The sequence below is a fragment of the Hevea brasiliensis genome, chromosome 4, assembly GCF_030052815.1.
Source record: "Hevea brasiliensis isolate MT/VB/25A 57/8 chromosome 4, ASM3005281v1, whole genome shotgun sequence".
Taxonomy (NCBI): Eukaryota; Viridiplantae; Streptophyta; class Magnoliopsida; order Malpighiales; family Euphorbiaceae; genus Hevea; species Hevea brasiliensis.
Genome location: NC_079496.1, coordinates 32,038,078 through 32,110,166, shown reverse-complemented (window position 1 = coordinate 32,110,166; position 72,089 = coordinate 32,038,078). Strand labels below are relative to the sequence as shown.

The following is a 72,089-nucleotide window of genomic DNA, read 5'->3' as shown; positions in this document are numbered from 1 at the left end:
AAAGGGATAATTGAGACAAAAATAAATAAAAGCAATCAGATTCATCTCCTTCCCCATTTCCAGCCGTTTCCTCTTCCACACCCAAACCACCATTGAAAGCTTATCAAAGCTTCAATTCCCACCTTAAACCACCTCAAAATCATAACTTGCCTTCATTAAAAATTATCCCTACCACTAGAGCAAGCTTTGGGCAGCAATTTGAAAGGAAGAAAGTGAAGTTTTTAAGCCTTGAAAAGTGCCTAAGTCAAGGTTAGTGCCAATTTATTCTAAAAATTTTATGTATGGTTGCCATTGAACATGATGTTGGTGTTGTAAACTATGGATTGTATGTGTATGAAAATTTTAGTTGTTGGAGTTAGGGTTTGATGTTCATGTGTTGGTGAATGAAAGTTTAAATGGTCAATTAGTGACCATTTGGCTGTGTATGATGAGGAAATGAAGAGAGTTGTGGCTTGGTATTTGAGATTGGTAAGCTTCCTTGGCTGACCTGCAGAACTGACCATGAGTCCAATAGGTTTGAGCAACTATAAATGGAGTTTTATAGGTTCAATTGATACAAGGCCAATTGGGCATGAAACTAGACACATAATGGCACAACTTTGATGAAGAAGCCATGCCCATAAAACCAAATCAAGTTGACCTAAAGATTGCCCTAATCCGGGTGACCTGCATTCTGCCTGGGCAAAATGACCAAATATATAGTATTTAGTCATTTGGTCATAACTCAGTGTAGAAAGGTCCAATTGACCTGAAATTTTACCAGAAATAAGCTAAGATATAGACCTACAACTTTCAAGAAGAAACCTAACCCAAATTATGACCATAACATATTCAAAAAGTGACCTGCAGTCACTGCTCAAAATACTATAGATTTGGTCAGTCCAGAAAATCTGAAAAATTTGTAATCCGGCCAGTTGTGGTTTTTAGGTCATAACTTGAGTTACAAAACTCCAAATGGAGTCATTCAAAAAAGAAATGTAACTAGACAAAAAAAGGAACAACTTTCATGTTGATCACTTTGCCAAATTCCCATTGCAAAAATGACTAATGGAACAGTAAATACAAAGCTTGAAATCTGAAAATTTTGAACAATTAACATTAAGCTTAGAAATGGTATTGGCAACCAATACCAACAATTTTAGAATGCAAAATGTGGTATGTTGGGAGTACTAAAACCAATGTACCTATTGTCTATGCAAAAGTCAACATTTTAGTTGACTAATGAAATAAATAGTAATACCTAAACTTAAATTTCAAGAATTGTAAAGTTTAAAAGTTTAACATGCCCTAGTATATCTAGCAAGATTGGTTTGGATAGGTTAGCATGCCAATAGGGTTCAGTTAGTAGTACTGCACATGGCATTATGCCATTCTGTGATTTCACGGCTTTTAGCCAATCTAACATTGTGTTGAGACTTGGCCTTGTGCCTAATGTTATTACAGCTTATTAGCTGTTCTGTTGCACACCAGGAGACAGACATGTGACCGATGGTGTGACGGTCCGAGGTACTTGATACCTAGTGCCAGTTTACCCATTTATCAAGTTCAGTCATCCAGTATAGGTTACTTGGGCAACCAAAAATGAAAGTTGATAAATTTAATGAAATAATGATTATAACAAGTACCAAATAAATAAGACTACCAATAATTATCAAAAATTTATCTGCCTGAGACATCAATACACTCACTGCATATTTATTTTTTTTTATTAGTTCTTTTTATTTTATTATTAGCACCACTAAGTATTATTGCTTAGCGCATCGCTTTTTGCCACGTGTAGGTTCTGGAGAGACAGACAGAGAGCCCAGCAGACCACAGACTGGGTGAGGTCACAGATCTGCCTAGCATCAAAGTCACCTCTCATCCATAGTGCATCAGTGGTAAGACCTTTAGGTCCCTTTTGAAATTATGTTTTTGCATTTTGTATTAGGTAGTAGTTTGTGATTTGTAAATTATGAACTTATGTAAATAGTAAATTTATGTAATCATATGTTAATGTACATATTTTGAAGAATTTTGTTAATTAATATAATTTGAGAATATCTTCATGAAATTTTAGTTGATTTTGAATTTGAATGAAATTGTGGATTAATGTTGAGAACTTGAAATGATTGTTAATGTTGAGACCATGTTGATGGTTATTGGAGTTTGAGAATGATTGGAAATGATTATTGGAAGTGTTTTTCACAGGTTTTGAAGAATTATTTTCTCCATTTTTAGCCGGTACTCTGCCGGATTTTCTATAAAATTTTCAGAACCTCAAATAAATTATAATTTCAATAAATGACTTAAAAGAACTCTATTTCATAAATTGTACTTCATAACTATGAAAAAAATAAATTAGGAAGAAAAAAAAATGATTGAATTAAAATAGGGTGTTCTGATACACTACGTGGCATATCTTGCTTGGCTACACTGTAGGTGGGTAAGGGGTGTCACATTTAGTGGTATCAGAGCATGGTTTAGGCGTTTCTGGGCCTAGATTGAGTCCATACCATGCATTGCATTTGCAAGAGTCGAGGTTACACTAATGCAGATCTGTTGTCTTTGTTAAATAAGATATGGATCCTTCATCTCAGAGGGCAGTTGAGGAGGAAGTGGAGAGTTATGCTCCACCTGCAGTAGCTGATACTGGGGGTAGGGGACAACCTGCTCCACCAGCTCAAGCAGAGCCTGCTCAGCCTCCACAGGCTATGTTCCAGCAAATGGCTGAGTTTTTCCGACAAATGGCTGGGGTAATGCCACCACCACCTCCACAGCAAAATCACATCTGGAAAAACTGAGAAAATTCAGAGCAGTGGATTTCTTTGGCAAGAGAGAAGATGATTCTGTTGCAGCTGAAAATTGGTTGAACAGAACAGGTAGAGTTTTAAAACAACTCCACTGTACTCTAGAACAAAATCTAGAAGTTACTGTATCTCTGTTGCAAGATGATGCATATGAATGGTGGGATACGGTGTCCAGTGAAGTATAGCCAGAAGTAATAACTTGGGACTTCTTCCTCTCAGAATTCAAGAAAAAGTATGTGGGTAGTGTATACCTGGAAGAGAGAAGAAGAGAATTCATTAACCTGAGGTAGAGACAGCTGACAGTGGCCGAATATGAGAAGGAATTTGTCAGACTAAGTCGCTATGGAAGGGAGATAGTCCCTAATGAGGCCGAAAGATATAAGAGATTTGAAGAGGGATTAAATAATAATATAAAGATCATGATCACTGCCTTGGGAATCACAGACTTCACCAAGTTAGTGAAAGCTGCAATAAAAGTTGAAAAGGTTAGAATAAGTGAGCAGACCAGAAGAGAGAGATAGCAGAAGAGAGGCCCGGGTCAGTCTAGCTCATCTCCTACACCTGGGAAGAAGTTCAAAGGTCTACCTGTACAGATTTTAGATCAACCACAAGGTCAGGGTCAGTCCCAGAGGCCCAGGCCACAGTTTACCCCTAGGAGAGGTCAGTCCACACCATCAGTGGGCAGCTCTCCAGGGCGGGTTGAGGACCAGCCCGGCATCTTACGCATGTCCGCATTGCACGAAATGGCATAAGGGAGTGTTGGAGAGTGGCGGTGCACTGCTTAAGGTGTGGGTCGACGAGCATCGGTTGAGGAACCGTCCACGCAGAAGCTGCTACTCCAACACAAGCGAGCGGACTGCTCCGCACCACAAAAGGGTAGGAAATCGGCAAATCGGCGGTGGGACCATCACGAAACACGCATCGAGGCGTGAGAGAGGCTGAGGCGGACCACTGCGAGCCTATGCCATGAGAGCTCAGGAGGGGCAAGATGCCCCAGACATCATCAGGGGTACGTTCTCCCTCTACAATACATCTATGCATGCATTAGTGGATCCAGGATCCACTCATTCATACATCTGCATCAACTTACCCGTAGAAAGGGGAATACTAGTAGGAGAGAGTGACCAAGACATCCCGGTCACTAATCCATTGGGCCATAGTATAGTGGTGAACAAAGTGTACAAGGGTTGCCCATTAAGGATTCAGGGGTATGAATTCTTAGCAGACTTGATTGAGTTGCCTTTCCATGAGTTTGACGTGATTTTGGGAATGGACTGGTTGTCACGTCATCAAGCAATGGTTGATTGTAAACTGAAGAGGATTTCTTTAAAAACTCCTGAGGGTAATGAGATCACAGTTGTGGGGGAAAGGACAGATTTCTTATCCAATGTTATCTCAGCCACAGTTGTAAGAAAACTAATGAGAAAAGGCTGTAAAGCCTACCTAGCACATGTGATGGATACTAGGCAGGCTAAACCAGATCTATGTGAAATACCCATAGTAAGAGACTTCCCAGATGTGTTCCCTGAAGAATTGCCTGGCTTGCCACCAGAAAGGAAAGTTGAATTTGCTATTAAGATACTACCGGGTACAGCACCAATCTTTATTCTCCTTATAGAATGGCGCCCACAGAATTGAAGGAACTAAAAATCCAGTTACAGGAGTTACTGGATAAAGGGTTCATACGCCCCAGTGTGTCATCATAGGGAGCTCCTGTGCTATTTATGAAAAAGATGGATGGGACTTTGACGTTATGCATAGATTACCAGCAGTTGAATAAAGTGACTGTGAAGAATAAATATTCGTTACCTAGAATTGATGATCTGTTTGATCAGTTGAAGGGAGCAGGAGTATTTTCCAAAATTGATCTCAGATCAGGGTATCATCAGTTGAGGATAAAGGATGCAGATGTGCCAAAGACTGCATTCAGGACCCGATATGGGCATTATGAGTTCTTAGTGATGCCCTTTGGCCTAACAAATGCACCAGCAGCATTCATGGACCTTATGAACCGTATCTTCCATCCATACCTAGATCAGTTCGTAGTGGTCTTTATTGATGATATTTTGGTGTATTCCAAGACTAGGGAAGAACATGATGAGCATTTGAGGATTGTTTTGCAAACCCTAAGAGAAAAGAAGCTGTATGCTAAGTTGTCCAAGTGTGACTTCTGGTTGAATGAGATTGCATTCCTTGGACACATAGTGTCAGTTGAGGGGATTAGAGTGGATCCCAAGAAGATAGAAGCAGTGATGGAATAGAAGCCTCCCAGGAATACAACTGAGGTCAGAAGTTTCTTGGGGCTAGTTGGGTATTATAGAAGATTCGTGAAGGGATTTTCCTTAATGGCTGCTCCAATGACCAAGTTGTTATATAAGAATGTCAAATTCGACTGGAATGACAAGTGTCAGACCAGTTTTGAGAAGTTGAAGGCTATGTTGACAGAGGCACCAATATTAACACAGCCAGTGTCGGGAAAGGACTTTATGGTCTACAGTGATGCCTCTCATAATGGGTTAGGGTGTGTATTGATGCAAGAGGGGAAGGTGGTCGCTTATGCTTCCAAGCAGCTAAGGCCACATGAACAGAATTACCCTACCCATGATCTAGAACTTGCAGCAATTATCTTCACATTGAAGATATGGAGGCATTACTTGTATGGTGAAAAGTGCTACATTTACACAGACCACAAAAGTTTGAAATACTTGCCAACCCAGAAGGAGCTTAACCTCAGACAGAGGCGATGGATTGAGTTCCTGAAGGACTATGATTGTGTGATTGACTATCATCCTGGGAAGGCAAATGTAGTTGCTGATGCTTTGAGCAGAAAATCCATCACAGCTTTGAGATCATTGAATGCCCGTCTATCCTTGGCTCAAGATGGAGCTATTTTGGCTGAGGTGCAAGTGAGGCCAAACCTGCTACAGCAGATTTTAGATGGGCAAAAGGTAGATGAGAAATTTACGACTACTGTGAGTAAAATCTCAGAGGGGAAAGCAACTGACTATAAGGGGAAAGCAAATGGGTGTCTGTATTACAAAGGAAGAGTATGTGTACCAGATGATGGGGAATTGAAATCTAGTATTCTGAAAGAGGCACACACCAGTGTTTATGCTATGCACCCAGGAAGTACAAAAATGTACCATGATTTGAAGCTTCATTATTGATGGCCTGGTATGAAGAAGGACATAGCTGACTATGTGACTAAATGCTTGACATGTCAGCAAGTCAAGGCAGAACATCAAGTTCCATTGGGTTTGCTACAGCCTATATGCATACCTGAATGGAAATGGGATCGGGTCACCATGGATTTTGTAAGTGGTCTACCTCTCACCCAGAAGAAGCATGATGCAGTATGGGTGATAGTAGATAGATTGACGAAGTCAGCACACTTTCTGCCAGTAAGGGCTGACCACTCATTGGAGAAGTTAGCAGAATTGTATATCAGTGAGATAGTTAGACTACATGGAATTTCACTTTCCATCATATCTGATTGAGACCCAAGGTTTACATCGAGATTTTGGAAAAAGTTGCATGAGTCGTTGGGTACACAACTCCATTTCAGCACAGCTTTCCATCCTTAGACGGATGGGCAATCAGAAAGAGTAATCCAGGTAAATAATTGAAACTAATTGAACTAATATACATATTGAACTGAAATGATAATAATAACGTGAAATATATGTCAGGTCCTTGAGGATATGCTGAGGAGTTGTGTCATTGAGTTTAAGGGAAGCTGGGATAGATACCTCCCACTGGCAGAATTTGCATACAACAATAGCTACCAAGTTAGCATCCAAATGGCCCCGTATGAAGCACTGTATGGGAGGAGATGTAGAACTCCAGTGTGCTAGACTGAATTGGGAGAAGATAAACTGGTAGGACCAGACCTGGTGAAACAGACTGAGGAGAAGGTAAAGATAATCAAAGCCAATCTGAAGGTTGCCTCAGATAGATAAAAATCCAATGCTGATCTGAAGAGAAAAGAAATAGAATACACAGTTGGCGATAAAGTGTTCCTCAAGGTGTCATCATGAAAGAAGATACTGAGGTTTGGAAGAAAAGGTAAGTTAAGCCCTAAGTTCATTGGCCCATATGAAGTCATTGAACGTGTGGATCCAGTGGCCTATAGGCTAGCTTTACCACCAGAGCTAGACAAGATCCACAATGTGTTCCACGTATCTATGCTAAGAAGATACCGCTCAGATCCTTCACATGTCATCTCTATGGAAAAAATTGAAGTACAACCGGATTTGACATATGAAGAAGAACCCATACGGATCTTGGCTCGGGAAGTGAAAGAGTTGAGGAATAAGCAGATTCTACTGGTGAAAGTGCTTTGGAGGCACCACAACACCGAGGAGGCAACTTGTGAAAGTGAAGAGACGATGAGGCAACAGTTTCCTCAACTGTTTGCATTAGGTAAATTTCGAGGACGAAATTTAAATTAGAGGGGAAGAGTTGTAACACCCTCCCTGTAGCAACTCCGTACATTCTACTGTTTCGGTGATCAGTGTCCGGAAAATTAGAACGTCCAAAAAAATATTTAAACTAAAGTGAGGAACCATAATTAACTCAAATATTAATAAGAAAAATTTAGAAAAAATTTTAGAAATAAAATACAGCCAAGTTAAATGAGCCGATGCCTAAGCGATGGGTAACCTAGTAGGAAATTGCGGTTCTCGCAACTAGGAACCCTAAACCTGGAGGAAAATTCATAAAATAATTTTTGGGACTCCAGAGAAGGGTCATTGAGGTTCCTATGGCATTAGAAAGCCAAGAAAATGCTTAGAAAAAAAATTTCAATTGGTATAGACAATTTTAGTCTGTTAAGCCAAACAGAGGGCATTTTGGTCATTTTCCCTTCAGAAGTGATTTTTGGTTGACTTGTCCAGTTAAGTAAATAATTATTATGACATAAAATGTGAATAAATATTGCTAAAAATTAAATTGAAAATGAATAGAGAAGAAAAGGAAAGAAAATGAGATTAAATGACAATTTTGACATCACATGATGTCATCAACCCTTTCCCCACCAATCACAATTAAGCTAGCCTATCAAAAAGGGATAATTGAGACAAAAATAAATAAAAGCAATCAGATTCATCTCCTTCCCCATTTCCAGCCGTTTCCTCTTCCACACCCAAACCACCATTGAAAGCTTATCAAAGCTTCAATTCCCACCTTAAACCACCTCAAAACCCTAACTTGCCTTCATTAAAAATTATCCCTACCACTAGAGCAAGCTTTGGGCAGCAATTTGAAAGGAAGAAAGTGAGGTTTTTAAGCCTTGGAAAGTGCCTAAGTCAATATTAGTGCTAATTTATTCTAAAAATTTTGTGTATGGCTGCCATTGAACATGATGTTGGTGTTTTAAACTATGGATTATATGTGTATGAAAATTTTAGTTGTTGGAGTTAGGGTTTGAGGCATAAAACTTAAATTTTGTTCATATGTTGGTGAATGAAAGTTTAAATGGTCAATTAGTGACCATTTGGCTGTGTATGATGAGGAAAGGAAGAGAGTTATGGCTTGGTATTTGAGATTGGTAAGCTTCCTTGGCTGACCTGCAGGACTGACCATGAGTCCAGTAGGTTTGGGCAATCATAAATGGAGTTGTATAGGTTCAATTGGTACAAGGCCAATTGGGCATGAAACTAGACACATAATGGCACAACTTTGGTGAAGAAACCATACCCATAAGACCGAACCAAATTGACCTAAAGATTGCCCTAATCAGGATGACCTGCATTCTGCCTGGGCAAAATGACCAAATGAACAGTATTTAGTCATTTGACATAACTCAGTGTAGAAATGTCCAATTGACCTGAAATTTTACCAAAAATAAGCTGAGATATAGACCTATAACTTTCAAGAAGAAATCTAACCCAAATTATGACCATAACATATTCAAAAGGTGACCTGCAGTCACTGCTCAAAATACTATAGATTTGGTCAGTCCAGAAAATCTGTAAAATTTGTAATCCGGCCAGTTGTGGTTTTTGGGTCATAACTTGAGCTACAAAACTCCAAATGGAGTGATTCAAAAAAAGAAATGTAACAAGACAAAAAAAGGAACAACTTTCATGTTGATTACTTTGCCAAATTCCCACTGCAAAAATGACTAATGGAGCAGTAAACACAAAGCTTGAAATCTGAAAATTTTAAACAATTAACATTAAGCTTAGAAATGGTATTGGCAACCAATACCAACAATTTTAGAATGCAAAATGTGGTATGTTGGGAGTATTAAAACCAATGTACCTATTTTCTATGCAAAAGTCAACATTTTAGTTGACTAATGAAATAAATAGTAACACCTAAACTTAAATTTCAAGAATTGTAAAGTTTAAAAGTGTAACATGCCCTAGTACACCTAGCAAGATTTGTTTGGATAGGTTAGCATGCTAATAGGGTTCAATTAGCAGTACTGCACGCATTATACCATTCTGTGATTTCATGGCTTTTATCCATTTTGACATTGTGTTGAGACTTGGCCTTGTGCCTAATGTTATTACAACTTATTAGCTGTTCTGTTGCACACCAAGAGACACACATGTGACCGATGGTGTGACGGCCCGAGGTACTTGATACCTAGTGCCAGTTTACCTATTTATCCAGTCCAATCATCCAGTATAGGTTACTTGGGCAACCAAAAATGAAAGTTGATAAATTTAATGAAATAATGAATATAACAAGTACCAAATAAATAAGACTACCAATAATTATCAAAAATTTGTTTGCATGAGACATCAATACACTCACTGCATATTTATTTTTTTTATTAGTTCTTTGTATTTTATTATTGGCACCCCTAAGCATTATTGCTTTGCGCATCACTTTTGCTATGCATAGGTTCTGGAGAGACAGACAGAGAGCCCAGCAGATCACAGACTGGGTGAGGTCACAGATCTACCTAGCGTCAGAGTCACCTCTCATCTATAGTGCATCAGTGGTAGGACCTTTAGGTCCCTTTTGAAATTATGTTTTTATATTTTGTATTAGGTAGTAGTTTGTGATTTGTAAATTATGAACTCATGTAAATAGTAAATTTATGTAATCATATGTTGATGTACATATTTTGAAGAATATTGTTAATTAATATAATTTGATAATATCTTCATGAAATTTTAGTTGATTTTGAATTTGAATGAAATTGTGGATTAATGTTGAGAACTTGAAATGATTGTTAATGTTGAGACCATGTATATGGTTATTGGAGTTTGAGAATGATTGGAAATGATTATTGAAAATGTTTTTCACAGGTTTCGAAGAACTGTTTTCTCTATTTTTAACCGGTACTCTGCCGGATTTTCTATAAAATTTTCGAAACCTCAAATAAATTATAATTTCAATAAATGACTTAAAAGAATTATATTTCATAAATTGTACTTTATAACTATGAAAAAAATAAATTAGGAAGAAAAAAAAATGATTGAATTAAAATAGGGAGTTCCGGTACACTGCGTGGCATATCTTGCTCGGCTACACTGTAGGCGGGTAAGGGGTGTCACAAATTATATGGTTAGGAGAGTAGCATTTTCAATTTTTGTTATGGATCTATACTAAATTTATTTAATGAATTTGAGTTTTGTTTTTTTATTCAATATTCTGTGTTCATAATGCATACTATGTATTGGTATCCACTTAATCATAACATAAGATATTAATTGAAGAACTAAAAGGTGAAGATTAGTATTGAAAATTTGGATTGTGAGCCTACAAAATCTGACCTAGAGAGAGGCTAAAATCTTTTATAGATTTTATAATTAATCAAAGAGCTTAAAGGGTTTTAATTGAGATATCGCTATGAAAGTAGGGTTCAGGTTAATTAAAATACACCTTAGGTGCCTTTAGAGAGGACTTAAAATATCTTAAGATTAATTTCCATTAAAGTAACAATTCTCAATTTGTTAAATAGATAAAGTTAAGTCCATAATAAGGTTGAAGTGTGAAATCCTAATTCTAGAATTACTTTAATGATTGTTTCCCACTCAACAATCATTTTTGCAACCCAATAAACACATTCAAATCATCATAAAATCCATATAAAGGTGGCAACACCCAAATTTCTCAAATACAAGAGAAAAACTATATTTTGCTGAAAGCAAAATCGTTCAAAGCAAACTCATTCAAATAAATTCATTTCAAACAATTTACAAGTTAAAAAAAAAAACATGGAAAAAGATTAGTTGTGCACAAACCTTCAATATTTCTTCTTTCTCGTTTCTTACTTCTCCTTGCCCGTTCCAACTTCTTTTTCTATTGAAAACACACAAATAGAATGCTTCAATACTCATCTCAATTACTGCCAAGTACTCATCACATAAAGGTCTAATGTCTCCCTAAGTTAGATTTGAAATTTCAAAGTATTTTGAAATTTTTGACAGCTTGGAGCTCTAAGCCTTGAACCCAAAATTTTACCTAGTTTCATTCATAATTTGATGACATATTCCTCATGAAAACTATTTATCTAGGTCTTAACTTTATTTTCCTTTTTGAATCACCTAATTTGGAGTTGTGTAGCTCAAGTTATGACTAAAACAATGATTACTATTCATGTGAGGCTGATTCTAGCAGCTTTGGTGATTTAAATTTGGCTAACAATTTGATTGGGTTAAGTTCATAATTTGGCTCCAAGTTCTTCATATGAAATATTCTACTATGTTTTAGGTTTCCATCAATTTAAGAATCACCTAAATCGAAGTTTTCTAGAAAGAGTTATGGCTATTTAAAGTTTACTATTTAAGTTATTGTTCATGTGCTGGCAGATTCATCGACTCAACTTTGTTCAGCAATTTGGTTGGCTTAAGTTCATAATTTGGTTCTCCTTATGAAATATTCTACTATGTTTTAGTTTCCATCTGTTCAATAATCACCTAAATCGGAGTTTTTTAGAGAGAGTTATAGCCATGCAAAATTTACTATTAATATGGTCAATTTGTGCAGATTCAGATTTTGGCAGATTTGGTGACTCAAATTTGCTTAGAAATTTGATCGAGTTAAGTCCATAATTTGGCCTAACATTCTTCAAGTGAAATGTTCTACTATGCTTTAGGTTTCCATCAATTTAAGAATCACCTAAATCGGAGTTTTCTAGAGAGAGTTATGGCCTTACAAAGTTTACTGTTTATTTGGTTAATTTTCAGATTTTCAGATTTTGGCTTCTAGCTTCAAGGTTCATTTAGGGCAGTTTATGGTCATTTTCTGAGTAGGGTATCTTCATAAAAATTCTATCCCTATGTCTTAAGTTTCATTTCCAATTGGTTTCACACCAATTGGAGTTGTGTAGCTCAAGTTATGAGCTGCCAAGCACACTGAACTTAATGTGCAAAATTCTGCCCTAAGGTTCAAATTTTCATTTCTTAAATTACTTCCACTAACCAACCTCAATTCACATTTAATTCACCCCAAATTACCATAATTTAACATTAACCACATCAATGGCACTTCCTAGCACAAAACCCCTAATTTTCCAAAATTCAAGTTTGCAATTTTTCCTAACCCATGTCATTCCATTAATTCCTTCCACCAACTAACATCAACCCACATTCAATTCATGCTAAGTAGTCATAATTTAACATTACATACATTAATTTCACTCTTTAGCACCAAAGCCCTAATTTCCCCATGAACCCTAATCTTCCATGATTAAATTTATTCAAATCTCATGCAATTTTTTTACCCTAATCATGCATACTACTTCAACTAAGCTTGATTTCATCATCAATTACATTAAAATACGTCAAACCCTAATTTTCTCTAAATTGGCCAAAACCCTAGTTTAGGTTCTATGCATGATTCTCAATGCTTCCTCATGACATTTTCCCATAATCAACCTTAATTCAAAGCTTGTACAACTAATCTAGCATGATGAGAAACTTACCTCAATTGTGACCTTCCCAAATCTTCAATTTCTTCCAAATCTCTTATTTCCCCTTACTTTTAATCTCTCAATCAAAGATTAATTTGATGTTCTTTACCAATTAGATGGAAAACCCATGGAGGACAAGTGGGGAGATCATGGGTTGAGAGAGGTTATAAATGGAAGAGTGAAAGAAAAAGAAGAAAGAATAAGAGAGGGAGAGAGAGGGAATGGGGTGGCACATTGAAGAAGAGAAGGAGAGGGTCTCCTTTTTCATATTTATCCCTAATTTTAAATTTCTTTAATTCATTTTAATTGAGTTGTCCAAAGCCCACTGGTCCTAAAATTTTAATTGGGTCAAAATGGACTTAAAATTCTATATCTTTATTTCTTTTATTTTCCTTTCACTTTATACTTGAATTCTTTTCCTAAAAAAAATTATTTCATAATTCAATTCATTAATTTCACTTAAATTAATTAATATTTTGGTCAAAAGTCAACTCTTAAGGTGAATTGACCAAAATGCCCCTCATCGGGTCATGATCCCTCTTTTTCAATATACTCAGTGAGTCCTTATATTTTTGAGTCACTTGAATTTTTATTGTGTCTATCTCAATAAATTTTTATTTTATTTTTGGTCCTCTAGGTGTCTTTGAATAGTACAAGTCACAGACCAAAAATGATACTATTCAGAGCTCGGAGGGTTGGGGTGTTACATTGCTTGTCTTTGGGTGTTTGGATGGCTGCATCTCTATTCTACCCTTCCAAAGCTGTGATGAGATGAACCTTTTTGCTTTCAACCAATTCAACTTTTGTTACTAGATCAGCCAGCTCGAGTAATATTTGGCTTTCTTCCTTTTCCAACAACTCAATCGGTAAGGTTACCTCAGTGACTACTTTGGTTTACTTTTTATAGCACTCTTGTGCTAACTTCTAGCTTCCTCGAACAATGGCTATCGCCCTTAGAGCGGGCAGCTTCATGCATAGCCATTCCATACCGATCAAGATCCCATTGTTGTTCAAAATTAGGTGATTGAGGATAACATTGTATGATAATGGAGTGTCCACTACTACAAACTCAGTGCAGACCTCACACTTAAATCCTTCATTGTCCAAGACCACTGCCAAATTTATTATTCCAAGGATAGGTACTATCTTATCGCCAAGCCTAACCAAAGGGTACATCAAGTTCTCCTACTTGCATCCAAGCTTTTTCAGAACTTCCTGAGTGATAAGGTTGGTTGAACTTCTTACATCTATGAAGACTCAGCAGACAATGTACCTACTCATCTGCACAGATACGACTAAAGGGTAAGGATGGGGTTGGGTCACCTTGTGGTACCCCAGATCGATTGTGATGGGCTCTTTGCTCATTTCATTTTTCTCCACTGAAAGGATTACTAGGCTACTTCCCTCCTCGACTAGCCTTTTATTGCTAGCCATCCCTGTGCTTGGCCCGCCTATGATGGCATTAATTATTCCTATTGGCTCATCCTTCTCTATAATAGTTATATCTCTATTTATGAAGGGTGTTCCTCTTTTGTTTGATGCTCGATCATCTTAGGAATCCCAAGCAAACTTTTTAAGGTGACCATCCCTTATCAATCGCTCGATCTCATCTTTTAATTGCCTTCATTTGTCAATTGTGTGGTCGTGGTCATCATGAAACCTGTAGAACTTACTCTTGTCCCTCTTACTCGAGGTGTCCAAGTTGAGCCTCTTTGGCCATTTTTTTTGTTTGCCATTTTTCTAGATCCACATTAAAATTTTTAATCTTGCTTCATTAAGGGGTGTGTAATTTCTGATTCTTTGCTTGTTCCTATCAAAATCTCTGTCCAAGCTGTAATCCCTTTTGTTAGAGTTATAGCCCTTCTTGCTTTTCCTTTTGTCATTATTTTATCCAGATTTCCTTTCTTTTCCCTAAGGCCGGTCATTCATTATCTAGCCTGATGTATTTTTGGGGCCTATCTATCAACTAGTAATAATCCTCAGCACGATTCTTGATCAAAGAGTCAGCGAACTTGACATTCCCCATTCCCATTTCCAAACCTTTACATGTAGTCCCATTGTTTAGGTTTTCCACCTGAATTGCTTGGGTATTAAACTGAGCAATGTAATCCTTCTGGGACTCCCCCTCTTATTGCTTAACTTTCTAAAGGTCCAAGGACAACTTCTTAGGGGGGAATGCAAGATATGAACTTATTTTTGAATTCTATAGCGAGCTACTGGAAAGATTGGATTGATTTAGTCATGAGGCACAAGTACCACTTCTATGCCAGCACAATCAGTGTTATAGGGAACACTCGATAAAGATGATAACATTCACATTCTAAAGCATTATAGTTGTTCGAAAATTGGCTACATGACTCCGGGGGTCTATTGTTCCTCTATATTTGTCAAGGGTGGGCAAGCTTGAATTTCGGTGGGAACTACTTAGCCAAGATCACCTCTGATAGTAGGGAGGCATCCCTAATTCCAAAGTTATCTTCTTTGGCCTGCTTTTGGTACCTCTGGATGGCTTTTACCATCAGGCAATCCACTTTTGGTCATAGGTTCTCATTGGACTCCTCTTTTTACTCTTCTGTTCTGATTTCATTAGTCTTATTTTGGTTGCCATTTGCAAAAGAGCTTCCTTGATTACCCCCGAAGATATTGCTCAAATCGAAGCAAAGAGTATTGGAAATGCATCTCCAGTTGGTACACCTAGAAGGGGTTTGCCTCAAAGAGCTCTTGGTGGTGCACTACTACTAAGAATTAGCCCTTTTATAAAAGCAATCTGGGGAGAAATGATAAGAAGATATTGGAACATTAATTTTGAAGAAATGATGAAAGTAGGCCTCCATCTCTTTAATGTGCTAAAGAACCTATTTTGGTGCGAGCCCGTTAGGCTAATTTTAGTGGTCCATCTAAGCTAGTGCTTTAGTGTTGTGTGGAGGGATATGTTAACCAGTGGGGTCATTGAGTCTAATGGTGTTTTGGTTGGTCCCAATTACCAGTGGATTCATCCCAATTGTGATAGTGTTGGTGGCCATTCCTTTTGCATGGATCTGCATCCATTGATATAGAAAATAGCAAAGGGAAAATTAAGGCTAAAAAATTAAACTCATGAAAACACAAAGAAAAGATGGATGATTTGTGGGATATCAGTCGGTATTGATTTCCCACAAATGGCGCTAACTGACATTATCATAAGTCTCTTTGACCAATCCTTGTGTCAAGACCTGTAGCACAAAGAAATGTGAGATTGGTGGCCTATGTAACAGCCTGACTGTAGCAATTTCGTAAATTCTACTATTCTGGTGACCATTGTCGGTCCGGACAGCTAGAACGTGTAACGCCCTCACTTTTGATATTCCGTACATTCTACTGTTCTGGTGACCGGTGTTGGTCCGGATAGCTAGAACGTTTGGAAAAACATTTAAACTAAAGTGAGGAGCTATAATTAACTCAAATATTAATAAGAAAAATTTAAGAAAAATTTTAGAAATAAAATACAACCAAGTTAAACGAACCGGTGCCCTAGCGATGGGTAACCTATAGGGAAGTTGCGGTATTCGCAGCTAGAAGCCCTAAACCTAGGAGAAAATTCATAAAATAATTTTTGAGACTCTAGAGAAGAGTTATTGAGGTTTTGATGGCATTAGAATGCCAAGAAAATGCTTAGAAAAATTTTTAGATCAGTACAGATGATTTTGGCTCAATAAGCCAAACGAATGGCATTTTTGTCATTTTGCCTTCAGAGACGATTTTTGACCGACTTGTCCAGTTAAGTAAATAATTATTATGACATAAAATATGAATAAATTTTGCTATAAATTAAATTGAAATTGAGTCGAAAAGAAAAGAAAAGAAAATGAATTAAAATTGCAATTTTGATCTCATGCTTATTTCACTAAAGCACTCCCACCCAATCACATTGTGACACATGTCCATAAACCACATAAAATGAGTAAATGGGTAGAAATTAAAGAAAAACAAATAGATTCTTCTTTCTTTCTTTTTCTTACCGAGACTCCCCCTCTCCCATCCACCATTTTTCTTTCTTTTAGCTCAATTTCCCTTAGGTTTTCACCATAAAAGCCCTAAGTCTTAACACTAAAAATTGTCCTAGAGCCTTGCTAAGGTGATTGGTTGCCAAGAAAGTGAAGGAAAAATTAAAGTTAGCTATAAGGAAAATTCTGCTCACAAGGTTAGCCCCATATCTCTTTCTTTTCTCTTTAAAATTGATGTTAGGAGTATGAAATGAGTTAGAAATTTAAAGAATTGATAGAATATGATGAGGAATTGAAAGCCATAAATTTCTGAAGCCATGAGGAACCTTGAGGAAATTATGATTTTGATGGAATTAAATTTGATTACTAATGTTCTTGATGAGTTATATATGCTAGAAGTTGAATTATAAGGTCTTATGCATGAATTCAGGTATTGGAAATTAGGATTTTGAGCTATATTAGGGCTTGACCATATTGTTGATGAATGAAAGTTTTAATGGTCAATTAGTGACCATTTGGCTGAGTATGATGAGGAATTAAAGTGAATTGTAGCTTTGGATTTGAGGTTGGGTGTGCTGCCTTAAGTGCCCTGAAGGTCTGGATGTGAGTCTAGCAAGTTTGGGTGGTTGTAACTTGAGTTGTGTAAGTTCAATTGGTGCAAGACCAATTGAACATAAAACTAGAGACATAATTGCACAACTTTGATGAAGAAACCTTACCCAGAAAACAAATTTAGGATGCCCAAAAAATTGGCCAAATCAGAGTAATCAATTCTGGACCTGGTAAAAGTAACCAAATAAATAGTCTGTTCATTTGGCCATAACTCAGAGTAGAAATATCCAATTGACCTGAATTTTATATCAATAGAAAGCTTAGATAATTTAGAACAACTTTCATGAAGAATAGAACTCCAAATTTTGACTAGAACTTAATGGAATTGTCCACCAAGGTCAAGATACCAAATCTGGCATAACCAAATTGCCCAGAAATTCTGGGTACAGGTCAATTCGGCCAGTTATCGTAAAATGGCTATAACTTGAGCTACAAAACTCCAATTGGAGTGATTCAAAAAGGGAATTAAAGAATACACATAAAGGAACAACTTTAATGATGAAAGTTTTGTCAAAATTCTACTGTAACAATAACTAATGGAACAATAAACTTAAAGCATGAAATTTGAAATTTTTGAATAACATAAAATAAGCTTTGAAATGGTATTAGCAATCAATGCCAACAAAAATAAAATGTAAAATGTGGCATATTGGTGAACTTAGACTTAACAAATCTATTATAAATCAAAAAGTCAACCTTCAAATGGAAATGGTCAAATAAATAGTAACCATTAAATTATGTGAAGTAGAAAAATAAACTATAAGAACCATTGTAGTTGTTAATATAGGATGTGGTAGGTAAAATGGTGAATGGTGAAGTTGAGTGACCCCAATAATATAGGAAAGGGTATAATAAATTAGAAAGCTATTGTAATGGTTAATATATAGATAATGTAAATAGTTGATTTAAATTTTTAAATTTGAGTAATACTAGGATTTAAGGAAAATTTAGCTAAATTTGAAATCCATGAAATATTTATGAATTACTTGGAATATGAATAATAATTTATATAAATGGGACAATAAATAAATGAATGTATAAATAAGACTTTAGTTCCCATTATTAGAGAAAGGATAAGAAAAAGTATTTTGAGTACAATGGTGCATGAGAACCATTATTTTGGATTGTGAACAATTATGGATGATCTAATGAATATATATTTATTATGAATGCATAAATTATGTAAATATTAGATTTAGAGATTTATGTTTCTATTGTGAAAAAGATTAAAATGCTAGAAATTATAATTAGAACCTATAATGAAATAATGAAACTTATGAACACTTAATGGTACTATGTGCCCATGTATTGCCTAGACATGTGTATCAGATAGGATAGATTAGCAAGCCAATAGGGTATTGTTTTAGCAGTACTGCGAAAGGCTTTATGCCTATATTTATAGCTTTATACCCGCACTCATAGCTTTATGCCCGCATTCATGGCTTTATGTCTGCACTCATGGCTTTTACGCCCGATTATGTGTTATCATGGCTTTTTAGCCATTCTGACTGCATACGCGATTGATGTTCTGCGTCCCATGGTATGACGGCCAGAGGCACCGCAGTGTCCAGTGTCAATGACCCGTTATCCAGTTTAGTCAGCCAGTCATAGATTACTTGGGCAGTGAAATAAGTTAAGAATATTAGCAACTGAAAAAAAAATAGCAATTAAATAAATGAGTAAGAATATTTAAAATAAATTAGATTAGTTATTTAGTAGAAAGAACTGAAATGAATTGGAACAGTATTAAAATTTAATTATTATGAAAGAATTGAGTGCTTCTGAAGAAGAATAAACTAGAACAAAAGATAGTTAATACTAGAAATATTATATGAAATTAGATTAAATTTCAGAGTATCCAAAGTATAATCTATTCCTTTCTTTATTTGTATATTATTTTCTTTGTTATATTATTGCACCACTAAGCAGCAATGCTTAGCGCGATTGATTTGTTTCCTCGCGCAGGTACTGAAGGTAAAGCCCAGCGAATATTAAACAGAGATTTTGGAGTTCTAATCTGCAGAGTATTCAAGGTTGTCACCTCCTCAGCAATGCATGTAGATAGGGCCCATATAGGTCATATTATGTATTTTGTACATTATAGTTAGTTATTATTTGTAATGTAAATTATGAATTGTATGTTTTAATATAATTATGGAATTATGATTAATTTGTATATTATGTAAATTATAAATTATGTAATTAATGGAAATTTGAAACTTTTGATATATGAAATGAGCATGAATGAATATGCATGGTAATGAATAAGAATCAAAATGTATGAAGACTATCAGAAATGATGAGCATGGATGAAATCTTTATTTAAAAATATTGTTGAATTTCAAACAGGTGAATAGTGAAATATGTTAACTAGTAATAAAATAGGGGAAACTCCGCTGGTTTCTCCGTAGAAAAATAATTGATATTAAAATATAATGAGAACAAAATTTTTAAAGGAATTGTAACACCCCTATATTCGGTAGTGCATTCTACTGTTCCGGTAACAGTGTCTGTCCGGACAGCTAGAATGCCTAGAACTATATTTAAATGTTAGTGAGGAGACATAAAATAGTGAAATACAAGAAAGGAAAATACAAGAAAAACAAAGGCAAAATAATAACAATGAAATGAAACTAAGTTAAACGAGCCAGCACCGCAGCGATGGGTGATCGCACGAGGAAGTTATAGCACAGGCAATAGCTGACCCAAGTTCACCACTCAGCGATAGCTTTGTATGCTGTCATAGGTGAAAAGAGCATAGAGCAATTAAGTAAGCTTATTTAAAGAGACATTCAGATCAGCTCCGGGTATACCCATGTACACAGGTTTTGATGTATGTATGTAATAATATGTATGTAAATTATTTGAGTAGTTGTATAAAAACTCTTGTAAAATATTTTGATATGTAATTAAATGTAAATTATTGTGATATAAATGTCGAGTCTTGTAATCAATGTAATGTTCTTTATGATGAGATTGGTTTGAAAATGAATTGATTTGATTATTGAGATTTGAATTGTGAGTTGAAATGAAGTTATTGGAGTTGTATTTGAGAAAACATATTGGGAGTGTTTTCCTTTTCAGGTTCGCAAGAACTGTTTTATTCAAAATACAGAAGGCACTCTGCCAAAATTTTTACAGAAATTATTGATACTCAAATTTGTTATTTTGTTTCACTTCAGTTAAAAATTTTATAACACCAGATTTTAATCAATGATTTAAATTTCACGAAAATTATTTTAAAATCCCTTGTAGTATATCTAATGGGTTATCAATAGGCTACGGTAATTCATTAGGTATACTACGGGATCATGTTACATCTTACGGGGGAGTAAGGTGTGACATGTTTTGTGGTATCAGAGCAATGGTTTTAAAGTAAATTTTGAACTGTGAATTTGAAATCTTTTTGTCGGTAACTACAACTGCTCAAATGTTTGATACATATAGTACATTTACATCATAAATATGAACTAATGGAGAGAAATCTCCTTGTATTGGTTGTACAGGAATAGAAAATCCTGTGAAAAGATATGGAAGAGAAGAATGAGATAATAGAACAGTCTGTGATGGCAGAAGTACAAGTTGAGGCCCCAGCTCTACAAAGTGTCGAAGGCCCGACTATACCAGTTTTACCTATACAAATTACTGCATAAATGGCCCAGCAAATGGCCACTTTCTTTCAACAAATGGCTGATACTCTGTCAGCTCAAACTCAAGTACAGACCTAATCCCCACAAGAGCAACATGAAATAGAGAAGAGGGAGAGACCTATGGGTCAGAGCTCGAACAGTAATTTGGGGAAGAGAAAAGAATTTGAGAAGCCCCGAGTTCAGGGATATGACAGAGGCGAATCATCAGGGCAGAGAACACCAAGATCTAGTCGTCGAACAACCAGAAGTTCCTATTCTGCCCATTTCTACCATGATTGTAGTAAGCTACATGGAGGTATTTGTCGTAAGGCCTCTGGAGCCTGCTACAATTGTGGAAAGCTTGGACACTTTATTAGAAATTGTACTAGAGTACCTCGATCTGCTCTCGAAAGTTCACAGACAGTCAGTAGAGGTCGAGATAGAAATAGAGTTGGTACTCCTCACAATCATAATATAGTGAATCAACCTAAACATAGTAGCGCATCAGTTAAAGCGTCCATTATGCGCCAAGGGAAAAGAACATAAACTTTGAATGTCGTTACTGGTAAGTTCTTAATTTTTGAAAGAAATAATTAATTATTTTTATTTGATTCCAGCACTACTTAGTTGTATGTTAGTGTTAGAACTATATGTTCAGTTGTTATTCCTTTACAGGGGAATAAATTTTGATGCAGTAGTGATTAGTCCTTTAAGATAAGGAATGTGACAATAAGTGAAATTAGTTTTGGAAGAGTTTATTAGCGAAAAGTATTTTCTAACACACCATAAAGTATAAAGCTAAACGGCAAGCCTACTTAATGTAAGGCAAGAGGACATAAAAGTAAGTTGCGGTAATAGACTTGCTCTAGATGAGGGCAAAGATGTTACAGTTAGTAATTGTCAGTGGATATTTTAATCAGAATAAGTGTCGAATATTAGTGAATTCGAAAAGGATAAAAGACAGGAAAGTTTGATCTATTAGAATGTATCGTAGTAACTATGCAATGTTCTTCATGTTTATACTGTAAGCTGCAGATTACAGTACTGACTTGTGATTATTGTGTAGAGCTACGTAATACCCAATAGTACACCAAGATAAGAATAGTTGCCAACAACATCTGTTTTGGTATAGTTATGCCAGGACAAAATTTTATTGTTAGAAATGAGTTTGGAAATCCTATTTAGCGATTTAAAACTCAAAAGTTAGAATATCGAAAGGTTATAGTTTAGTACAAAAGGAAGTAAGTTATAGAATATTAATAGATAAAAAGAGTTGTAGAAGTTCAAAATATTGTTGAATTATGTTGCTTATGGTGGCAGCATGTGTATGTGAAAGAAATTGTTTGGGTGAGTAAGATTGTTGACTAGAATGGTCAAAGGACCCATGATTAGATAAGTAATTCTAACATGACCTCAATGTGTCTTTCAAAGGATTACATGCCCAAAATGAAATATTAGATGGAACGATAGTAAGACAAGATTAATGCTATATAAACAAAGTAAATGTTATATTAGATTGTTAAAAATCTTACACAAATTCAGAGGAAAGAAGATTATACGATCATATAGAACTTAAGGAGTGAAATTGATATGAGACTAATTGGAGATAAAACTAGGCACAAAATTTTCTAACTTTCATGAAGAAATTTATTTTAAGAAGGTGAGAAAATGTAACACTCCTATTAGTGACTTGAAAGCTTGAAAATTGACTATTTGAGCAGTAGTTAGTGTTTTGACCATAACTCACTCAGGTCCAATTGACCTAAAATATTTAAATGTTAGTGAAGAGCCATAAAATAGTGAAATACAAAAAAGAAAAATATAAGAAAAATAAAAAAAAATAATAGCAATGAAATTAAACTAAGTTAAATGAGCAAGATCAAAGTGATGGGTGACCTACCAAGTTAGTGCAGCAGGCAATGACCCAAGACTACAGGAAACCCTCGGAATTTAGTTTTGAGACATAATTAAAGACTTATTGAAATATAAATGTCATTAGAAATATCAAATAAAAATTAATTAATTAGTACAAAGAAAAATGAGAAATCGAGAAAATGGCAAAACTCGGTATTACCAAAAAATAGGGAATGCAACCCGAATAGGGGCATTGTGGTCAATTGACACACCGAGTTACCTTTTGACCTAAATGTCCATTAAAAATAAATGGTAATAAAGTTTGAAAATGCCATGAAAGAATGAAATATTATGTGTTGTATAAATAAGAAAAATTATGGGTATAATGTGGAATAAATAGAAGTTTAACATTAACTTAGATTCTTTAATCACTTAGTGGACCACTATGGGATATCTAAAGCATTAAAAAACCAGAATTTGTCCCACTAATATTCTGCAGCACTCTTTCTTCCTCAAGCTCTCTACTTGTCGAATTCAAGCTCCATTTCAAACCACTATTGCCGGCTATGGAAGGAGCTCCATGCAACCTTGATCAAGTCACCTTTTCCACTAGTTTCCTTCACTAAAGTTGTTCTACACACCTTGGGCAGTAATAAGGGAGTAAGAAGGATAAGTTTTGGTAAGGTTTTAAAGAAGTCCAAAAGAAATAAGTGGGTGTTTTCAATTCTTGTTTCATTAAAAGTGTAACCAAAGCTGTGAGTAGTTGATTTATGGAAGAATTTTTTATGTTTGATGAATTATTGGAGTTGAGCCATTTCGGCAGCCATGAAACCTCACCATGAACAGCTTGTCCTTGCATGTAAATGGTTGTTTGGATGTTGATTTAAATGTTTAATTGTATTGAAGTTGAATTCCATGTGTAAAGTTTGAATTGTAAGCTTGAAAAGTGAAAATGGAAGTTGATGGGTATGTGTAAACTTGTGGCAGCCTCATGAAGAAGATTGAAGTGTTTAAGTTCATGAAATATTGTTGAATTATGTTGCTTATGGTGGCAGCATGTGTATGTGAATAATTGTTTGGGTTTGAACATGTAAATGAGGTGTGTTCATGTGGTTAAATTATTGTAATTAGACTTTAAAAATTCTGAGTTATAATGTGTATGTTGAGAGTGATTACAAGCTGCCCAAAATGACCAAAATGTGATGTAAAGTGTGTTAATGTTATGGTACCAAATCAGAATTGGCATGAAAGGTAAACTTGGTAAGTATTAAATGTGTAATTGGTAAGTGTGAAATAATGTGTAACAGGGCAGTGTACACTTTAGCTTAGAACCTTAAGTGTGTGACTCCAATTGATATGAGACTAATTGGAGATAAAACTAGGCACAAAATTTTCTAACTTTCATGAAGAAAGCTTACCTAAATTCTGCCTAGAAGGTGACTTGAAAATGACCAAATCAGGATTAGTGACTTGAAAGCTTGAAAATTGACTATTTGAGCAGTAGTTAGTGTTTTGACCATAACTCACTCAAAACAGGTCCAATTGACCTAAAATTTTTACCATGAATAGTTTAGACATAGATCTACAATTCTTATGAAGACACCAAAGCCCAGAAATGGCCAGAACCAAGCCAAATAGCTTGCACAAGTTCAGGTACCAAAACTGGCAGAACCAAAAGTGACCTAAAAATGACCTAAGCCTACCATTTTAGTGCATTCTGTCCAGCATTGGTAAATTGACCATATCTTGGTCTACATAACTCAGAATGACCTGACATTTTGGCCCGCGTGCAATAAGACATAGACCTATAAGTTTGTAATTTGGACCGTAACCCGAAAACCGAGAGAACTAGGTCATCCGGCTAGGTCAAAATAATGTACCAAAATCCGATAAATTGCAATAAAATGCAATACACTTAAAAATGAATTTGATAACATATGCTAACACTAAAGGACTATAAAATGTGACATATTGGTAACATTGGAATTGACTCATTTAGAGTGCATCAAAGGTCAATATTATAAGTTGACTAATAAAATGAATTGAAGGGAATAGTACAAAGAAAATTTAGATATTGGATTTTATGGTTGAAAACAAATTCAAACTGAAACACTTTAAATTGTGTGTTTCAGTTGATAAGGATATTGAGAAGCATAAAGAACATTGAGTCAAGGCCTAGGAGCGACTCAAATCAGGTTTGTGCACAACTAGTTTTTAACTGATTTTGTTCTGAATATTTCATATGATTAAATGACATATTTTTCTTATGTATTATATTTAACAAGCATTGGATTTAATTCAATGATTATTGAAATTATTATAGTATGTATGAATTTAGCTTTGTGAAATGGTATTTCCACAAGTATTAAGCATTGTTGTGGATTGAATAAATTATATTTTGGAAAATTGTGATAGAATATATTTTGAATTGTGATGGGCAATTTGCATGGAAAAATACAAATTTACGATTTGAATTGTGATGAGCATAACAATTATTGGATATTGAAATTGATTTTGAATCGAATTGTATTGTGATTTATGCTCACTAAAAAGATTGTGATAATGTTTTATATCTCACTATAGATGCTTGACTAGGTTATTACCTGTCTCTCTCATTTGTTGAGAAGACAATGGAGTTAGTTGTGTTTTGATTACCATGGTACATGCACAAGCTTAGATTCTCCTCTTATTAGAGGTTAGATCTAAGTTTTTATGTTATGGCCCTTTCAAAAGTTTCATTATTGTGATGTGTACTATGCACGATGATTCGACCTCCCCGACCATAGGGAGTTAGAATCACCCCGAAGATGGCCCTTTCGGATTAGTCTTGCATAGTTAGTGAGATAAAGAATGGTTTTTGAGATAAAGAATGGCTTTTGAGATAAAGAATGGTTTTTGAATAGTAAAGAATTGTGATTTCAATTATGATTTATGTATAATTGATTTTGTTGGAATTACCTTAAATGTTTAATTGTGATTTGATAAATTGAATTTCGTGATCCAAGTCATTTTATACAAATGATTTATATTATTGGCAATGAACATATTTTGATTTTTGGAATTTGATGAGTATCCAGATTTCCAAATTATTTACTGTAACTTTTGTTAAGGTATATTATACTATGTTTTAAATTATAGTTGTACACCACTGAGTTCACCACTCAGCGATAGCTTTGTATGCTGTCACAGGTGAAAAGAGCATAGAGCAATTGAGTAAGCTTATTTGAAGAGACATTAAGATCAGCTCTGGGTATACCCATGTACAAAGGTTTTGATGTATGTATGTAATAATATGTATGTAAATTATTTGAGCAGTTGTATAAAAACTCTTGTAAAATATTTTGGTATGTAATTAAATGTAAATTATTGTGATATAAATATTGAGTCTTGTAATCAATGAAATATTCTTTATGATGAGATTGGTTTGAAAATGAATTAATTTGATTATTGAGATTTGAATTGTGAGTTGCAATGAAGTTATTGGAGTTGTATTTGAGAAAACATATTGGGAGTGTTTTCCTTTTCAGGTTTGAAGAGCTGTTTTATTCAAAATACAGATGGCACTCTGCCAAAATTTTTACAGAAATTATTGATACTCAAATTTGTTATTTTGTTTCACTTTAGTTAAAAATTTTATAACACCAGATTTTAATCGATGATTTAAATTTCACGAAAATTGTTTTAAAATCTCTTGTAGTATATCTAATGGGTTATCGATAGGCGAAGTACAGTAATTCATTAAGTATACTACGGGATCATGTTACATCTTACAGGGGAGTAGGGTGTGACAGGAATAAAGTAAGATAAAATAGGGTGCTCCAGCACTGAGTGTGCACATGCCTCACTCGGCTACACTATAGTCGGATGAGGGGTGTTACAGCCTAGTGTCTAGCCACTTTAATGCTTAAGTTAGAGATTCATTTGAAAGCATGTGAAAGTGGAATTCAATGGAGAATTTTAATAGTATAGAAAGCATACCTAATTTGAGTCTTCATGTGGATATTTATATACTAAAGGCTATGGAGCTGTTGAGATTAGTAATGAGAATTTCGACATGCTTGGCTCCTATCCCAAGATTCTCGCTTGCAATGCTGCCTTCATGGTTGACTTTTTATGTTGACACTTGGTTAGATATTGCTTAACTAAGATGGATGAGTGTTTGGTCTTACTATACTTAGATGCTTTTACGCGTGTTTATGCTAGTCTGGTCCCAAGCGAGCCGCATGATGCTTGACCTAGCCAAACTAGGCCATCTGTTGCTTGGGTTGATTTCCTACTAAGACTTTGACTTTGTTAACCTTTTAATCAAACTTCTTGACTTTTTGATTGTCATGCTAGCCCTTTGACTGTCACATTAGCTTCTATCGACTTTTTGACTCAATTTAGAGCGAATTATATCAATTAAAAAGCTAATACTTATTTATTAATTAAAGATAATAATTTTGATTATAATCTATATGTCTGGACAGAATTTGAAATTATGTGAATATAAATACCACACAAAATTTAGAGTAAATCCAATAATCACATAATTTTAATTTATTTAAAGCAAATTTATTTGGGTTGTCTCGATTAATTTAAATTTCAATTTAAATGTTAAATGAATATTTCTTAAAAATTAATATTTTAACTAAAAATATTTTTTTATAATAATTTATAAATAATCTAAATAAATCCTCAACTGAGAATAATATAAATCTATTTAAATCAATTTGACCCATTTATCACTTAGGTTGCTAAATGATTAATGTTTCGTTTACTTTACGAAAAATACTGTCTATGAAAAGTATTTTTAATAAAATTTATTTTTTAAAAAAATTTTTTTTATGAAAATTTTTTTTATTATTTAGTTATAATATTAAATTAATAGTATTTGTTTACGTTATATATGTATAAAAATTTTTATATTTTAATAAAATTATCAAATTTCAAAAAAAAATTATTTTTTAAAAAAGAAAAATTATTTTTCTTAAAAACAACTTAATTTTTCTTTTAATAATGAGTGTATCAAATAATTAAAAATATTTCTCACAAAAGAAATAAAACTTTTGAAAATTCCATCATTACATCTCAAAAAATTATAATCAATCATGCGCTTAAGATTCTAAAATACTTACCTAAAGTCAACCTAATTGAGGTATCTTAATTTGAGTGAAGATTAAAATTTCCCAACTTCCCTATCTTCCCAATTAATTTTTCGTTCTTAAAATCTTTAATAAGAAGTTTTTGTAAATTTCTTCAAAAAGCACTAAAAGAAGGTAGTTCCATTGTCACATTCACAACTAATTAAAATCATGGTTTCCAACGTCATCAAACCCTCTTGTGTAAAAATTTTGGCAGGTTAAATTAAATTAAATGTATACATGAAAAATATGATTTTGATTAAGGGAGACATCTAAACTACCTAAGTTTTTAGTAAAAAATATTCTTGCCAATGTCACAATATACATTCCCATTTAAATAAGAATTTGATACATTACCAAAATAATGGTGAGGCCTACCATGAAACATAATAATTCTAATATAAATGTCTTGTTTGATAATATTAATTATTTTAGTAACCGTTAATTATTTTAGTAATTGTCAGTTGTCTTATTAATTATTAGCTATTAAATATTAATTATTAGTAGTTAACTTTTTATATAACTGTTAATGTAAAAATATTTGATAAAAATAATTATTGGATTAGTTGTTAAATATAAAAAGAATGATATAATCTTATTAATTCTAATTAAAGTATTCTTTTTATCTTTAAAAATTAAGAAAAATAATTTTTTATAAATTATTTTTATAATATTTAAATATTTATATAAATATTATACTATTAAATAATAATATAAATAAAACAGAAAACATTTTAATCTTATAAAATATTAAATATTTTATTAAAAATTATTGCCCTGAATGAGCCTGGTGTACTTAAAAATTTCCTCTTAAATAGTTGACTCACATGCGGTCTTTGTTGGGAGATTGGCACGTCTCCACCTAATTGCGTCACTTCTTCATCCTTTAATTAAGGCGATACTGCTGCATTAGTTTTGGTTTTGCCGGTCATTAGTGTTTGATTTTTTTTTCTTTTTAAATACATAAATTAATCTGAATTTAAAATACATAAAATAATCGGAACTTGACCCAAATTTGGTATGTACACTATTTTTTAAATTTCAACACATATTATTTATTATTTAAATCTATTTTTATAAAATTTAATCGGATTGAATATTAAAAATATCTGATCCATGATTCATTATTATCGCTTATGAGACTTTAAGCTTTTATTTCAATCTATTAAATATTTTATTTTTTATGTTTAAAATACAATATAAATTTATTCATTTAATGACTCACATGAATACAGATGCATAAGAAAAAGGTATAAAACTGCTATAATGTGAATATGATATTTTAATAATATTGTTATGAATAAGAATTGCTACTTGAGAAAGAACAAAAAAAAAAAGATAAAAAATATATCAATGGAAAATTATAACAATGAATTTATAAAAATCAAATAGATTAAAATAACAATCACCTACCTTTTCAAGTAAAATTAAAATGGAAAAAAAAATAATAAAAAAATTTAGAGAAAGAAACATTGCAATATAACATTATAAAATCAAATTTGAAGGGGTCAATTTATGACTTGAAGGAGTCAATTCGAGGAGTTATTGCAATACAATATATAACTTTATTTTATTATTTTACACATCAATAACAATAATTATATATAGTTTTATGAAATATTTAACATAAATTAGTTATCATTGATTATTGGTTATCAGCTATAATAATTACTATCAGTTGTATCCAATAACTAAATTAAATAAGCCCTTAGCCTTAAGATTTGCATTAGAATAACCCTAGAATAAAACAATACTTTGTACTGTATAAATTTATGCCAAAAATACTTCTAAAAGATATGTGTTTCAATATATTATACTCTCAAATTATTATTTTTATGATTAATAAATATAATTAATTTTTTTTAAATGTTGGTAAAAAAAATAGATAATAAGGATTTTAAACTAAGTACAAGTAAGACGAAATATATGCGTTGTTAGTTTGGCCTTCACAAAATGAATAAAAGAGAGATTCGATTTGATGGAGGTTTGATATCAAAATACAATTAATTTAAGTATGAAGTTCTGTCATTCAAAAAAGTAGAGTGATAAACGAAGATATAATTCATATAATCAAAATAGGATGGATAAGATAAAAAAGTGCGACGATATGTTATGTAGCCATAAGATTCTTCTATAGAACTATGATTATGCAAACTATGTTATATGAGAGTGAATGTCAAATATCTAATATACAACATATCAACAAAATAAGTATGGCAAAGATGTGAATATTAAGGTGTATATATATTACACACATTGAGGATAAAATGAAAGAATGTTATTTAAGATGGTTTTGGTTATGTCCAATGTAGAGAATTAAATGCTCTTATACTAAAATGTGATAAATTAATAGTGAAAAGGGCAAAAACGAAAAAGAGGATACCTAAAATGACTTGGAGGAAGATAGTTTCAAAAGATATATAATCCTTGAATAATGATACAAAAATGATTTTCAAATATAGTTGAACAGCAAAAAATAATTTAAATAGCCAGCCTCGATTAATCTGAGATGAAGGTTTAGTTGTTATTGTTGTTAGTAAAAAAAAATAATTCCCTATAGGATTTAAAAACAAGAGAGATTTTTTTTGGTATGATTGATTATGATTAGGACGTGAAATCAAAATTTTACAGTTTTGAAGACAATTCTAATATCATTGAGTTAAAGTTTATTAATAAATATGAAATATTTTTTAAAATATGTTCATTAATTAAAAAATTAAAAAATTTAAAAATATAATAAATAAATAAATAAGAGAGAAGTAACATCCATCACCCGTCTACTATATAGCTAAGCAAGGCATGCCACACGGTGTGCTGGAGTACTTAGTCTGTGATTAATTTATTTTCTAAACTCAATTTGATTTAAGAAGTCTTTATGTGATATTCATAATATACTGGTTCTATTTTCATATTTTAATAAAATTAGTGTTTCAAAAATGGTAATAAAAATCTGGCAAAGTGTTGTCTGTATTTCGGACAAACTGTTCTTCTAAATTTGTTACAAGCAGTTCAATAAGATAATCTCAATCTTCCAACTAATTTTTCAGTATCAAAAACAGTCCATCATAATTTACATTCATCCAAACACTATCCATAGGAGTTTAATATGTACAATTTATCACAAACCTTAAAGTTTTAGAATATACAAATTACATAACAAAATGTTAAAATACAACTGATAGTCATTACACAAGATCCTAAGTCCTACCATGTATGCAGTTTAGTGCAGATAACTCTGGACTTCTGTGCAGATCTGATATCTCACCCGGTCATAGGTCTACTGGGCTCCCCAGCTGTATCTCCAATACCTACGCGTAGCAGAAGCAACGTGCTAAGCAATTCTGCTTCGTGGTGCCAATTATAAAGAAAAATACAATAAAATAAAATAATTTAATTGTTTATGAATTTTGGATGTTAGTATGCTTTGCAGACTAATATTTCAATTTTGCTTATTTTGGTGGTTCTGTATTTCAATAAACTTTATTTAGCTGTCTGAAGTTAATAATGTTTAAATTAACTGCCCATATAGCCTATACATTGACCAGATTGGATAAACGGATATACTAGCACTGGGTACCTAGTACCTTGAGTCGTCACACCATCGGTCATAAAGTATCTCCCGGTGTGCAAATGGTGTGGCTAAAAAGCCATATAATCAATCAGGCAATAAGCTAAGTATAATAATAAAATCCGTATAGCTATAGGCTATTAACATCACAGTGCAGCATAATAAGCCATATAAACACAATATGGCGTGAAGCCATTTACAGAACAATTGTCAGAATCCTATTGGCATGCCAACATATCCAAACTAATCAACTAGGCAAACTAGGGCATATTAGAAATTATTTGTTTAATTCTTTATTTTTAGGGTTTACTAGTTATTATGCAATTCACAAGTCAATGCAAAAATTGACCTTTTTAGACATCATGGATAAGTTGATTCTAGCATCAACATGTCACAATTTGTATTTCAATATATTACCAATATAGTAAAATTTACAATTCTCACAAGTTGGCATTTATTGCCAAATTATTTCTAGGCTTTATTGTATAATATTGTCAATTTTTCAGTTTTTGTGTGCTAGATTAATCTAGCTAAATGTCCTATTTCTCTTGGTTTTTAGCTTCTGGTCAAAGAAGCAAATTTGTAGCTCTATGTCTTATTCAACTTTTGGCACTAATTTCAGGTTATTCTGAGTTGTATAGACCAAGATATGATCAATTTACTAAAACTAGACAGATTGCATTTTCAATGCAAATTTAGGTCATTTTTAGGTCAAGTTCAATTCTGGCAGATTTGGTACCCTAATTTGGGCAAGCAAGTTGACTTGTTTATGGTCATTTATGGGCTTTGGTATTTTCATAAGAGTTGTAGCTCTATGTATAAGCTTTCCATTAATATAAATTTTAGGTCATTTGGACCTGTTTTGAGTGAGTTATGGCCAGTTGAATTGTTACTGTTCATATGGTCAATTTCTGGGTTTGCAAGGTTGCAATTTCAGATTTTGTCATTTTTAAGGTCAGTTTTTAGGCAAAATTTTGGTAATATTTCTACATGAAAGTTGGCCTATTTTGTGTCTAGTTTCACCTCCCATTAGCCTCATACCAATTGGAGTCACAATTTTGCACTTATAACCTAATTTAAGTATTGCCAACAATACACAACTTGCACATAAAAATCACACTTCCAATTTGATAATTCTCCTCCTCCCAATACTTCAATATTCATTCATGGCACTTCTATATATATTCAACACAATTCCAGCAAAGCAATTTGGGCAGAACACTCAAGTGCTCAATGCACACAATACACCATTAATGTTCAACATTTAATTCAACCCAAATTCAATATACATTAACACCTAAATTACACATACACTTCCATGGCAATTACACATACTGCTCCCAATTCAACACCATCATAATTCATCAATAAATTTCATAAATTCACACACAATTTCGTGAGGTTAAAGGCTGACTAACATGGCAGTTTACTAAGATATCAAAGTCCCCTTTTAAACCCCTAAATTCAAAGTACTAACATACACATACATGGACATTAACTTGCTACAACTTCAATTTGAGTTAATCAACCTTAATTCCTATCTATTAGAGGTAAGAAAAACTCAAATAAACCAAGCTTTCATGGTTGCCGAAAATGGCTCCATCCACTTTTTAACAATTCGGCAAAGTTTCTTTACTAAACAACATTCCTTAACTTAAACACCATTTTTACTAAAGGAAGGAGAAGGAATTGGACACTTACCTTTTGAGAGTTTTCCCCAAACCTCACCAAATCCTTCATTTCTTACTCCCAAAAGCTTCCTCAAGGTGAGTGTGCAAGCTTTAATGAAGAACTAAGTGTGAAAAGTGGCTTGAACATGGGTGCATGGAGGTGGAGTAAGATACGACAATGAAGGTTCAATGGAGAACCAATTCGGCTAGTTTTGTTCTTGAGGTTGAAGATGACTAATTCTGCCCAATTTAGCTTTTATATATCCCATATTTTAAGGTTAGTGGAGCACTAAACTTTAATTTAATATTTAATTATTTAAAGTTTCATAATTTACATTTTATGCCTCAAACTTCCATTATTAATATTATGTACTACATTTTTAATTTTCATGACATTTTCAAAGTGTAATATCACTTATTTTTAATGTACATTGAGGTTAAAAGTCAACTCTATGTGTCAATTGACCAAAATACCCTTCTTCGGATTGTATTCCAGATTTTTCAGTAACACCGATTTTTGTCAGTTTCTCAATTTTTCATTATTTTCTTTATACTAATTTATTAATTTTCTTTGACATTTTTAATGTTAATTACACCTCAATAAACCTTTAATTATGTCCTGAAATTTAATTCCGAGGGTTCTCCGCGGTCCTGGGATTGGCAATTACCTTCGCCGTAACTTACCGGTGCGATCACTCATCGCTACGATGCCGGCTCGTTTAACCTAGTTTCATTTTCTCTCTTTTATTTTTCTTTAATTTTTCTTGTATTTTTTTTATTTATTTCATCATTATATGTCTGTTTACTATCACTGAAATATAGTTCTAGACATCCTGACTTGTACGGACAAACATCCTGACTTGTACGTACATACATTAGGTCACCGGAGCAGCAGAATGTACGGACTACGTATAGTGAGGATATTACAAGTGAGTATATGTAAATAAAAGGTAAGGGTTCAATAAATTTTATCATGTGTTGCTGTAGTAATGACTTTTTTTAATGGTTGATTTTAGATTTCATTGATGATTTTGAAATGTCTCTCTCTTTCTTTATTTTTGTTTTTATTTACATAACTTTAATTTTGTTAGAGTAGTGTTTTTATTTACATAACCTTAATTTTGTTAGAGTAGGGTGTTTGAAGATTATGCCAATTAATTATTTTATCTAATTTAAGTTATGTTTAGTAGAGCGTAATATAATATAATGTGATCAATGTTGTCATGTATGTCTTTATATTATTATGTTTGGTTGCAAGATAAAAATATAAGTAGTGTAATGTAAAGATAACTTTGATTTTAATATTTAATTTATTTATAGTGTTAATAATAAATAATAGTGGTTGCAATGACTGGTAGTCAAGTGGTAGTAGTAGTGATGATGGCGACAACAATAGTTAGGTAACGGTGGTGAAAGTGACAAGGTAAGATAATAGTAGTGATAATTACTTACTGGTGATAGCGATGGTTAAGTGTTGGTGGTGATTATGGTAACAGGGTGGTGGTGGTGATAATGGTGACAAAGTGAGATAATGGTGTTACTAGTAGTGATGGCCAAGTAATGATAATGATAATGTTGACAATAAATTAAAAAATAGAAACAAATAATCATTATTACATTTACTTTTGTATGTATATTACATTACTTTAAGCATAATTATTACATTATGTAATTGCCATTCTATTATATTAAATTTTTTATATTATCAAACAACGTAATCAAATATGCAATACAATCATGATTACATTACAATTTTAATTATGTCATACTAAACATAACCTTAAGGAATGTTCGACAATATTAATGCTGTTAGTTGTTTTAATAGTTGTAACTGTTTCATTAGCTATTAATTATTAGATATCATTTGCTAGTGATTTGTTGTTGATATATAATGATTTAAAGTAGAAGTATTCGTTAAAAATAATTATTAGAGTAGTAATTAAATATAAAAATAGTGATATAATTTTTTTTATCTTAATCAAAACTCTCTCACAACCTCTAAAAATTATGAGGGTAATATTTCATGAGTCACTCAATCAACTTTTAAATAATAATATAAATATTATACCACTAAATAATATGAATAAAAGATATAATATTTTAAATAAAATCAAAATATTAAACACTATTTTAAAAGAGGCTGTTGAATAGACTTATTTTAATTTAATACATGAAATTATTTTGATGACCCAAAAATGTATTAATTATGTAATACTACAAACTCTGTACTTTGAGCTTTTTATCATTGTTTTGAATCTTAACTTTCTCAGAACATAGCAACACATTGAGTACATTAAAAAAAAAAAATGCATTGAGGATTATCGTAAATAATATATACAAGACTTAATATATGAAAAAAAAGCAACTGTTAGTATTTTTCCTAATATTTTTCCATTTATCAAAATTTTTTTTACAAAGAAGATAAATTACTTTAAACAAATATTTATTTTTTGAAATAAATAAGAGTTCAAAAAATTTTGGTAAATTTGTGATTATTTATTTCCCCATTTGATTTGATTTCGAATTCTAAAATATACTTTTTTAAAGGGATTTTCAAAGTTAATGAACTAAAATTTATTAGTAATTTATTTATATATAGTCTTAAAAAACTTTAAACGAATAATTGAATAAAGAAGACAACTCGCGATAGAAAAAAATGATTGAATTATCTCAATAAATTTTATTTTTAAGTAAAATTATTGAAATATTAGATAATTTAATTTATTATATACATAGACTTATAACTGAAAGTAATTTTATAATTGTTTTTTAATATGTAAACCCAAACAATAGTTGAAATAATTAGTGAAGTTAACTATTAAAAATAAGAAATATTGGAAAAAAAGAAAAAGAAAAAGGAAGGCCAAATATAGAAATAAAATGATAAGGCATTAATTATTTGTCTTTTTTATTTCGAAATATTTTTATTTTATTTATTTTTTACTTAAAATAATTAATATAATTAACTATTAAAAATTGAAAATATAATAAAAAAGCAGAAATTTGGAAATAAAATGATAAAGCATTAATTATTTGTCCTTTTATTTTGAAATTATATTAACTTATTATTTTTTTGTGATTTTAGATATTAGTTAAAATTTTATTTAATTTTTATAATTTAATAATATAATTAATAATTTTTTATTTTTTAAATTTTAAATGATTTAATCTCGTAATAATAATTTTTGTCTATTTAAATATATTAATTAAATTTAAACTGGATTAAGTATTTAATTTAATTAAAATAAAGGATTAAACGGTAATTTTATGTAAAACACATTTCATTATCCCGGCAAAGGTGTCGGTGGCGCAAGGGGGGAGAGAGAGAGAGAGAGAGAGAGAGAGTGTGTGTGTGTGTGTCTTCGATAGTGATACCAAGACCTACCACCACTAGCTACTGCGAACGAGGCCCCAAAAACCAAAACCGGATATGCTCATACGCTTCTCCTGTCCCGCTCGCGCTCTCTTTCTGTCTTCTCTTATCTCCTTCTTGTTCTTGTTATTCTTTCCATTTCATCTTACCTTTTCTTCTCTCTGATCTAATCTTTATAACACACAATGCTTTAAATCTTTATCCAATAAAGAACCCTTCAATTTCTTGGCTCTAAAACCTTTCTTTCTATCTTCACTTCTTCACTTACTCATACCAGATATATTTATTTATTGAGATAGAAAAGAGCTCTGAAAATGGGGGTTGATTTGAGGCAAGTTGTTGCTGGTATACTCACTCTCACAATGTTCGTGATGCTTGGGAACATGATCAAGAGAGACCACTTTGATTCTGTTGAAGTATGTTTCTTTCATTTCTTTCCCATGCCCTGTTCTTATTTTTTCTTTTCTGTTTTTTTAATGAGTTCTTACAATTTGTGTCTTAGATCTTTAAATCCCTTGTATTTTTTTTTTCTAGACTTTAAGATCTGCAGGTCATTGTTTCATGTAATTGTGGCTTTTTACTGCTCATACTTCACTTTATCTTTCTTTCCCAGAATCCCATTTTGTTTTTTCATTTTTCTTACTTTTATATGGTTTTTTAAGATCTTTTAAAGTCAATTTACTGTTCTATTAATGTCTATTTTCTATAAGATTCATTCAGTAATGTTTGTTGATTAGGCACTTTGCTGCTGAATTTTGTTTTAATTAGTGCTGTTTTCTTTTTCTTTTTATCCTTTAAATTGAGATTTTATTTAATGCTGATAATTTCTTGAAGTTTTCCTTAGTTGTCTAGTCCCAAATATGTCCTTTTGTGTTCACAATATATATTTTTTCCCCCAAGAACACAAAATAAACCCTAATTCTATTGTTATTTGTTGATTCTTTTGTATTGTAAAGGAAAAATTTCCGGGAGGAGCTGTGGATGCTGAATTTGATAGTGGGAAGGTTATGGAGCAGGGCCTTGTAACATTTACAAAGATGGGTAATGGGCCTTGGATGGAGGATGGCCAACAGCTAAAACCGTGCTGGACAGAGTCAAATTTTGGTAGGTTAATTAATTGAGTGCTTGATGAATTCATAGAATCTTATATACTATTTATTTATATTAGAAGACACATATGGCTTCATTTCCGTGGTGTTTCTCTTTCACTACTTATGGATTGTTATTTACTTGGCTAACAGATCAGGTAGAGCAGTCCAAAGGGTTTGTCACTTTCTCATTAACTAATGGGCCAGAATATCATATCTCGCAGGTATCATAAAACTTAGTTGGTTGTCTGCATGCTAGTTAACTGAGGTTGTAGAGAAGGCATCCAAACTTTTTTCTTGTGTATTATTTTGCAATGGTAGCTTGATTTTATCAATATGCATAACAGACAACATTGTTGCATACATATCTAAATCTTCATTGCCTGCTGGCCATAAAAAAAAAAAAAAAAGAGGACAAAACTAGTTATTGCAAAATCAATCAGTCATTTTGATCATTAGAATCTAAATCTTGTCATCTTGTAATTTAGTTTATTGAGTATATGCTATTTATGTACTTCTACTGGAAAACAATGAAACATGTGCTATGGCATGTGGATGGAGTACTTAATTCTGGGAAGTGGTTTGACTACATTTATTACAAAATGAAGTAACACTTTGTGATCAGCTATCCACTTTTCTTCCTTATAATTTCAATCTTTTTCATTTGTTTCTTCATTGTTTATTTATTTTCCAGATTGCTGATGCAGTAGTGGTAGCAAGATATGTTGGAGCAACTCTTGTGATTCCTGACATTAGAGGAAACAAGCCAGGTGATGAGAGGTTAGTGTTTCATGCGACTGCCATGATAAAATAGTTGGTTTCTTTGAACCATGTGCAAGTCATAGCTGATGACTGTCTTCTTTAGCATAGAACACTAAAAAATAATCATTTTAAAAAATTAGACATTATTCATTTTTGTATTTAAGTGTAATGAATTATTCATTTTACTATTGTCAAGTTTGTTTGTTGTGCTTTTTCTGGTAAATTCCTGGAAAAGAATCAGGGCTTTCCAGTACTAATCAATCCACTTTGAGAACTCATTTGACATCATGCTCGGTATTTTACTAGTCAGGAAAACAAATTCTCTGTTTGCTATTTCCTTAGTTTTTCTTCTCTGTCAGATCTTATTTTTCCTCTTAAGACACATGCTTGGTTCTCCCTCTGCTAGGATAATGTTTAGAATGGTCACCTCACTCCACCAATTTTCTTTTAGGGGAAAGATTTTATAAACACAGCACTTCAAAAATTTCTGAGTTGCATCTCAATACTTCATGCCAATGAACTTCCAGGTTTTTTTTTTAAGCTTGATAGAGTATATGATTCTATCTTTTCAAGGCAAGTTTGTTTTGGCTTTATTGACAATCCCTGAATCTCTCCAGTCTCCATTTTTTCTCTTCCATTTCTCACAAGTGACCTGGACCTGAGATAATGCACCATAGGGTTACACTTCAAGCAAAAATTTGATTGTTATGGTTGAAGTATTAAATTAATCTAGTAGATTTTTTTTTTTTTTTAACTAATAGAATTCACAATTTCCAGGAAGTTTGAAGAAGTATATGATGTTGAGAAATTTGTGAAAAGCCTGGATGGGGTAATCAAAGTGGTCAAGGATCTACCTGATGATATATCAATTCGAGATTTTGCTGTTGTCAAGGTCCCTAATCGTGTTACAGAAGATCACATTGCAGAATTAGTTGAACCAATCTTTAGAACGAAGGGGAACATAAGACTGGCTACTTACTTCCCCTCAGTAAATATGAGAAAGACCACACTAAAAAGTAACACTGATTCAGTTGCGTGTTTAGCAATGTTTGGAACTTTAGAGTTGCAGCCAGAGGTTAATGAAGTTGTTGACTCCATGATCGAGCGGTTAAAAACCCTGAGTCGCAAGTCTGATGGCCGGTTTATAGCTGTGGACTTGAGAGTTGAGATATTGGAAAAGAAGAGTTGCCATGGAAGTGGTGCTGGTGGAACAAAAACTTGTTATGATGCCAAGGAGATAGCCCTCTTTTTAAGAAAGGTTGGATTTGATAAGGATACGGTAATCTACTTAACTCAGTCAAGGTGGGATGACAGCCTTGATGTTTTGAAGGATATATTTCCAAAAACTTATACAAAGGTGAGGCATTTTATTTGTTATATCTTAAAATATTAAATGGTGTCTAAACTTTTCAAAATTTGACAATTCATTGTTTGGGCTTTTTTGAAAATTTGATTGATACAAAAATACGGACACTAAATTGACAAATTTTAAAAAGTTAAGACACATTCCTATTTTAGTATACTATTTTAAGTGCATTTGGTGGAGAGGATTGAAATATTCTTAGGAATGAGATAATTTTTGAGAATATATTGTGTTGAAAATTGTAATATGCTGCTTGGGAATGTAAAATTCCTGCATTTGCTATGGTTACTAAATTCTCAGGTGTCAAATGAAAGGACTTTAACTTACAATATAGTTGATGCTGTGGTGGAAGAACACTTAAATAGGAATTATATTCATTATAGAATTAGATTGTTTAAATTAGATTTATATTGTTTAGGAATCCAATTATTATTTAGGAATATTTATAGAGTTCTATTAGGTTTAGTATTTTGTAATGTAAGAATTTTGTGTTGATTTGAGATTCTTAATTAGTATTTGATTAAGGCTTTCATGTTTAAGGATTCCAAATCCTAGTAGTAGTGAGATTAATATCACACTATAAATAGGGATGACAATAGGTCGGGTATTTTTGGGTATCCGAACCAGTCGAACCCTATTGGGATGAGTTTGGGTGTTACGTATCTATTACCCGAATCCGATTATATAAAATATATTTTTTTTTATAATTATATTTATAAATTTATATAATATATTTTAAATAATTAAAATTAAAATATTTTATATAATTATTAAATTTATAATAAAATTATTAAGAAAAAATCTATTTTATGTGAATTATTAATTAAAATATATAAAGTTAAACGGGTTTAAGCATCATTATGGCAATAATAATTGAGTTTGGGATGAGTTTATGTAGTTTAGGATAAATTTTAATCGGGTTTGAGACAAGTTCGGGTATTAAAAATACTAACCAAGTTTGGATATGTGGTGAATTTTGCGGGCGCCCTACTCGTTGCATTCCTAACTATAAATAATTATGTCTTCTAGGTATTTTATTAGGAGAATTTATTATGATATTATTGTTGACAATTAATAAAATGTGTTTTTCTGCCTTTTGAGAATTTGTTTCTCACCCTCTTGTTCCCCTTTGTTCTCTTGGTTCTGCATCAATTTGGTATCAAAGCCTCTTTGATTTGTCTATGAGCAATCAAACTTATCTGTTTCTTGCAAAAATCCCCTTTCCTTCGTTTACTGTTCTTTTTGTTAAAAAAATTACCTTTGCCAAAAAGAACCAACAAACAAAGGTCTCACCCCTATGTAACTAAAAGGCCCATCACTTTTAGTCACCAAGGAGCCACGCCACCATCACCTATCGACAGGCGACCATTATGGCCGCTTAAGGTGGTCATAAGTCGAGTTTAGACCAAGATGGTTTTTCACTCAAATTTCAACCTGCCAGAATCCCAATAGATTTCGATGTCTGGACCTCCCTAGAGCTTAGTTAGTTGCCGATCTTCATCTTTCTTTTGTCGGACAGGAAGTCAAATCGGGTGGATTGGATCCCAACCCGAATTGAGACCTGGCCAGCAAATGACCGTTTTCCGACATCTGACCTTCCTCCGTGAATCACCGTCCATTGTTGGGACTCCTAGCTGATGCTCCTCTGGCGAGCTTCGTTCGACTTGGGTCAAGGATCTGCCAAAACCAGTTGAGCTCACCTAGCAATAGTGAGCAGCGTTGTATCGGATTCTGTGCCCTGTTCTCACCATGTCAGCTACTGTCACTGGCCACATCTTGATTATAGAACTAAGAAGTTTAGATTTCTATTATTTAGAAATCCTATTATTATTTAGGAATATTTATGGAGTTCTATTCGGTTTAGTATTTTGTTATTTAGGAATTTTATTTTGATTTGGGATTTGTAATTAGTATTTGATTATGATTTTCTTGTTTAAGGATTCCAAATTCTGGAAGTAGTAGGATTAATATTATATTATAAATACTTATGTCTTTAGGTAATTTTATTTTTAGGACATTTTATTATGATATTATTATTATTGATGATTAATAAGACTTGAGAGTTTGTTTCTCTAGAGAATGTGTTTCTTACCTCTTTGTTCCCCTTTGCTTCTAATTTTAGAATTATTCCTTATCTTTTTGTTTCTTTTATGGCTTTATTTTTTTTAAAAAAATTTTAATTGCCACATTGCAAAGTGTTGCTCAATAAAGATATATTTTAAAAATTATATAAAATCTGATGAATTATTCTTGAAATTTGATTATTTGTTATCCCTGTCTGAAAGAAAATTATATGCCTTTATGGAAGGGTATTACATACCCATACTTGAGCGTAATTATAAGATTCCTAGGCATGTTGTCATTCATGAGGGCAATATTTAGTTGCTTGATACCAATGAAGTGCTTAATGCCAATGAAGAAATTACATTACCTCTTCTATTTATTCCAGGAACATGATTCCATTCCCATTCCTAAGGTTTTTTTTCCTCTAAGGTTGGCACACAGTTTAAGGTTTCTGTTCATCTAAAATTGTGTCACAGAATCATCCTTAGATTAGGGTTTCTGCTCTCAAGAATTGATAAAGAGAGATTAAGAGGAAGAACAGAGAATATAGAAAGAAGATAGAAGAGAATAGAGAAGAGAAAGATAGGAATTTTATTAGATTCTTCAGATGATCTAATACAGGAAATCATTATCCTTTTATACAAATCTTAGCTGCTGCAATTGTTATTGACAGTTAAAATTGTCTTTAAAAACTTCTGTGACAACTCTCTAACCAACTGCATCTTCTGTAACGGAATTAACTCCCAATTTCCCTCCAAGTTGCTAAAGACTCTCGATCTCTATCTTGCCAACTCATCAATCCTTTCCCAACCTCATTATTCTGCCTGCTCATCAATCCTTTTATCTCCCACATTTCTCTTCTTTCTCCTATTATATGAGACAAATTGGCACACAATATTGCCTTGGACTTTTTTAACTATTTGAAAGTTGATATTTAACTTAGTAGATTATTTCACCTGACTCCAACAATTTTGGGATTAAGGCTTAGTTGTTGTTGTAGATTGTTGCATATCCTTCAATAGTAATTTGATACACCGGAGAATGAATATTATTTGTTCTGTCTTTCTGTAAACTATTGCAGGAAAGCATCATGCCTGAAGATAAAAAGACAAAGTTCCTCGAATCAGAAGATTCAGAATTTGAAAAAGTTATTGACTTCTACATCTGTTCTCAAAGTAATGTCTTTGTACCAGCCATATCTGGCCTATTCTATGCCAATGTAGCAGGTAAGAGAATAGCTTCTGGCAAGACGCAAATACTTGTTCCAGCAGACATTCCAGGTTCCTCTGCGTCTGTCACCAATCATTTCTCCCCCTATGTCTCAAAGAAGAACCACTTGGCCTATTCATGTGTTTGCTAGTAATGTGTAAAAAAGGAAGGGAAAAAAGAAAAAAAAACTGAGAACAAAAAACGCACAACACCTTTATTATTTGAAGTCTTGAATGATGGTCTTACATCACCTCAGTCAATCTCTTCTAGTAAGCAGATAGGTGAGTTCCATCATGCAATCTTCAATTTGTGTGTCAAAAACAAAGTTAAGCTGATTTTTGAAGATCATTCTACAGTACAGGTAGCTTTGTGGACGGTATATATATATATATATATTCAAGAATGTTTTTGATGCTTTGTAAGACCGAAGTAAATTTGTTTACTTGCAAAATTAGCTGGTATTTGATGACATTGTTTAATGGATTATTTGTTGACATTTGAGATCCACTCCATATTCTGTTTGTTCTGAAGGCCATATTTTTTCTCTATAACTTAAGTTTTTTTGGTTTTGCTTAAGAATGCTTTATAAATTATCAGAGCTAAATTATTCTGATGACAGTTGTAATTACAGCAGCGCGTGGGCTATAGTTGGTTTAGCTATTTGTTGTTAACTATCAACTGTCGGTAATTGGTAACTAGTGATTATGCTAAGGAGACCAAAGATGATATAAAAGAAAGTGGTATAAAAGGATTTACAAATTTGAAAATTGATACGGATTTAGCATATAATAGAGTTGAATGGTAAAAAGGATTCATATAGAATGCTTAATTATTATTATTATTATTATTATTATTATTATTATTTATTTGAAAATTTTAAAATTAAGTTATATTTGCAATGGTAATTGAATGGCCAGGTGTCATCCTCCCATGATGGTTGGTGCTATTATTGTAGTAAAACTAGGAAATTGTCTGTGTTAATCTGTGTGACTATTAATAATTTAAAAATATATATTGCCTCGTTACTAATATATGATAAAGTTTAACACTAATATGTCACATTCTCTTATTATATGTAAATTATAAATTATTTAATAATTAACTTATTAATATTGTAATAAGTAATTATTATATATTAGTAACGAGGCAATATATATATATATATATATATATATATATATATATATATATATATATATCATTCAACTGTGCAACGAATTTTTTATTTTAAATTTTTCTTTAAGAAGTTTAACTAATTAAATTATTTAATTTTTTATATATTGATGAAAATTTTAGTTATTATATTAATTTGTATGTCAATATGCACTGAGTTAGTAGTGTTTATTTGCTATAATTATTATTTTAATTGTTGATTGTTGATTATGTGAAATAAACTTAGGTTTTAGGTTAGTTTATGAGATTACTTTTAATTATTGATTGTATTTGTTTAATTTTTATTTTTAAAATAATTTATTTTTTTTTAATTTTAAGAATTGATAATTTGGTATTCTCATTTGAGATTGAAAATTGAGGTTTATCTTTAAAATTTACAATGATATTATGTGGTTATTTGTTTTTCTCAAACTGTTTTGCCCTTAATTTGAAACTTGAAAAATTGAACTGAATTGAATTTTTAATTAGAGATATAATTGAATCAAAGTTAAAATTATTTGTAAAAGGAGAAAACTATTCTTATAATTTTTCATATTAGGGATCATTAAAATGAAAAAAAAAAATTAATTGAATTAAATAGAAAGTTTATCCAGAAAAATAAAAATAATTATAATTCATGAATAAAAATTTGTTAACAACTAAATAATAAAAATGTCAATTGCATTAAGGAAAAAGTCCAAATCGAACTTTTGGGCTAAAAAACTTCAGAATTATGCATTTAAGGCTAAATAAGCTCTGCTCCTAACAAATAAAAGGCATATTCAGCACACGCGTGCAAAGAAACGTTTTAAATAAAGAAAATATATTTTTTTTACAGCATATAATCACAAATCTCAAGATTCTATTACTGATGTTAGTTGACAACGCATCCAAGAAGCTATAGAGAGAGAAATCAGTATCTGTGTGTTAAAATTATGGCCACGCTTGTTGTTCCTGCAAATGTTTCTTTTGTGAAAGTTACAGAATGTGATTGTTTATCGTGCCCATGGAAATGATGAATCATCCTACCTTCATGCAAAGCACATGTACAACCAAACATAATGAAATATTAGAAAATCAAAATGCCTCTTGCAATTTTCATTGCCTTCAGCATTGGCGTCATTATTCTTGTCAATGCTGTCATTTTCTTGTAAAAAAAGATTGTTTTTGCTTAAGTTAAGACATCTTGGTACACTAAAAAGAACAAGTGTGGAATGCGTTTCTTGAGAACTGTTGGTACACCTAAAGTGGGCGCTTTATGATTATTTTTGCTGTTAGTTTTCAATGTTTAATGTTGGCAAATAGGATTTAAGCACCTTTTTTAAATAATATAAACCATCATTGACATTTTCTTGGCCATCCCATTAGACAATAATCTTTATGTACACATATGCATTTAGTTAAAAAAGATGTTAAATAGTTTTCTGAATATTGATATGGAAAATAAATTATTTTCTGGAAGCATGAGGCTATTTATAACCTCAATTTACTTAAAAAAAAAAAGAAAAAAAAGAAGAAAAAAAACACGTTTCGAGCTTTTGGGCAGACTTGAAGCTTTAAGAACAATCAAGTTATGCTTGATATATATCGGCGAGTAACTTCTTTTGACAATATCTCTCAAAGCTAATTGTTATAAACTCCATTAAAATATCATTTGAAGGTAAATAACTTGCATTTTTTTTTTATTTTAATAATTCATATTTTTACAGGTCATCAATGAAACAGAGGTAGACTGTTTCCATGGCTCATAGTTAAATAACTCCAATTTTGTCTCATGATTCCAACTGCGGATGAAATAGATTGTGTTGCCAATACATATAAGCACAAAAGGACAAAACCAAAGTAATTTTTTTTTTTTAATCTTTCTTCAGCATTATTTTATTAAAAAAACTTGCTCACTCTCTTCAGTTAAGGGGTTAATTCATATGCTTAATTTTTGTTGGCCTTAAATGGTTAATTCTGGATTTGTTTGGCAGAAAAGTTCAATTTATACTTATTTGGTTCTCAACAAAAAATTTAGAGTCTAATTTAGCCTTTTTTTTTTTTTTTTTCAATGAACTAAAGTCCAAATATGAGAGATGCCAATGCCTTCTTAAAACATGCTTCTTTTTGTTTTTCAAGATTTCAAAAATTTATATTTTTTAAATATTTATATTATTTTATATACACTAATAATTAAAAGAAAAAAAGTTAAAATAAAAATTCAAATATTTTATATTATTTAAATTTCAAATACTTTATATAATAATAATAATTAAGATAAATATAAATTTTAAAATATTTTATATTCTCAAATTTTAAATATTTTATATTTTTAAGTAAAATTAGTATATTTTAATTATGTCAAATGTCAATCAGGGGGTGAGTACAATTGTCAAATTTTAGTTAATAGTTTTTTGATTTTTAGCTTTCATATATATGTATACTAGATGAATGTCCGTGTCATGCGATACACTCATATTATATAGATATTTTTAAGCACAATTATACAACATTTCATAGCATTTAGATAGGTAATTACATGTATATTCGATAATTTCATTAGTTTTTATAAATTTCACTGATCTCACTAAAATCTATGTTTTCTGCATATTTTTAGGTGTTCTGAAGAAAATTCAAGGCATAGGAGCAAAGAAAGAAGCTTGGAACCAAGGCAAGTTGCTAATGCACAGTACACGGGTTGTGTAAACACAGCCTTGGACCCGTGTAACCTCCTACCTGGTGAAACTTGAAGAAGTGCAGAAAAATCATAGTACACGGGCCGTGTAACCTTCGGAGACCCGTGTAACCTTCTGTTGCCAAAGCTTGAGGAAGTAAATGGAGCATGCCCAAGTAAATGGGCCGTGTAAGTTGACCCGTGTAAACCTTTAAGACCTTGTAACGTACTGCCCCCCATCCAAAAAAAAGCCATTAGCTCCGGTAACTTACAACTTACACACCCTAGGCCGTGTACTACATTTTAGCAATATTTTTAAATTCGACTCCAACTCCTATTTTGGCATACCAATTAGACTTTTAATGCCCTTGGAACTCTAAAGCTTGACCCTAGTACACCTAATTTAAATAGAGGCCAGCAGAAAACATGAAAAGGGAGGAGAGTTTTGGAGATACTGCTGCATACACATACAAGGGGAAGAGTTTTGAAAGAAGCTTTCCAGAGAAACCCTAGCCGTGTTGAAGAAGGATCACATTAGTGCCAAGGACATACTTCTCAGCCAAAGTTTCACAAGTTCACAGCTGCAGAATTTTCCCTCTGTTCTTTTGTTTTTAGTCTTCAGATTGGTTTTATGTGCTTTTACTTTTATTACATTATGTTTGTCAAGCTCACCATGAGTGAGTATGTAACACCCTCAGATTAAACAGTTTCATACATTCTACTATTCCGGTGACTAATGTCTATTCGAACAGCTAGAATGTTGAGAACCATAATTAAATTATAGAAAGAAGTCAAAAATTAAATGAATAAATATTAAATTAGGTTGGATAAAAATAAGAGAAATGAAGCATAAATAGGTTAAATGAGCCGAGGTCCCGGTGATGAGTGACTGACACGGGAAGTGACTATAAGATCAGTTGCTATCCTAGATTTGTGTGGAAATATGTAGAATCCTTAATCAAGGATTAATTTAGAAATTTTGGAAAAAGTGAAAACCAAAGAAATGAAAAAGGAAGAAGCACAATTAAGTGAATCATCACCTAAGGACTAATCGGGTATTATAAAAAAAAAAGATGGACTATAACCTGATGAGGGGCATTTTGATCAATTCACTTCAAGAGTTAACTTTTGACCTAAATGTCCATTAATTTGCGTAAGATTGAAACATTAAAAAAGAATTAAAAATATGAATAAGTGTATGGAAAGGAAGAAAAGAAAAATAAATGGATTAGGATATTAAAATTTTGTAATTATGACATCACCATGATCTCATCATGACACAATTAAAATTATAATTTAAATTAATTAAATTATGGGATAATTATCTACATATTATATAAGAGATAAAATTCAAAAAAAAAAAAAAAAGAGTACAAACTTCATCTTCCTCCTAGCATGGCCGACTCCCTCTCTTTCTATCCTTCCACCATTTTCGACCTTCCTAGCTCTTTAGACCTTGAATTTCTCCACAATTTTTCATGATCAAACCATAGAAAATCTCTAATTAGCCCTAGATTGAAAGTTTGGAATAAAGAAAGATCAACAAAATTAAAGGAAATAGAAGATTGAAAATCATCAAGCGAGTTAAGCATCCTTTCAAGTTAAATTACCATTATAATCATTTAATTTGAGTTAGATTATGGAAGAATAACTTGAGAAATTGATGAAAATGTTGCATGTACAGTAAGTTGAAAATTTTTCCAGCTTCAGTAACCTAGGGTTTTGATGTGTTTTGATTGGATTGCTCATGAATTATAGCTTAATTGAGGTAGTATATGTGATTGGTATATTGAAATTGCATAGAATTTGCATGATTTGGAAGATGGAAAAATTAGGGTTTTGTTCAATGGAGGTTTATAAGGCCAAATTCTAGTCATTTGGTATGTTTTGGTTGTGAATTCATATTGTTTTGGTGAGGGAAGTGATGAATTGGATAGGATGTTAATGTGTTGGAATTCTGGACACTTGAGTCTAGCACACTTAAAAGCCTATAAGTTGAGTTACACAGCTCGAATTAGTGTGAAACTAATTGAAAATGAAACATAAGACATAGGGATAAAACTTTCATGAAGAACCCTAGCCCAGAAAATGACCATAAGTTACCCTAATTTAGGCTTAAATCCGGATTACCAATTCTGGACCTGGAGAAAATGACCAAATGAACAGTACTTATTCAATTAGGCATAACTCACTCTAGGAAACTCCAAGTTAGGTGATTCTTAAATCAATGGAAACCTAAGACATAGAAGAACAATTCTTAAGAGGACCATAGAGCCAAATTATGACCCTAACTTGATCAAATTTCTAAACAAAATTAGTTCAGTAAATCTGCCTTAGTGCTAGACTGAACTTGGAAAATGTGAAGGATTAGACATCCTACCAGTTTTGGCAATATAGCCATAAATGGAGCTATATAAATGCAAATTAGATGATTTCAAAGCCAAAATACTCATAAGATATAGAACTACAAATGTCATGTCTAGACCTAAACCCAGTTCTTGGGGTAAAGTAGGGGAAATGTTGGGGAAAATAAGGAATGCCAAATCTGGAAATCCTGCACTTCAACAAAATTGTCTTGTGACCTCTGAATTATTAACAAACCATAACTTTCTCTACATAAATCCAATTGAAGTGATTCAAAATGATTTAAAACCCTAAGACAGAGACCTAAAACATTGTTTTAGGGACCAGAGTCAAATTATGAGCTTCAGATGCTCGGATATAGAATAAAATTTTAAGTTACAAATTTAGAAAACCTGAAATTTCAGGATATGACACCTGGAGCAGTGTCTAATGTTTTGGCCATAACTTGAGATCCATAACTCCAAATTGAGTGATTCAAATTGAAAATTAAACATAACACATAAAGGAACAATTTTCATGATCACCTTAGCAAATAAGGATTGAAATTAGGTTGAAATTGGGTTCTACTATGAGGCTTCCAACCTGTCCAGAACCCAGAATTTCATTGAAATTGCAAAGTTAACTTAGGAATTCATTAGACATTTATGTGATGAGTTATTGGCAATTGTTGGGAGAAGTATTGAGATATTCTACTTGTGTGTTTTCAGTAAAAAAAGAGGCTTTGAAGGACAAGGAGAAATGAGTAAAGAAAAAGAAGATTCATTGAAGGTTTGTGCACAACTAGACTTTTCTTATGTTTTAATATAATAAATGTGTTGAATGAATTTGTATGACTCTACTATGATTTCTCTTATGCATTTAAGAATTTATTGCATTGTTTTAAAGATTGTGAATTGTTAAATAATTTTATATTATGGAAAGGCAAATGTTGGCCCTTAATTTCAATGTAGCAAGGGGGTGGGCCGATATTTGAATGTATTTTGAAGTGCTTTTGCGAACTTGATGTGTTGTAAATCATGTGCATGAATTTCTAACAATTAAATATGTTTATTGATTTGTAAATGCATTTTGTGAATGGAAATTATTTTGAATATCTTTTGAAACCACAGTTGACATGGCAATGTGATTTGTGTTCTTCATTAGCTTATCTAGTGAGATGATATTTGATGTGATCTCCTCCACTTGTTGGGGTTGAGTTTCCCTCTTTGGCTTGCTAGTTGAGGTTGATTCAGATGAGTACTCATTAGCTAGCTAGCCTTTAGTGCCTCCTTTTAGCCTTGGTTATTGGGGGGAGTTTGCTTTGTTGTGGTGTACAATACGACATTGATCGTGAATTTTGTGTCATGGGTCTAACTATGTGAATTGTTGACAACACCCTTAAAATTGTGATTACTTGATAAAGATGAGATTGCAAAATAAATGTTTTTTCAATGATTGCAAAATGTGATGATTTAAATAAAATGTGATTAAAATAAATGATTTGTTTTGATTGATAAATATTGGATTACTTTTGTGAATCATAGACAATGTGATTTCATATGTTTTGATAAATTATGCTTTACATTGAATTTTAAGTGATTAGTTGTGCACCTCTGAGTTCACCGCTTAGCGATAGCTTTTGTATGTTGTCGCAAGTGAAAGAAAAAATAGAGCAACTGAGTGAGACTACTTGAAGCTGTGGCTTGAAGTTGTGTTGGAGTTGCCTTTGGGTATATTGTACGTATACCTGTAACGCCCTCACTGTAGGTAGTCCGTACATTTTACTGTTCCTATGACTAATGTCTGTTCAGAAAGTTAGAATATCTGGAACTACACTTAAACTATAGTGAGGAGGCATAAATTGATGGAATAAATGTTAAGAAAATATAAGAAAAATTTTGAGAAAATAAAAGTTAAATTTAGAGAATTTATTAATTGGTACAAAAATAATAATAATAACTCGATGCGCAACACGAAGGGCATTTTGATCATTTCACCCCCAGTGGTGAATTTTAACCTAAATGTCAAATTAAAAATTTGAGAGAATAAAATAATTAACATAAATTAAAATTTATGAAATGAATTAGGAAAGTGAGAAAAGAAAAGAAAGAAGAAAAGAAAAGAAAAGAAAAGAAAATAAAAAGACTTATGGCATTTAAATATATATATATAAGACACAAGATGACAAAAGCCACCAACCCAAGTCATCTTCTCCACTCTTCTCTCTCTCATTGCCGGCTCGATGGGTTCTCCCCCTTCCACAATTTTTGTCAAGCTTAAAACTTGATTTCCTCTTCATTTACTCATCAAAACCCATAGTCTCCTTCACTAAAAATCCTCTCCACTCCATAAGGAAGCTTTAGATACCCATAAGAAGCAAGAAAGTTGAAGTTTGAAGTTGGGTCACAAGAGGTAAGTGCAAGATGCCACTCTCTCTCTTCTTTAAATCTTGTAAGAATGATGAGATGAGTGAGTATCACATGAAAATGAAAACAAATGATAAGAAAATTAAATACCCTAATTTTGGCAGTCATGGAACCCTTGGGGTTTGATGCTTTTAAATGATGAAAATGGGTTCCATGAGTATTGTTTGATAAGTTGATATGATTAGGAGTTGAATGTGTTGTGTTTGTATAAATTGGATAATTGAAACTAAGGTTTGTGTACATGATTTGAGGATTTTGTGTAATTGTGGAGATTGACCTAATTGAGATGAGATTGTTGCTTATAGAAGTGCTATGTATGGAAATTGAAGTAAGGAAGTTAGAGGAGATTGAATATTGGGAGTGCCATTTTCTGCAGGTTTGGGACTCAATGAGTCCAGTGTGTTTGGTGAACCATAATTGAAATTGTGTGATTCCAATTGGTATGAGGCCAATTAGAGGTGAAACTAGACCCAAAATAGCCTAATTTTCATGAAGAGACCATGCCTAAATTTCATAAAAATCCTGACCAATTTTCTGCCCAAATTCGGATGACCCTGCACAAAACCCAGAAAATGACCAAATGAACAGTATATATTCATTTGTTCATAACTCCCTCTATACTGGTCCAAATGACCTGAATTTGATACCATTGGAAAGCTTAAATATAGGGCTAAAATTTTCATGAAGACCACTGAACCCAGAAATGACAAAAACCAAACCAAATTGCTAGCCCAAGTTGGGTCACAAAACTATCCAGAATTAGGTTGTCTAGAAATTGCTGGACATAAACTTACCCGACCAGTTTTGGAAAAATGGCCATAACTTGGTCTAAAAGAACTCAAATGTAATGAAACCATTGGAAAAATGTCCACAAGACACAGACCTACAAAATTGGTATTTTGACCAAGACCTAGAAATCAAGAGAACTAGGTCAAATAGTTAAAACAGGTCATTATATCAAAACCTGGAATTTGACCAAACTTCGCTTGACCCCAGAATAGTCTTTTAGTCATAACTCCCACTAGAAAAATCCAATTTGGATGAGCCATACCTTTTCAGAAACCTAAGAGACAGGGCTAAAACTTTGTTTCAGAAACTTTCCTCAAATTAGGAATTTAAGAACCTCAAAAAGTGACCTGCACTCACTGACCTGAACTGAACTCTTGTTGGTATAGGGTACATGAGTCCAGGTCAGTTAATTGGCTCTAAATAATTCCAAAAAACTTGAAAAATTATGATTCAAATTTTTCAATGATCATAAGACATAGGAAAACAATTTCAATGAAGATCACAATGCCTAAAAGTGACTGCAACTTGTTCCATTAATTAGGTAAACTTTAAGTCCAAAAGCTGCCTAGTTAAGGAACCAAAATCTAGAAATGAGTCAGTTATGGTTATCTGACTATAACTTGAGTTCTAAAGATCCAATTGACATGATTCAAAAAGAAAAATAAAGACAAGACATAGAGAAACAACTTCCATGAAGAAAGTGTGGCCAAACAATGGCTACAAACTGATCAAATAGATGGGTAAAAGTTAGTGCACAAAAAAAACTGGGAATGGTACAAGTGACCATTAAACCCAGCATATTCATTTAAGCATATTTCCCACTAGAAGTCTTCAATTGAAATGAGCTATACCAATTTGGAAAGCTAAGAAACAGACCAAAAACTTTGTTTTAGACATCATTATCAAATTATGTAACATCCTCATTGTAGCAATTCTGTACATTTTACTGTTTCGGTGACCAGTGTCGGTCCGAACAGCTAAAACGTCTGGAAAAATATTTAGACTAGAGTGATGAATCATAAATAACTTAAATATTAATAAGAAAAATTTAGAAAAAATTTTAGAAATAAAATACAATCAAGTTAAATGATCCGGTGCCCTAGCGATAGGTAACCCAGTGGGAAGTTGCTGTTTTCACAGCTAGAAGCCCTAAACCCAAGGGAAAATTCATGAAATAATTTTTGGGACTCCAGAGAAGAGTCATTGAGATTTTGATGGCATTAGAATGCCAAGAAAATGGTTAAAAAATTTTTAAGATCGCTACAGACAATTTTGGCTCGATAAGTCAAACGGAGGGCATTTTGGTCATTTCGTCTTCAGAGATGATTTTTGGCTGATTTGTCCAATTAAGTAAATAATTATTATGATCTAAAATATGAATAAATATTTCTAAAAAATTGAATTGAAAATGAGTAGAAAAGAAAAGAAAATGGATGAAAATTTGAATTTTGACATCACATGATGTCATTAAACCACTTCCACCCAATCACCTTGCAATACACACTTTAAAACTCAATTAAAAAGAGATAAATGAGTTAAAATGAAAAGAAAAAAAATCTGCTACCTATCTTCTTCTCCAACCGAACTCCATGCTCTCACTTTTCACCATTTTTATTCAATCTTCTCACTAGAAAATCTCTTCAAAAATCACTATAAAATCCTAAGCTTGCTTCAAAAAAACTCATCCTCACACCTAGAGCAAGCTTTGGACAGCAAAAAGAAAGGAAGAAAGTGAAGTTTTGAAGTCTTGGAAAGTGACTAAGTCAAGGTTAGTGCCATCTCTCTCTCTCTCTCTCTTCTTGTTTTCATGTTAGGATACAAAAATCAACTAGAAATTGTGGAAAAAGAAGAAAAATATACATGATAGGACGACTTCAAATTTCGGCTGGCAAGAGAAGGTGAGGGTTTTGATGATTTACTTATAATTAAACTTGTGTATTGATGTCAATTGATGTGTATATATGGATTGGAGTTGGGGATTTTAGGAGTTGCATGAGATTAAGACTTTGATTAATTAGGGTTTGTGATGAATTGAGGGTTATTGTATTGTAATGTTAAGTGAAGTTCTAATGGTCAATTAGTGACCATTTGGCTGAGTAGAATGAGGAATTGAAGTGAATTGTAACTTTGGATTTGAGGTTGGGTGTGTTGCCTTAAGTGCCCTGCAGGTCTAGATGTGAGTCTAGTATGTTTGGGCAACTATAACTTGAGTTGTGTAGGTTCAATTGGTACAAGGCCAATTGGACATGAAATTAGACACATAATGGCACAACTTTGATGGAGGAAACCTGTCCAGAAAACAAACTTAAGATGCCCTAAAAATTGACCAAATCCAGGTAGTACCAATTCTGCCTGTGCAAAATGACCAAATGAACAATATTCATTCATTTGGTCATAACTCAGTGTAGAAATGTCCAATTGACCTGAAATTTATATCAATGAAAAGTTTAGGCAAATTAGAACAACTTTCATGTAGAACAAAAACTCAATTCTGGACTTAACCAAATGAAATTGCTAGTTAAAGTTGAACTACCAAATCTAGTAGAATCAAAAATTGCCTAGAAATTCTGGGTAAAGGCAATCCAAATGGGGTGATTTAAAAAGAGAAATGTAACTAGACACAATAAAGAACAACTTTAATCAAGAATACTTAGCCAAATTCTAACTTTAGAATGGCCTAATAGAATAGTGAACTCTAGCACCCAAAACTAAAATTTCTGATTTATTCTCCATTGGTTAGAAGCAATGATTGGCAACTAATGCCAACACTTTTGGGAACCAAAATTTGGTAAATCTATGTGATTAAAACTCATGTAACTATTATATATGAGAAAATCAATATTTTAACTTAAATGACCAAATGAATAGTAACCTTGCATGTTAAGTATAAATATTCAAGAAATAACTTTGTAATATGATCTAGTAGGCCTAGTGTGATTGGTTTGGTTTGGTTGGCATGCCAATAGGGTTCTGATAGCAGTACTGCGTATGGCTTCATGCCATTCTGTGATACGATAGCCTATGGCTATACTGATTATGATGTTATACTTGGCTTTATGCTTTATTGCTTTTGTGGCTTATTAGCCATTTTGTCTGCACACCAGGAGACACATTGTGACTGATGGTGTGACAGCCCAAGGTACCTGGTACCCAATGCTAATTTACCTGTTTATCAAGTCCGGTCAATTTGTATAGGTTACTTGGGCATGGAAAAGTATAAATGTAATTGAATTGATTATTAAAGGAAGTAAGGAAATTAAATATCAAGATAAAGAACAAGAATGATTACAAAAAAAGGAGGCTCAAAATCATCAAGAAAACGATTAATAAAATGCTAGAAAGAGTTAATATCATAAGATGTAATTAGCCTTCGACTAAACAATAAGTTAATAATTATTTATTTCTTATAAGCATAATAACTAAGAAATATTTTTTTTTACTTTTATTTGTATATTATATTTTCTTATATTATTGGCACCACTAAGCTTTATGCTTAGTGCGTCGCTGTTTGCAACACGTAGGTCTTGAAGATTTGACCAAAGAACCCAGCGGACCTATAACACCCCCGTTTGCATAGCCTGGTATATTTCACTATTCCGGTGACCGGTGTCAGTCCGGACAATTAAGGGGATTAGAGTCACACTTAGGACAACTAGAGAAGCCATAAATACAAATAATTAGTAATTGCCAATTAGTTAAGTATAAGTAAGAAAAAATAGAACATAAGAGGTTAAACGAGCCGAGAGTCACAGCGATGGGTGACCTTCTCGGGAAGGACTGCGAAGTCATTTTAAACTCAAATTTTGAACCGTAAAATGTGACGCTGCGGTCCTTAGGACCCTTATGAACACAGTGGAAAAGAGAAAATCACGAAAAAGAACTATTAAGTCAGTCAAATAATTAGGTCAGGGAGCCAGAAGAAATATTGAATTATTTGCAAACCGGGATGAACCGGTGGGGGGCAATTTAGTCAATTGACCCTGAGAGCTGACTCCTGACCTAACTGTCAAATAAAATCAGAGAAAAAAAAATTTCAGAATCAAGAATTAAATTAAAGAACTAGTAGAAAAATAAATAAAAAAAAGAGAGAAAATGAAAAAGGTGTAGGGAGATGACATCATGCATGACATCATGCATGATGCCATAAATTCCATAATTAATAAATTCAATTAATAAGATTTTTTTTGGGTCTTCCATAAGTAAATAAAAGAAAAGAAAAGAAAAAAAAATAAAACAAAAGTTATCTTCTTCTCCATATTGCCGTCCAAGTCTCTCTCCTTTCTTTCTCATTTACTCCACCATTTTTAAGCAAGAAAAGCTTGGGATTCTTTGGTTCCTTTCCATAAATCCTCTAAATCCCAACATTAAATCTTATCCCTAGACCTAGATAAACACTTTGGGAGTAAGAAGGAAAAGAAAACTTGGAGAATTGAAGAATTAGGAAATCTACAAATTGAGGTAAGTGCAATTTCAAGTTTGGATTCTTATGGAATTCGTGAATTTAAGTTTATGTGTGATGAGATTGCAGTAGAAATAAAGGAAATTATGCTTAAATAAGGGAAGAAAGAATGTGGCAGCCATAGAACCCTAAGGTTTTAATGGTATTTAGTTAGGTTAAACATGAAATATTGGTGAATAGATGTTATATATGTGAATTGTATAATTAGATTACATGAATTGTGAAGATTAGACAAACTTAGGGTTTTGAATATTAGGGTTTATGAACCAAAAATGTAAGAAATGATTAAATGGTGTCTTTGACCTATTGTGAAGTGAAGAATGGTCATTTATGACCAAATGAGTTGTGTTGGAATGGTTGGAGTGAAAGCTAAATTCGGAGGGAGTGTGGTCATGCTGCTGGCAGCATGAACAAGTCAACTTTAAAGGATCAAAAATAAAATTTTACAAGTCGAATTGATATGAGACCAATTTGGGATGAAAATAGACATAAAATGACACAATTTTTATTGAGGAGCCATGCCCAAAAAGTGACCAAAACCTAGTGAACAAATTGACCAAAGTTGGATAAGTACAGGCTGCCCTGTACAAACTGACCAAATGAATAGTGTTTGTTCATTTGGTCATAACTCAAGCTAGGCAGGTCCAAATGACCTGAAATTTTACCAGTGGTTAGATGAGATATAGACCTAAAACTTTCATGAGGAACACAAACCAAAATTCTGCCAGCAACCAAGTCATTTGGCCACCCCAATTTGGTGACCCAAAACTGCCAGCACCAAAATTGCCCAGAAAATCTGGGTTGTTTCCAATCCGGCAGCCATGGTTCAAATGGCCATAACTTGAGCTACAAAACTCCAATTGGGGTGATTCAAAAATGAGAATAAACTTAAGACAATAAGGAACATTTTCTATGAAGGAAGTTTTTCCAAATTCTAACAGTAAAATTACCAATGGAACAGTGCAACTAAGAGCACTAAAACTGAAAATTTGACAATTTTGCCTAAAGGATTTAAGCTTTAAGAAAATGACCAAAACCAACAAATTTAATGACCAAAATGTGATATGTGGGTGAAGTTGGAGTTTTCATACCTATTAAGCCTTAAAAAGTCAATAATTTGACTTGAATAGTGTAGTGAATAGTAACCCAAAACACAAAAATTTCAAGAACGTCGAATTTTGCACGTTAGAGCTAGGTAAAAGTGAAGTTAAATTTATTTTTGGATTTATGCTAAGTTATGATACTGAAACACTATGAAATTGTATGTTTTAGCTGCAAAAGACTTGGAAGCTCGGAGAGACTGAGTCAAGGCCTAGAGACGACTCACGTTAGGTCTGTGCACAGTAATTTTTGTTTAAATATATGATTCTTGAAAATTTGATTTTTTTTGAGTTAAATATGAATTGTGTTGCCATTTATAATTGTGGATATGACTTTGAAAAATTTACCAGATTTCCAATAAATTATTTGAATAAATTGTTTTGAATAGATTTTGTGTTCACACTTAGTATGACAGTATCACATTATTCCTCCTCCATTTATGGGATTGAGATCGTTTATTTTCCTCCTTCTCTGGCTTACCAGTTGAGGTTGAGATCGGATGAGTACTCATTAGCTAGCTAGCCACCTCCCTCATTGATTTCGATTAATGGGGTTGTAGATTGTTTTGTCGTGGTGTACAACACGGCATTGATCTAAAATTTTGTGCCATGGCTTAAGTTGTGTATGATTTTGGCAACACTATGTTTATGAAATTATTTGACTAAATTGTGTTATTATGAGCTCTGATAGTTTGCGAAATGTGATTGAAAAATATTTAAATTGTGTTTTGATAATGAATGATTTATGTATTGCATTTCAAATTTTTATTGTGCACCACTGAGTATTTTTATACTCAGTGATAGCTTATTTTGCTGTCGCAGATAAGAGCAAGGAGACAGCAGCAGAGTGAGCTGCTATTGAATTGAGATCTACACTGGTCTTTTTCTACGGGTATTATTTTATACTCTTGTAGTTAATTTTGATGTAAATATAGTAATATTGTATGTATCAATGTAAAGTTGAGCAGTTGTAAATAAATTGTAATAATATTATTTTTTTGGATTTCCTTCTGTAAATAAATATTTGTACTTGTGAATTTCATACTTTATGCCATGTGAATGAAATTATTAAATATTTTGTGATGATAAATTTTGATTGAATTTTGGAATTATTTTGAAGTGAATTGAATTGAGTTGATTTGAGGTTTATTGGAGGTTGGGAGTTGTGAAAAATTTTTGGAATTGTTTTTCTCAGGTATATGAAGAACTATTTTCTCTAATTACAAACGAAACTCTGTCAAATTTTTTATAAAATTTGAGGCAAAATTAAAATAGACAAAAATTTTTACTAGTATTTAAACTTTGAATAAATGGTTTTTAATTCCTACCAAAATGCTCACCACTCCCAAAATATAAGAAAATTGTTTTAAAATTCCTTGTAGGGTACTTAATGAGTTATCGGTAGGTGAAGTTCGGTAGTTCATTAAGTATTCTACGGGATCATGTTATGCCTTACAGAGGGGTAAGGTGTGACAGGACCACAGACTGGGTGAGACTTGTATACAGATCTACATAGTGTCCGTGTCACCTCACAGATTTTAGTGCATTGGTAGGACACTAGGTCCCATTTTGGTATTTTGTACTGTTTGTATTTTGTAATTAAACTTTTATTTTATCATGTATAATTGAAACTCATTTAATATATTTTGGTATTAATGCAAATATTTGTAATTTATGTTTAAAAATGAAAATTTAGTATTTATTTATGATTTGAACATGATTATCATGTGAAATGAATAAATGTCAAATAGAAGAAGTATTGAGAAATGGTTGAGAATATTGAGATTATGTTGATGTAAATGGAGTTTGAGAATAATGGGAAATGTATTAGAAGTGTTTTTCACAGGTTTTAAAGAATTGCTTTATCCATTTTTAGCCGATACTCTGCTGGATTTTCTATAAAATTTTCAGAACCTCAAATGAATTTATAATTTCAATAAATGACTTAAATGAGTCAAATTTCATAAATTGTACTTCATAATCATAAAGAAATAAATTAAGGAGGGATAAAAATAATTGAGAAAAAATATGGTGTTCCGGTACACTGTGTGACAAATCTTGCTTGGCTATACTGTAGACGGGTAAGGGGTGTCACAAATTATAAATGTATGAAGCCTAAATTTAAGGTCAAAGTTGTTGACCTAAATGGATAACATGTTAATATAGGCTATTTGAATTCAAGCCAATAATGTGATTATAAATAATTCCATATGGCTTGAAAATTTTCAATTTAAAATTTCTAAATGACTATAAGACATAGGGCAACTAATCCTATGGAAAATATTAGGCCCAAATGTTACTACAAGCTATCCAAATAAATTGTTCAAATTGATTTGCAAAAATTAAGATACAAAAAAAAAAAAAAAAATGAACCTAAAGAAAGGTTCTTGAAATAAATTATTAACTTATTCCTAATAAGTCAATATCTGCCAAATCACATAAAATAGTTATGTGAGACTCATTTTCCCACAATAAATGGACATATAAATTCTGTTAATAATTATTAATACTTAATTACCCATCGTAAACCTATGTTTATATAGTTGGATCAATTAGTATACCAATTAGGGACTACAGATAGCAGTACTGCCTACAAAGAAAATCATGAACTGATAGTATATGTTTGGTATGATTATTCTACAGACTATATGCCTACTTATTGGCTATTGTGCCTAACTTTATTTTTGGCTTTATAAGCCTGACAGCTGGCCTCGTGCCTAACAGTTGGCCTCGTGCCTTACAGATGTATACCGGGTAGACATATGGCTGTCTAATCCGTATGCTCCTGTATATCCAGCATTATAGTTTGTTATAGGTTACTTGGTCACAAATATACAGATATGACATGAAATATACCGATATGACATAAAATACACTGATATGATTCCAAAGACTCTAATATGAGTTTAAAAAGATAGAGAATGAAATTAATACACAGAAAAGATATTGATAATTAATTTATTTCCAAAGTACAGAAAAGTCATAAATGACTTAGACTATATAAGAAATGAACAGAAAAGATACTATTAAATTTAACTGTTCCCAAAGTGTAAAAAATTTATAAATGTCTTAGAATTGATGACAAATTCGCTTATATGAGTTTAAGGAGACTGAAAATGAAATATATGCATAGATAAGATCCTGAAAAATATATTGATTCCAAAGTGCTATAAAATATGTAATTGACCTAGAATTATGAAATTACACATATTATTGTCATTTTAAATCATTTAGTTATTATGCTTTAAGATTATGCACCACTAAGCAATTTGCTTAGCGTGTTGGATTTTCCATCGCATAGGTATTGGAGACCAGACCCACCAGACATAGCAGTAGCCGCCACAGTAGTGTATCGACTACACACTGACCAGATCTGCTATAGCTACAGCTTAGTGTCCACTTCAGCAGTGATTTATTTTGGTAGGGCCCATGTAACTAGGATTTTGCATTTTGAATCATGTATAGTCTAATGTATATTAAGTTTGAACTCTGTAATAAATTATAATTATATTTTGAGACTATAAATGTATGTATATAAATTCCCATATGAATGAATGAATGAAAAGTATAGTCACTTGAAATTGTATGAGTAAGAAAAGATATGTTATATGACAAGATGAATAGATATGAAATTGTTTTTAACAGGTAGCTAGTGGAACCTGCCAGATGTTAATAAAATAGAGGGGACTCTGCCCGGGGTTTCCACAGAAATAAATTGTGGTATAAAAAAAAAATTTCACATGTTTTCTATAAAGTTAAAAATTAACAATGGACATGACAGGATAAGATAGGGTGCTCCAACACCGAATGTGACACTCCTCGCTCGGCTATACTGTAGACGGGTGAGGGGCGTCACAATACCCCTGTACATTAGGTTTTGATGTAATTAGGTAGCTCTATGTATGTAATTACATTCGAGTAGTTGTACAGAAACTTTGTAATATTATTTTTGGGACTTTAATCAAATGTAAATTATTATAATATTTTATTTCTTCTAAGTTTGATCGTTTGTAAATTTTGTAATACCAATGTCCTTGATTTCAATGGATGTCAATTTTATAATCAAATATTTCTTGTATTGTAAATGTAAAAGCTGTATCCTTTTTAGTTTGTGGATGAAAGAAAGAAAATTCTTGAGTGATGATTTATTTAATGATGTTATATAATTGCCACAGGTGAATTTAACAGGTTTAAAAATTGTGATTTAGTAAAATAGCCATAACCATGCGGGTTTTTTGCAAAAATTTAAAGATGCCTATTCATTTCTAAATCAATTTTATGACACACACTTGAATTGAAAATACTTAAATTAAATTTTTATCATCACGCTAAACTTAAAAATGAATTTGTTTTGTTAAAATCCCTTGTAGTATATTTAATACATTATCGGTAAGTGAAGTTCGGTAATTTACTAGGTATACTACGGGATCATGTCATATCTTACAGAGGGGTAAGGTGTGACATGTTTTAGTGGTGTCAGAGTGGGTTTTTAATGTAAGTTTTGAACTATGAATTTGAAATACTTTTTGATAAGTACAACTGCTCAAATGTTTAACACATGTAGTATATTTACATAATAAATATGAACTAACAGGAAAAAATCTGCTTGTGTTGGTTATTCAGGAAGTAGAAAATTTTGTGAATAGATATGGAAGAGGAGGATAAAACGGTAGAGCAGTCTGTTGCAGTTGAAGTACAAGGTGAGGCTCCGGCTCCTCCTCCTCAGAGTGTCGGAGGCCCAGTTGCACCAGTCCCACCTCTATAAATTATTGTACAAATGGCCCAGCAGATGGCTACATTCTTTCAACAACTGGTTGACAATATATCAGCCCAAGCCCAAGTACAAACTGTAATGGTCAGGCTCCAACCACTAGAGGAATTGTCTGCTTTGGCCATAGGCCTCACGGTTTTGCCCATAGATGGAATGGAGAACTTCCTAGGAGATCACCTATCCTAGGATTTCTCTTAAGCGAGCATGCTTAACCCTGGTGTTCTTCTAACTCTCCAGGCCATTCCACCAAAAGGCGCATCTAGTGATTAGTTTCCCCATTTTATATATCTTCACTTTCCACTCCCATTCCAATGTGAGACATGTTTCCCATCTTTCAGGGAGTTTCTTCGCCACGTCCAATGGAACCACTGGGGCACTGCCTTAGGGCCTTGTGGCCCTCCAGCTTCTGCCACAAGTGTCCTCACTTGTCGCACTATATTGAGGGAGCTTCTGGCTCTGATACCAATTGTAACGGTCAGGCTCTAATCACTAGAGGAATTGTCCACTTTGGCCATAGGTCTCAAGGTTTTGTCCCATAGGTAGAATGGAGAACTTCCCAGGAGGTCACCCATCCTAGGATTTCTCTTAAGTGAGCACGCTTAATCTTGGAGTTCTTCCAACTCTCAAGGCCATTCCACCAAAAGGCGCATCTAGTGATTAGTTTCCCTATTTTATATATCTTCACTTTTCACTCCCATTCTGATGTGGGATATGTTTTCCATCTTTTAGGGAGCTTTTTTGCCACGTCCAATGGAACCACTAGGGCACTACCTTAGGGCCTTGTGAAAAGGTCCCTTAGGCAAATCCCACATTGGCAAAGCACGGGAGAGATCTTGGACTTAAATTGGGTGGTCTTGGAACACTGGTTAGCGCGCTTTTGGGTGTAAAAGCCCAAGGGACAAATCTGTGAGGCCTAGTATGGGCTGAGCCAAAGCAGACAATACTAGCCAGTGGGCCGGGTCATTATAATTGGTATCAGAGCACTCCGCGTGGCCTCTTGAGTGATGGTGAGGCAAACCTGAGCGAGGACACTAAGTCCCAAAAAGGGGGGGAGAAAGGTCCCTTAGGCAAATCCTACAACGATAAAGCACAGGAGAGATCTTGGACTTAAATTGGGTAGTCTTGGAACACTAGTTAGCGTGCTTTTGGGTGTAAAAGTCAGTGGGTTGGGCCGTTACACAAACCCAACCCCCACAAAGGCAGAGGGTGTGAAGCCTGCTGGCTAGAGTTCAGGCAGCAGCTTGGGGAAGAGAAAAGATTTTGGGGAATCCCAAGCTCATAGGTATGGCAGAGGTAGGCCAGCAGCATAGAGGCCACGCAAAACTAGTCAACGGATACCCAAGGGAGTATTATCAGTTCATACTTGTAAGATATGTGGTAAGTTATAAGGGGGTATCTGCTATAAGGCCAATAAAGCTTGTTATAACTATGGTGAAATTGGGCATTTCATCAGGGATTGCACCAATACCCGCAGATTTATACCACCTACCACAACTGAAGGGTCAGTCCAAGGTTTTGCCCTTAGAGATTCACAGACAGTTAGCAAGGGCAGAGGTAGAGGTGGTGCTATTGGTAGCCAAGGCATATTGAATCAACCTGAGCAGAGTGGTGCACTAGCCAGGGTGTAAACCATGCGCCAAGGGGAAGAAGTAGAAACTTCAAATGTAGTTGTAGGTACATTTTGAATCCTTGAATAAGATGTTTATGTGTTGTTTGATTCCAGCCCTACACCATTATATGCTAGTGCTAGAATTATATGTTCTGTTACTATTTCCTTTCATGGAAATGAATTTTGATGTGTTGGTGATTAGTTCTTTAAGATAAGAACTACGATAATAAGTATGACAGGAATTAGTTTTGGAAGAGTCTGTTAGTGAAAAGCATTTTTCTAGAATACAATAAATTATAGAGTTAATTGGTGTGTTTATTTAGTGCAAGGCAAGGGGACCTAAAAGTGAGTTATGGCAATATAATCACCCTAGACGAGGGCAAAGATATCAATGCTGGTAGTTGTCAGTGGATACCATGATTAGAAAAAGTTTAGGATAGTAGTGGATTCGAGAAGGATAAGATATAGAAAAAAAACCTAGTCTATTAGGATATACTGTAATAACTATGTAATGTTCTTGATGTTTGTGCTGTAAGCTGCAGATTACAGTACTGACTTGGGATATTGTGTAGAGCTATGTACTTCCTTGTAGTGCACCAAGGTGAGAATAATTGCAAATAGCTTCTACTTTGGCACAGTTATGCTAGAACAAAGTTCTATTACTGGAAATAAGTTTGAAAATCCTAATTCAGGATTTAAAACTCTAGAGTTAGAATATCGAAAGGTCACAGTTGTAAGATAGCTAGGGTCACTGACTCAGTTACCCTAGCATGAGCTATAGTATATCAGAAATTACTATAAGACTAGAGATTTCAGTATAGTCAAAAATTAAAAGTAACACCTATTGGGTGAGATCATTTGGTCTCTGATATGGGGTCTTACAGTTGTTCTGGCCGTGTAATAGACCTTTTGCCTAAAGTTTAATGAAAAATAATATTTTATTTATGTAGCAACAAGGCACAAAGTATGATTTTGTTCCCCTAAAGGAGACAGGATGCTATGGATGATGTTCATAACTTGTAAAATGACGCTTTACAGAATTTATAGTATGAAAGTAGATTAGATAACTTTACATAGATATGATAAGGTTGTAGATATAGTATTTCTTTTCTCGTCAGTTACAAGAGTATAATAATGTTTTCTCAGAGGAGACTGAAGAATACCATTGATAAAATGATTTGTGAAATGATGTTTTAACTAGAACAGTAATGTAATAGGAAATAGTTGACTCAGGTATTTTTTGGGAAGAGCACAATTTTCATCGTGAGGTTCATATGGATCAGATCGTGATGGTGCAGAGCTTTTGAATGGCAAGGGGAAAAAGGTGAGTCCTGTAGACTCCCTTCTTAAGGTATTAGAGGGTAGTTTACAGTTAAGTAGGAGAGAAGACAATGATTGTAAATCAGTGAAAAACAAGTTATGGAATATTGATAAATAAAAGAAGATATAGAAGTAAAAATTTGAATAATTGGTTTAAATGTAATAAAGAGATGCCATGAATATTAGTGGAAGTGCTGACTAGAATGGTCAGAGGACCAATTTAGAGTAATATTGAAGTGTAGATGATTTATTGGGGGACTGTAAAAAGGTATAAGCTTTTGATAGGATAATCGGGTCAAGAAAGAGAATGAGACTAAAGAATAAAGTAGCCAAAACTGAGTTGTGAGGGGAGATGAAGGAGTTAATTAAAGAATAAATTGAAAAGCCCATACTAGGATAAGATTGGGAAAAATAAAGTCAAGATTTAAAGGAAACAAATACAGTCTTAGAAAGGGTAAAAGAAGTAAACATAAAAGCAAGGATGAAGAATGTAGAAAGGGATGACACTAAGAAGAATGTTTATTATGGTATAGAATTTAGAAGTATGAAACTCAGAGCAGACTAAATTAGGACAGTGTTAGAAGCCAAGCTATGGAATTCAAAATTGTAGGATATGGGTCAAACTCTATTTATTCCTATTTCCAAGATGAAATAGGTAGCACAGGGATAAGATCCATTTAAGTTTATAATAATAAGAGAAAAGTTAGTTGAAGAATGCAACAGGAGCAAGCAACAATTTTAAGATGTGTAATGGTATCTTGAACTATTCTATCAGGTAAGGAAGTGAATTAATGAGTAGTAAATTAAATAAAAGTGAACATAGATGGTGGAAAATGGCACATAGGCCTAGATCATGAGTAAAGATAGTGAGATAGCGATTATGGGGTCTGCGGCCAAGGATTTAGCTAAGGATTTCTAATATAACCAATAAGGTCACTTTATAAGAAAAATGAATGAAAATAAGTGACAGAACAACAATAAGAGAAAATTTGAATTATTTAAAACAAACTAAAAGCTGCATCAGATTGTTAGAAGTCTTACATAGACTTAAGAAAAGGGATATTGAATATAATGTGAATGATAAAGTGTTTTTGAAGGTTTTCCTTGAAAGAAGATTATGAGATTAGGAAGAAAAGGGAAAACTAAGTCCTCGCTTCATAAGACCATATGGGGTTTTAGAAAGAGTGGATCCATTAGCACAAAGACTTAATTTACCTCCAGAATTGAAGTAAACCCAGACATAACTTATGATAAAGAACCTATAAAGATCTTAGCACATGAGGTAAAGTAGCAAAGAAATAAACAGATACCTTTGGTTAGAGTGCTATGGAACCATCATTCGGGCTAGGAGGCCACATGCGAATGTGAGAAGGACATAAGGAGACAACACCCACAACTATTTAGAGATTGATATTAGGTAAATTCTGAAGACAAAATTTCTTTTAAGGAGGGGAGAATTATAACACCCTAAGATTAAACAGTTCTGTACATTCTACTGTTCCGGTGACTAATGTCTATTCAGACAGCTAAAATATCAAGAACTATAATTAAATTACAGAAATAAGTCATAAATTAAATGAATAAAAATTAAATGAGGTTGGATAAAAATAAGAGAAAATAAGCACAAATAGGTTAAATGAGCCTAAGTCCAAGCGATGAGTGACCGACATGAGAAGTGACTGTAAGATCAGTTGCTATCCTAGATTCATGTATAACTCTGTAGAATCCTTAATCAAGGATTAATTTAGAAATTTTGGGAAAATTAAAAACCAAAGAAATGAAAAAGGAAGAAGAACAATTAAGTGAATCATTACTTAAGGACTCATCGGGTATTATAAAAAAAAAAGATGGACTATAACCCGATAATGGGCATTTTGGCCAATTCACTTTAAGAGTTGACTTTTGACCTAAATGTCCATTAATTTGAGTAAGATTGAAATATTGAAAAAGAATTAAAAATATGAATAAGTGTATGGAAAGGAAGAAAAGAAAAATAAAGGGATTAGGATATTAAAATTTTGTAATTATACATCACCATGATCTCATCATAACACAATTAAAATTATAATTTAAATTAATTAAATTATGGGATAATTATCTACATATTATATAAGAGACAAAATTCAAAAAAAAAAAAAAGAGTAAAAACTTCATCTTCCTCCTAGCATGGCCGGCTCCCTCTCTCTCTACCCTTCCACCATTTTCAACCTTCCTAGCTTTTTAGACCTTGAATTTCTTCACAATTTTTCATGATCAAAGCATAGAAAACCTCTAATTAGCCCTAGATTGGAAGTTTGGAAGAAAGAAAGATAAAGAAAAATGAAGGAAATAGAAGATTGAAAATCATCAAGTGAGGTAAGCATCCTTTCAAGTTAAATTAATGTTATAATCATTTAATTTGAGTTAGATTCTGGAAGAATAACTTGAGAAATTGATGAAAATCTTGCATGAACACTAAGTCAAAAATTTGGCCAGCTTGGGTAACCTAGGGTTTTGATGTGATTTGATTGGATTGCTCATGAATTATAGCTTAATTGAGGTAGTATATGTGATTGGTATATTGAAATTGCATAGAATTTGCATGATTTGGAAGATGGAAAAATTAGGGTTTTGTTCAATGGAGGTTTATAAGGCCAAATTCTGGTCATTTGGTATGTTTTGGCTGTGAATTCATATTGTTTTGGTGAGGGAAGTGATGAATTGAATAGGGTGCTAATGTGCTAGAATTCTGGATACTTGAGTCCAGCACACTTAAAAGCCTATAAGTTGAGCTACACAACTCCAATTAGTGTGAAACCAATTGGAAATGAAACATAAGACATAGGAGTAAAACTTTCATGACCATAAGTTACCCTAATTTAGGCTTGAATCTGGATTACCAATTCTGGACCTGGAGAAAATGACCAAATAAATAATACTTATTCAATTAGGCGTAACTCACTCTAGGAAACTCTAAATTAGGTGATTCTTGAACCAATGGAAACCTGAGACATAGGAGAACAATTCTTAAGGGGACGATAGAGCCAAATTATGACCCTAACTTGATCAAATTGCTAGACAAATTTAGTTCAGTAAATCTGCCTTAGTGCTAGACTGAACCTAAAAAACGTGAAGGATTAGGCATCCGATCAGTTTTGGAAAAATAGCCATAAATGGAGCTATATAAATGAAAATTAGATGATTCTAGACCCAAAATACTCATAAGACATAGAACGACAAATGTCATGTTTGGACCGAAACCTAGTTCTTAGGGCAAAGTAGGGGAAATATTGGGGTAAGTCAGGAATGCCAAATCTAGAAATCCTGCACTTCAACAAAATTGTCCTATGACTTTCGAATGGTCAACAGACCATAACTTCCTCTAAATAACTCCAATTAAAGTGATTCAAAAGAGAACTAAAACATTGTTTTAGGGACCAGAGTCAAATTATGCGTTTAAGATGCCCGGATATAGAATAAAATGTTAAGGTATAAATCTGAAAAACTTGAAATTTCAGGATATGACACCTGAAGCAATGTCTAATATTTTGGCCATAACTTGAGATCCAGAACTCCAAATCGAGTGATTCAAATTGAAAATTAAACCTAACACATAAAGAAACAATTTTAACGAAGATCACCTTAGCAAATAAGGACTGGAATTAGGTTGAAATTGGGTTCTACAGTCAGACTTCCAACCTGTCCAGAACCCAGAATTTCATTAAAATTGCAAAGTTAACTTAGGAGTTCATTAGACATTCATGTGATGAGTTATTGGCCATAGTTGTGATAAGTATTGAGATATTCTACTTGTTTATTTTCAGTAAAAAAAGAGGCTTTGAAGGACAAGGAGAAATAAGTAAAGAAAAAGAAAATTCATTGAAGGTTTGTGCACAACTAGACTTTTCTTATGTTTTAATATTATAAATGTGTAGAATGAATTTGTATGACTCTACTATGATTTCTCTTATGCATTTAAAAGTTTATTGCATTGTTTTGAAGATTGTGAATTATGAAATGATTTTATATTATGGAAAGGCATATGTTGGCCCTTAATTTCAATGTAGCAAGGGGGTGGGCCGGTATTTGAATGTATTTTAAAGTGCTTTTGTGAACTTGATGTGTTGCCAACCATGTGCATGAATTTACAATAATTAAAAATGTTTATTGATTTGTAAATGTGTTTTGTGAATGGAAATTATTTTCAATATCTTTTGAAACCACAGTTAACATGGCAATGTGATTTGTGTTTCTCAGTAGCTTGTCTAGTGAGATGATATTTTATGTGATCTCCTCCACTTGTTGGGGTTGAGTTTCCCTCTCTGGCTTGCCAGTTGAGGTTGATTTGGATGAGTACTCATTAGCTAGCTAGCCTTTGGTGCCTCCCTTTAGCCTCGGTTATTTGGGGGAGTTTGCTTTGTCATGGTGTACCACACGGCATTGATCGTGAAATTTTATGTCCTGGGTCTAACTGTGTGAATTGTTGCCAACACCCTTAAAATTGTGATTACTTGATAAACATGAGATTGAAAAATAAATGTTTTGTCAATGATTACAAAATGTGATGATTTAAATAAAATGTGATTAATATAAATAATTTGTTTTGATTGATAAATATTGGATTACTTTTGTGGATCATAGAAAATGCGAATTTATATGTTTTGATAAATTATGCTTTACATTGAATTTTAAATGATTAGTTGTGCACCACTGAGTTCACCGCTCAGCGATAACATTTGTATGCTGTCGTAGGTAAAAGAAAAGATAGAGCAGCTGATTGAGATTATTTAAAGCTGTGACTTGAAGTTGTGTTGGAGTTGTCTTCGGATATATCGTGGGTATACCCTTGTACATTAGGTTTTGATGTAATTAGGTAGCTATATGTATGTAATTACATTTGAGCAGTTGTACAAAAACTTTGTAATATTATTTTTGGGACTTTAATCAAATGTAAATTATTGTAATATTATTTCTTCTGAGTTTGATCTTTTGTAAATTTTGTAATACCAATTTCCTTAATTTCAATAGATGTCAATTTTATAATCAAATTTCTTGTATTGTAAATGTAAATGTTGTATCCTTTTTGGTTTGTGGATGAAAGAAAGAAAATTCCTAAATGATGATTTATTTAATGATGTAAAGAAAATTCCTGAATGATGATTTATTTAATGATGTTATATAATCGTTACAGGTGAATTTAACAGGTTTAAAAATTGTGAAATACACCTTGGATACCTTGAGAGAGGATCTAGGATACCTTATGATTAATTTCCGTCAAAGAAATAAACACTCAATACATTGATAAAGCAATATTAAAACTATAACAAGGTTAAGGTGTGAAATCTAAGATTTCAGAATTATTTACATAATTAGAATTCTCCTTAAGTTTCCAAGTTTACTTTCCTTCTCAATAGTTATTCGTTTTAGTTTAGAATTTATTTGCTTACAACTTTTGATAGTTTAAACAGTTAGGATTGCTGTGTAGTTTAGTACTTACACCTATAACTCTTCGTGAGAATGATACTCTACTCATCACTTTATTACTTGTTAGTGATCCGTGCACTTGTAGTGGTTGTAAAACTAGGCAAATAAGTTTTTAGTGCCATTGCTGGGGAGTTTTGTAATATTAGACGATAGCCAATTTAGCTTATTTAAACATTTGTTTTTTTTTGTTATTATAGATTAATTTATCTTTTTCTTCTTCCAGGGATAGAAATTAGTACATGACTAAAACAACCAAACCTAAAAAAGAATTGCTAGAATTAGATTCTGAAATAGACAAGACTCTGAGAACCATCAAGAGAAGAAGAAGAAATCAAGAGTCAGAACCCAAACCTAAAGCTATAGAAGGTCCAGTTATGGCTGATAACAACAATAACAGGCAAAGATCCTTGAGGGACTACAGAGCCCCTGATATTCAAGGATACCGATCCAACATCACTAGGCCTACAATCGAGGCCAGTAATTTTGAACTTAAACTAGCATGGCTTTAGATGATCTAGTAAACTCAGTTTGAAGGCTCACTTATGGAGGATCCACACTATCACCTCTAGTGTTTTCTCGCTCTATGCGATACTTTCAAGATAAATGGAGTCTCAGATCAAGCCATTCGACTTTAAGCATTCCCATTCTCATTGAGAGATAAAGCAGGGAGAGATAAAGTAGGGAAGTGGCTACTCTCTCAACCAGCTGGTACTTTCACTAATTGGGAAGGTCTCTCACAAGCCTTCCTAGCAAGGTACTTCCCACCTACAAAAACTACAAAATTTAGACTAGAACTGAACAACTTCAGGTAAAAGGAAGGAGAACTTAGGAATTTTAGCAGCCATGGGAATTAATGGGAATTGATGTATTTTAATTCAATTAACCATGTATACAAGCTCAAATAAGTAGGTAGATATGATTAGTATACTTTAATTGCATGAATTATAACAATTAAAAATTTAGAGTTCTTGGTAATTAGGGTTTTGGTGTAAAATTCAGGATTTTTGAGAATTGTTGACCAATTGGTATTGGTGATAATC

General features: G+C 32.8%; 1 protein-coding gene across 1 annotated transcript; it reads left to right on the top strand.

Moving 5' to 3' along the window:
* The first annotated feature begins 36,418 nt into the window (after positions 1-36,418).
* Positions 36,419-43,462, top strand: LOC110653747 (protein MANNAN SYNTHESIS-RELATED 2). The gene is made up of 6 exons (XM_021809519.2): positions 36,419-36,891; positions 37,432-37,579; positions 37,717-37,787; positions 38,258-38,343; positions 39,103-39,682; positions 42,834-43,462. Exons 1-6 carry the CDS (start codon positions 36,790-36,792, stop codon positions 43,110-43,112), a joined length of 1,266 nt encoding a protein of 421 aa, XP_021665211.1. The 5' UTR covers positions 36,419-36,789; the 3' UTR covers positions 43,113-43,462.
* The last annotated feature ends 28,627 nt before the right edge of the window (positions 43,463-72,089 follow it).

What these genes read in the sequence shown, in the direction of transcription:
- LOC110653747 (XM_021809519.2), top strand. Translation starts at nt 36,790, where the DNA reads ATGGGGGTTGATTTGAGGCAAGTTGTTGCTGGTATACTCACTCTCACA. An exon ending in ACCACTTTGATTCTGTTGAA is followed by an intron (nt 36,892 to 37,431) that starts GTATGTTTCTTT and finishes TGTATTGTAAAG; the next exon opens with GAAAAATTTCCGGGAGGAGC. An exon ending in CTGGACAGAGTCAAATTTTG is followed by an intron (nt 37,580 to 37,716) that starts GTAGGTTAATTA and finishes CTTGGCTAACAG; the next exon opens with ATCAGGTAGAGCAGTCCAAA.